Source organism: Electrona antarctica (assembly GCF_951216825.1).
Source record: "Electrona antarctica genome assembly, chromosome: 2".
NCBI classification, from domain to species: domain Eukaryota; kingdom Metazoa; phylum Chordata; class Actinopteri; order Myctophiformes; family Myctophidae; genus Electrona; species Electrona antarctica.
Window position 1 is genome coordinate 7,077,999 of NC_136807.1, and position 62,547 is coordinate 7,140,545.

Here is a 62,547-nt window from a genome sequence, read left to right on the forward strand (position 1 = left end):
TGGAGAGGCTCAATTGTACGCCCATTTCCTACACCAGAGAACTGGTGTGGCCAATCGGGACACGGTATGCAATATGGGCGGGCTTTGGTACAGTGACGTTCAATGCTTGAGACCTTTGACTGACAGTAGCTCTGACCAATTGCGTCAAAGAGAAAATGTTTGAACCCGCCCCCCGGGAAACAAGATCCATACACAGCATCTCCAGACTCAAATACCACACGACAGTGTGATTTGAGTCTGGCTTATTAGCCAGGCTAATGCGACGCATAGCCAGGGGGTACCTGAAATAATTCCCAGAAAAAAAACATTAATCTACGTTTATCTACGTGGTCATTTCTGCCAAGTTGCGCAATAAACGTATTTTGTGTTCTTCATTGAGTTTCTCCCATGTTTGCTTTGGGCCAATAGCTGACATGATTACTAAAACTACAACATCAGTCAACCTGTCGTGACCCCAAACAGTAACAGCAGGACGCATGCTGCAGAAACAACAAAAAGACTCAGGACACTTGAAAGGTTTCTGCGGCCGCTTCAGATGAGGGGGTACCAGGAAAAATGTCTACCCCAAAAGGGGTACCTGGTCCAAAAAGGTTTGGGAACCCCTGGGGTAGGGCATTCATTCCCTATTTGCATCGTTCCCAACTTGCACCAGTAGGCTGGTGCCCGACAGGCACAGGTCTAGTCTCTCTAAGAAAGGGTATTGCACTAGTTGGTCAAATGATGTCCAACATAGTGTCAGTTAAGCCAGTCAGTTTTCCCCTTAACCTGTGTCTGTCCTCTGTCGGTATCAGGCTTACCTGCTTGGACCAGTAAAGTGTGGTCATTTATTTGCATCTGCTTACAAATGGCGAACGGACAAAAAGACAAAAATTATAATGTCCTGTCAACCATTGGAACAACTATAGACTTTGAAATTTGATACCATGTTTATGCATGGATGAATGCTTAGTCATGGTAATTTGAGCAGTTATTTGAGACACTGTTTTAACCACAGTAATTTGAGGAGTTAACACAGTCATACGACCAAGGTAATGCAGCCAACATGCTGAGAAACCATATTGGTGGAGTGGCATTCATATTTTAACAGCAACTAACCTTACTCCTAAACGTAACCTCAGTAAAACTATGCCTGAACCTAACCTTATTCCTATGACCTCCCACTACAGTTAACAGCAGACAACGTTACCCCCAGCTGGAAGTAGCACGTAGAAGGAACACGTTATTCCAACCAGTTCCTTTCCCCTCCATCAGGGGAGGCAGTTTTAGAGACCAGGATTACGGTATGGACACAGGGAGAACATGCAAACTCCACACTAATCTGTCTAAACTCAGACCAAGGACCGCAATTTAAATACGTCGAAAGATTTCGTGTTCCTTGGTGTTTATTCCTCGATGAACCCACAGAATATTTTGTTCACACAAATATCTCATATCTCAATGTGTCATTTGTCTTGTAAATTTCCAAACCAGACAGTTGTGCCATATGATGTAATTTACCTCTTCATGCTGAGAAGTTCTAAGGGTTGCCGAGCCGCTAGCCTCTCAAACTCATTCCTCATGATTTCTGTCTGAAAATGGACAGTAAAAAGAAACATACGGTACATCAAATGGGAAAGGTCCTTTCTGCAATCAGTTACTCTGGGAAAACATCTACAGGACAAGGTTTCCACGACTTGAGGGCTTTGTCACCTCAAATGTAGTGAAGTCAGGTGTGGACAGGTAACTGAGGTAGTTCTTGGTGGGCCTGTATCGACGGGTCTCCTCTTCTACCAGTGCTGCCGCCTGAGAAGAAAAACCCACGAGCGGAAACATGAGAATTCGGAACAAGCAAAATACTTGAAGGCAGTCACCACGACACCACCAGCAAGCGGTTCAGTTTGATAAATGAAAACATGAAAGGATTTTAATAGTGAATGCCAAATGTGATCACATACCACCTTAAATAGGAACGTGTAGCATAATTCCACTTAAGAATTACCGTAATTTCCAGACTATAAAGCGCACCTGAATATAAGCCGCACCAGATAAATTTAGGGAAAAAAACACAAATGTGTACATATACAAGCCGCACTGGACTATAAGCTGCAGGTGTTTTAATGTAATAACAGAGATAGATTTAGAAGGTCCCCTAGTTGCTGTAAAAATCCATAGATTAGCCGCACCGTTGCAGGGTTCAAAGCATGGGAAAAAAGTAGTGGCTTATAGTCCGGAAATTACGGTAAAACAAATAATAGATTGCATTTTTATAGCGCTTACTCAAAGTGCATTCATTCATACATTGGGAGGTGAAGCGGCAAACAGTCAACGCCAGCGTCCACACACCAATGGTGGCAACCACTAGAGGCAATGTGGGGTTCAGTGTCTTGCCCAAGGACACTTCGACATGTGGCGGCTGCGATTCGAACCATCGACCCACAGATCATTGGATGACCTGCTCTACGTCCTGAGCCACAGCTGCCCAAGACAACACCATCAAGGTACAACGAAAGGGGATGAAGAGACATGCCTGATGTGGAATTAAAACTATTGCATTGCCTATTCAGGGCATGGTCACCGTTCGTAACACGAGCCGTACCATTTCTGGAAAAATCACTCATCCAATTGACTCCAATAGAAAATAGACTGTTTAACTTTAGTCGATCAGATTAAAAGTTCTGGAGATATACGAAGAACAGCCAGAGACAGACATACAGGCACCTTTTGCACCAGGGTTGAACCGGTTCTGTTCTTTTTCCTGCCTAATATTGAACCAGTTCAGAGTGTTTCCACTGAAAATGAATTGGTGGAAAAGGGGCCACAGACAGCCAGACGTATTAATTGAATAAAATATTAAAATATATAAACTTTACCAGCGGTGCAAGACCAATTACATAAATAATGCAATGCATGTCAGGAAATAATACAATTGGGTTTATGGCAGTGATATTCAACTGGCAGCCAACTCCGGCTCCAGCTATTATTATTATTATTAGATGCTTGGTTGTACAGAATGTCCTTTTTGAATGACCATAACCATTAACTGAAGCTTGTTAAAAAGTAAATGCTTCATAGATGTAATGAGTCAATGACACTTCTATTAAAACCAAAAGGTTTTCATTGTTGGCCTCTGAGTCTGTACCACTGTCAGACACTGACAGTGACCTACTGTATAGAAGGATTCAGAAACAGGTCTCTGAGTCTGTACCACTGTCAGACACTGACAGACACTGACCTACTGTATAGAACGATTCAGAAACAGGTCTCTGAGTCTGTACCACTGTCAGACACTGACAGACACTGACCTACTGTATAGAACGATTCAGAAACAGGTCTCTGAGTCTGTACCACTGTCAGACACTGACAGACACTGACCTACTGTATAGAACGATTCAGAAACAGGTCTCTGAGTCTGTACCACTGTCAGACACTGACAGACACTGACCTACTGTATAGAACGATTCAGAAACAGGTCTCTGAGTCTGTACCACTGTCAGACACTGACAGACACTGACCTACTGTATAGAACGATTCAGAAACAGGTCTCTGAGTCTGTACCACTGTCAGACACTGACAGACACTGACCTACTGTATAGAACGATTCAGAAACAGGTCTCTGAGTCTGTACCACTGTCAGACACTGACAGACACTGACCTACTGTATAGAACGATTCAGAAACAGGTCTCTGAGTCTGTACCACTGTCAGACACTGACAGACACTGACCTACTGTATAGAACGATTCAGAAACAGGTCTCTGAGTCTGTACCACTGTCAGACACTGACAGACACTGACCTACTGTATAGAACGATTCAGAAACAGGTCTCTGAGTCTGTACCACTGTCAGACACTGACAGACACTGACCTACTGTATAGAACGATTCAGAAACAGGTCTCTGAGTCTGTACCACTGTCAGACACTGACAGACACTGACCTACTGTATAGAACGATTCAGAAACAGGTCTCTGAGTCTGTACCACTGTCAGACACTGACAGACACTGACCTACTGTATAGAACGATTCAGAAACAGGTCTCTGAGTCTGTACCACTGTCAGACACTGACAGACACTGACCTACTGTATAGAACGATTCAGAAACAGGTCTCTGAGTCTGTACCACTGTCAGACACTGACAGACACTGACCTACTGTATAGAACGATTCAGAAACAGGTCTCTCCTGAAGGCGGAGACGACATATCTGCAGTTTAAACCTGCACGTCTTCTACTAGAGTGAATGGAAAAGTGACTGATGTTAGTCTACCTCAAACGTTACTCTTTTACCTGCTTTTTACTAACACTAACATTACAAAGATGCCCAGAACATCGGGATGAACCTGTGTAGTTTATGGCTGCTGCCTCCAACAGTAGTGGCAACATAATAAAAAACTAAAAAAAACCGAATGTCAAATATCTACCGTGGTGGCTGAGACCAGAGCCATAGAGTAATGGTTGAGACAAAGCAGTGAAAGGTCCTGAATGATACATAACGTCAGTCTTAACAAATACCCAATCTTTCTGTTTTAGAAACACAAGGCTGCTGTACTTTATACCTCATACTAAGCATTTAAAGTATTTTTTTTAATGTTGCCACTACTGTTGGAACAGCCATAAACTACACAGGTTCATCCCGATGTTCTGGGCATCTTTGTAATGTTAGTGTTAGTAAAAAGCAGGTAAAAGAGTAACGTTTGAGGCAGACTAACATCAGTCACTTTTCCATTCACTCTATTAGAAGAGGTGCGGGTTTAAACCTCAGATATGTCATCTCCGCCTACAGGAAATACGTTTCCTGCGACCACGAGACCTGTTTCTGAATCGGTAAACTAAACCCACAATCAACAACAATCTCTTTGTTGTTACGTTTTATATCCACAAAAGTATTCTCTTGAAACTCTGTCACCAATGCAACTTCTTTGACTTCTAAATTACATATGAATCTAAAGCAGTAATCCTCTACCCTGTCATTGTCAATATTCTCAGAAAATATATTATAGCCATTAGCCGTCAGCCGTCTGCACCAAACAAACATAACAGACAGAAATGCTGTCTACTTCTCTCTGCTTTCAGAATGTCGCTTTTCAAGTTTGTACCTTGTTGTCCATCTTGTGAATGTTCCTTTTTGTACACTGGGCGCCATTGAAAAAGAGATTCGATGGATTCCCCCGAAATAAAAGTGTTAATCAAAGTCGTCGCTATTTGAGTTTCGAGTGGTTTGCTTATTAGTTAAGTGTTTTTTGTCCATCTTCCAATTTGTACATCTGCATCCACTTGTAGGTTTTACACCAAAAATTTGAGAGGACCTGTGATGTCATGACATACTTTTAATTTGTGTTTTTTCTTTTCACTTGGTCATTAAGGTCCACAGAATGAGAGGTCTGCTCTGCCGGAAATATCGCGAAAAAAAGTTATGGCCATTTTTGTATACCCCACCAAAGACAACCAATATAAGGCAACATTTCATCATACTTTAAGTAGTAGCATGTGACGTGTCAAACTAGGGGGTTTTCATGATTCTGAATCCATTCCAAGCATTAGTTTTGCACGAAAAACACTCCTGTGGCTATAGCCATCATCACAAATGTGATGCAGTGGATATGGCCATCCCTGGGGATCCCTGGTATAATCTTCAAATGGGGGTCCACGGGCTAATTAGTGTCAATTTGGGGGTACCTGACATGAGAAAGTGAGGTTCCTGACATGAAGCAGTGGTTCTGGGTCTGGGTCACGTTCAACCCCCCCCTCTCTCTCTTTCACCAGCACCCTTGATGATGCAACTTAGTGTAACCACTAACTAGGTTTACACAAATTCCACAGAGGAGCTCATTCAAGTACAAGGCATAGTTGGCTCATCGCTCATGGCTACGAGACACAACACATTCAAAGTATGACATATGTGGGTCACAATGATGTGTAGTTTTTTTTGCATTTATTTTTCAGCTCAGCACATCATAAAGAAAGGGGTCCAGTAACACAGTATGTGGAAGTATGTTGACATTACAACAAGCTGATCTTACAAGCTCGACGAGACGCGTTGTGTTCTGCGGTCCAGGCAGGCTATTATTTTTCGGAGTCATTTTTAATTCAGCATTGTTGTGCGTTTCATTGAGAATTCTCTGATGAATTGGAGGTTACCCTGTTGTAAACAAGTGTAATGCTTTAATCATGGATCATCCAAAAAAAAGTAACAGTTTTTGTTACTCGACTTATGCTTTCGTTTGAAAATAAATGTACCCATTCTGCATACTAGTCTAGTAGCCAGCCCATAAAGCCCCATTGTGAACCCAGACATGTTGAGTACACCAAGGTTTTGTTAGAAAGGTTTAGTATGGTCCCCAGCATGTAGAAACTGCCGGATGCTAACTTGCATATGTTGAGCAATTTTCATAATTGGCATAATGTGACCATACCAATTACAACCTATAGAAGGCAAAATATTCAAAATGTCATCATGCTTTATGTAGCATGTGATGTGTCAAACTAGGGGGTTTTCATGATTCTGAATCCATTCCAAGCATTAGTTTTGTAAAAAAAAAAAAAAGTGGGCATGGCCGTTTTAAGCCCAATGAGTGTTTTTTTTTTCAAAACTAATGCTTGGAATGGATTCAGCATCGTGAAAACCCCCTAGTTTGACACATCACATGCTAGATAAAGCATGATGAAATTTTGAATATTTTGCCTTCTATAGGTTGTTAATGGTATGGTCACATATTATGCCAATTATGAAAATTGCTCAACATATGCAAGTTAGCATCCGGCAGTTTCTACATGCTGGGGACCCATACTAAACATTTATAACATAAAACGTTGGTGTACTCAACATGTCCGGGTTCACTTTTTGGCTACTAGGCTATACTGTGAAATAAAAAAAATTCAATGAATCAATGAATGAATCACACACACACACTTCTCCTGCTCGGCATGGTGCAGCTAGCTAACGTTAGCATGATGATGCTAGTGCACCTCCGTCCACATGAAGTGACTTCCTTACCGCTTCTCTGACGCCCGCCGCGTCGTAACCCTGGTCAAAGTATGGCAGCGCGTCCACGAACACTTCACCCGCTACTGACGCCGTTCCGGCCATTTCTAATCAATCAATATAGTGTCGTTGTTTGGGAAATTAATACAACTTCTGCACAACAACAACAAGCTAGCCTAGCCTAGCCTTATATCAAACAAGAAGGAAGAGCGTTTGATTCTTTCCGCTGGACATTACAGGCGGTGTGTGTCAGCCAGCCTCCTATTGGCGTGGAGTGGAACAGAACAGAACGTGTCTCAGACAGAGTTCAGATGCCTTTGTGTTGCCTGCCACCTTCTGGAGTAAGTTGGCATTACTACTGACTCCTTTAGTTTCCAGTTCCACTGCTTGTCACCTAAAATTCTATTTCGGGGCAAGCTGTAGACAGAAGTTATTATGCCACTTCCCATCATCATTTATGTCCCAGCATGCACAATAGTGACATTGGTCTGATGCAGCAAGCATGTCCAATTGAAACTAAAGTGAGAAACACATAGGCTATAATTAATGCCCACTTAAGAAGTGTATGAGAAAGATCAGTAGCCTAGGCTAGACAGTAAATCGGGCTTTGAAATAAAATACGCCAAACTGCACATTATCCACCCGTCTACATAGCAAGTCAAAATGTATGAAAACCAAAAACAACTTAAGGTTTCCAGTATCCCAGGCAGCCAGGCTCTTTAATGTAGCCTATATAACTGTAAACATGCTCTAAGTGTAAAATGGTGTCTTATAAACCCAAGAGGGTAGGGCACTTTGTGTGCAGGACACGAAAATAAAATAATCAACCAACCATTATCAATCAATCAATCAAATCATTTAGACTAGCCTATTTAAAATGAAATTTCCAGTGTAACCGAAATTGAATTTAATAAATAGTGATGAAGTTCTTGCCAAAGACAAACAGTTTTTTATTTTTTATTTTTTAAATATCCAAATCAGTTTGATTTATATAGGCTATTAAACCTTTAATTTTATGATCGGCAACAGATGAAAAAATAATAACCACAATCGTTTATTGTTTTTTATTCATTCATTTTAATTCATGGACGTTTAGCCAATATACGTTTGAAATGGAAAGCATTTTGATAAGAGCTTCTTGTGGATACGCCTCATCTAGGCTAATGCAGGCGCGTCATTATGATGCTTGTTGAACCAAGAGATGTTTGCACCACACCCCGTCACGCGTTGTATTTCAGTGTATGGTCTTTCTTTGCAAATTATCATTTTGTTATAAATATAAGCCTCAGAGATTTTAACCTTGAGCTTGCCTAAAATAAAGTCTCATGTCATCGCTGGAGTACATGAAAAAAGAATGCCTTGCATCTGGGACCTTGTCCTCCGCTTCTCTGAAAGAAACCCTCACCAAAATCCACAAGAGAAAAGTCGTTCCGAAGACGCACCAGTGGCACCAGGACAGCGACTGCAGGTTTGTGCGTAGTCTATTAATTAATGAACTTTCATAGCCAAAGTTGTTTGGTTTTAATTAGTGCCAGGTGATGTCTCCGTTTACTCAGATGTCTACATGAGCTATCCTTTGTAACAATTACACATTTTGGAGACAAATACTTTTGGCTCAATACTATTAATAATATAGGGGGAGAGTAGGGGAGAGTTCATCCGACTGAAACCAATATAGGCTGGTTGGTATTTGGCTGAATGATGTACACCAGTGCTTTTAAATGCCCAAGGCAAGCCAAAGTGCAAGTCAAATCCTCAAGGCATAGGATAGAAGAGTAGGTGGGAAAATAATGTCAACCTTGCATTTTACCCTTGCACCTTATCTATAAACATTTAGTTCTATTTAGGCTACTAATGCCAAAGAAAAAGGCATAAGCCCTATCTTCATACACATTTTCAGAAATAGCTTGATTCCTTTCTTTTTTTAACTTAAAAATGTGAACAATCATGATGGCTTAATCTATTCTACCACTATTTGGGACTCATTCAGGTCATTGTTTCTATTGATTCCATTTATCTGTTGCAGGTCACGGTGTTCTGTCTTATGGTCCCTGTTTGGCAATAACCGCAGTGTTCATCGTATTTTGACAGCTTGCCTGCTGTCCTTCCTGGCCCTGCTTGGCTCTGTGTCCTTTGACCTGAGCTCAAACTTTGACCTGTTGAGTACAACAGAGGACGCTTATTACGAGCTAACATCATGCAGGACGCTGGCTCTCCTGCACCTCATCAGTGGACTTCAAAACATGAGAGGTCTGTGGACAAAAGATGTGGACACGGGCGAAGGAGCCCGCGTCTCGGAGGTGATTTTGCCCATGGTCAGTCGACTCTGTGAAGACATGAAGGGTCACAGCGACGACCAAGGACACCCCTGCAGTGAAAACCTGACAGGATTCTGCCAGGAGTTGAATAGAGACTTCTCGGAATTCTTAAACTCTACGAGGGAAAGTGATGGCGTGGATGACAATGGAAAGTCTGTGTTTTCGGTGGCCATATCCAGACTTCTTGACGCGTGGGGAACCATAGAGGAGAGTGTAGCCAAGGTCAAAGATTATCCGTGCTGGAGGGATGTGCTGTCTCTAAGACTCCTGGTGGCGTTCACTGAACTCAACCGTCAGCTGATGGACGCCCCTCATGTCGGAACGCAAGCTGACTTCCAGCACCAGTGGACCCACGCGCTCAGCTATCTCAGCTTCGCCCAGGTAATGTCGGATAATCTGCAGGTCTGCTGGTTGGAGAACGTGGACCCCGAGTCGAACTCAACCCCTCGTCTGCCCCACACATATATCTTAGGTTCAGCTCTGTGGCAGACCTCTAAAGCAGGAGCTAACACAGTGCCCGCCGGGTCTCCTGCTGGCATAGGAGCCCTCAGGAACGCCCAGGAGTGCCTGCTGGCCCGGGCAGTGCCAGCTCTAAGGCTGACGTGCCGGGCCGTGTTTTCAGGCCTCAGTATGAGGGTGTGCCTGTTGGTCCTGGCTTGTCTCATCTACCCTCTGGTGATGGTGTCCTTCAAGCAGATGACAGAGTGGATTCAGAATTACGCCCGCAGCCTGAGGGACAGGACCAAGGACCTGAAACAACAGAGGCGACTAGCGGAGGACCTCTTGAACCAGATGTTGCCCAAGTCAGTGGTCAAGCAGCTCCGGCAGAATAAACACGTTGAGGCAGAGAGTTATGAAAAGGTGGGTGCAGTGGGTAAAGATTTATTTTCCGGTAAATGTGTTCATCTTACAGTGTAAATATCAATCTCAACACTGTAGCACTAGCACCACTATGCCACTTGACAATGTCAATTAATGATAAAAAACCACATGTACACTTGTGTACAAATATTTGTACACAAGTTAAATTAACACGTTTTACAATTGGATTTTACATATTTTGGTATCAATATCAATATGCCATGGAATTGATGGTGTATAAGGAGCCCTTCTCAGCCCTAGTGGCTCAGTGCCACTGCCAGTGGTTAGACCTGAGGATGATTCTAAAAATGCCTTCCAAATCCTTTTCCCCCCCGAAAACCTTATGTTGCTACACATAGTAGCTAATATCTAAAATGACACAGCTTTCCCGGATTGAGTAGGTTAAATGAAATTAGGTTTATGTACATTTTATTTGTTTGCTTGTTCATGGTATAATTAAGGTAGGTCCAATGTCCTTTTCATATATTGAATATGAATATGTACTTAATTATTATTAAATTGATCAGAAAATGTTGCATTATTGGTCAAAACATTAATAATTGGTGGTCTAGGTCAGGACTCTCCAAAATCGTGACTAAAATAGACTAAAACATGGTGTTCAAGTAGGGAAGACTATATTTAGTTAACACATGCAGTCCCAATTTAGGAAACATATAATAGGCAATAATTGACAGTTTTTAAGCATGCCAATCCAGTAACCTTCCTTGACAGCTAGCCTATATCCTCCCCATTTCACTTGTTGCACAACATTAAAGGACATCACTGCAGCAGCTGCTTATTTTTGATGTTATAAGAAATGGCGTCTGTGCAATCTGCACAGCCTATTGTTGGGATAATTGCCTATAATTACCCTATTCCATATTCATCAGGAGATAAAACATGTTGTATGGCTGAGAATTAGCTGGGCCAGAATGCTCCCTGCTCAGGGCTTATTACTGAAATGGACTGTTTGTGGGCACTTGTTTCACACACAGTGGAGTGTTCTGGAAGAGACAGAAAATACTACCATCCACTGTGCATGTACAATTGCAAACCTTTTATTTACAGCATTACAAACAAGTGTTTATAAAAGATAAAAAGAGAAGGATCCGGGCACACAAAGTAAAAAAAATGAGGAACGTCTTTATTGATTAAAAGGCAACTGCCAACATGTTTCTTGTCTTCATCAGGGCAAGAATCAGGGTCATCAGGGTCCTTCTTGCCCTGATGAAGACCTGTTAGGTCGAAACATGTTGGCAGTTGCCTTTTAATCAATAAAGGCGTTCCTCACTGCTGCATTGCTGGTTTACGCACGTATTAACTGTAATGTGGAAAAACATATTTTACTAATTATAATCAAATGTACAGAAACCTTTGCTGGATGGATTTCTGTTTTAATATTTGTGGTCACCACTTTTTCCTGTGTCATATAAGAATGGCTACTATCTTCTGACATGATTATGTTTTTTGCTCAGTCCTTTCTAGTACGATACTCTTTCCTCTGCACTGATGGTTCTCACCATTGTCTGGGTTTACCAGGTCACCATATTCTTCTCTGACATTGTGGGCTTCACGTCCATCTCAGCCTCGTGCAGTCCTCTGCAGGTAGTGGAGATGCTCAACAACCTCTACATGTGCTTTGACACACGCATCGACTCCTATGACGTCTACAAGGTGCAGTAGTGTGGTCTGTTTTTTTGTAGAATTTACATATATAGTTACTGTATAAACTCGCCAAAAGTAGTTATTTTCGGTGAGTGACATTGTCGAATTTGTCGTATAACAAAAGAAAGGTGGAAATATTTGCAAGCTTACATTATCATTCTCTGACCAAGAGTCTCTATCACGTAAACATAAATGTTTCTGAATTTAACTGATTGCCACTGCTGAGGATTGTTAGTCCAGACATCAGAAGGCAGTAAGTCTATAAATCCAGATATGTCTCTATACAGACAGCAGCATTTGTACGTATATCAAATACTTGATGTAAGTTAAAGTTGATTAACAAAAGAGCACTGGATAAATACATATCTAACTATAAAATGCTTAATGTTTTTTTTTTGTTTTTCTCTAACTTGAGGTGGAGACGATAGGCGATGCCTACATGGTGGTGAGCGGGCTTCCTGAGAGGAACGGGGACAGACATGCAGATGAGATAGCCAAGATGGCCCTGGACCTGGTAGCAGCTGTCAGACAGGTGGCCATCCCACACATGCAGAACAAGAGGCTCCAGCTCCGTGCAGGCATTCATACCGGTGAGGGCTTCTGCACTCAACGGCATTTGCACTCATGGACGTGCAGAGAGTGTTACAGGGGCTGCACTTTTGGAAGAAAATAGCCGATCTACAAGCTCTCAACGCGTCGCGCTGCGACGTGTTGAGAGCTTGTAGATCTGCTATTTTCCAGGCGCGACCCCCACACTCGTTGGCTACTGGAGATATGGCGATGACATGGATTTCTGAACAAATTATTTCAACGCAAAATGCTGCGTTCAAGATCAGGAGAGTTCAGAATAAATCAATTCTCGGGTATGGCATGTAAAGGAGAGGAGGCCATTTGCATTCATGGTCTGGAAAGGGCAGTTGTTTTACAGACGGGTAAACGGGCAGGGGCTGAAGCCCCCTTTGATGCCTATGTGTGCACGTGCAAAGCAAATATTCTAATGTTATTCAGTGATCACTTAGCGGTAATTTCAGGCATACGGAAGTGTCTTGATGATTTGATCTGGGGGACTAAAATGAGGCGATAGAATTAAAGTCTGTGCGACATTCACTTTTTCGTAGTCTTTGGTGACACCTCTTGTAGCTCTGTTGTCATTACAGTGTGTGTAATACTAGTATATAGACTCTAGACATAAGTGCCGCTCAAAAAGGAATGCTGCAGCTGGGTCCTACGTCTGAGGATATTTTGGAACGTAACAAGTTGTTTTTGGTACTATGTCATTTGGCACTGTTGGGGCCCGGGTGCAGACCCTTGCAAATACAAAATAGTGTTTTAGTGTTTAGTTGTCATCAAAAAGCGAGTCTACGACAGGTGCGTATAGGAGAAGACCAAGCGAGGTCTTCTCCTGCGAGGTCTTCTTCCTAGTGGAAGTACTTCGTCGTTCTTCGATTTTTCAAAATATAGCAGATCTACAAGCTCATAGCGCGCCACTGAGTGGCGCGCTACAAGCTTGTAGATCTGCTATTTTTCAATAGCTAAAGCATAACATAATGCTAACACCAAAATGGGTTAATTGAAAGAGTTACACATTATGACTTGTGATTGATCGCGTTTCCTCTCTGACTAAGGGAATGGCTCATTTTGTGACCCAAGTATCTAAAGTACCATGGCATGAGGTAATATGTTGTTGTCCTTGCTGTAGGTCCATGTGTAGCAGGTATATATATGTTGGTAATATGTTGTTGTCCTTGCTGTAGGTCCATGTGTAGCAGGTATATATATGTTGGTAATATGTTGTTGTCCTTGCTGTAGGTCCATGTGTATCTATAGTACCATGGCATGAGGTAATATGTTGTTGTCCTTGCTGTAGGTCCATGTGTAGCAGGTATTGTTGTATCTATAGTACCATGGCATGAGGTAATATGATGTTGTCCTTGCTGTAGGTCCATGTGTAGCAGGTACCATGGCATGTACCATGGCATGAGGTAATGTGTTGTTGTCCTTGCTGTAGGTCCATGTGTAGCAGGTATTGTTGGCTACAAGATGCCAAGATACTGTCTGTTTGGAGACACCGTCAACACAGCATCGAGGATGGAGTCTACCAGCCTGCGTGAGTGTGCACAAACACATTTGCTATATTATGCGCACGCACGCACGCACACACACAGGGGTGGCAGTGGCACAGAAGGTAGAGCCTGGAAATCGGAACATGCCTTTCTTGCACATCGCAATGTTTAATTTTGAAACACATTTTAAAAAATCTACAAGCTCACAACATGTCGAAGTATATCTATCGGCTATTTGAACTATTTAAAAATGTTTTTCAATATACTGACGAATGCCTTAAAGATTATACACTCAAACCCTGTACACTCAAGACACACTCCATATATGTCTTACTGGTAGTCTTTAATCGGTTTCTTTAATCTTACTGTGTGTGTGTGTGTGTGTGTGTGTGTGTGTGTGTGTGTGTGTGCGTGTGCGTGTGCGTGTGCGTGTGCGTGTGCGTGCGTGCGTGCGTGCGTGCGTGCGTGCGTGCGTGCGTGCGTGCGTGCGTGCTCATATCGGGCTGTGTGTATCAGCTCAGAGGATCCACACCAGCTCAGCCGCGTATCTAGCCCTGATGAAAGACAATGCCTACGAGCTGCAGTTGCGAGGACAGATCGAGGTCAAGGTGAGATTTGAAGTTTAATCTTAAAAGAAAACATCACCCCTTGACGGTTTCTCACATTTTCCCTTGGTGAACAAAGAAACCTAAAATGAAGAAAATATTTGATGAATTGAAGAAAATAACAAAAGGAAATCTGTTTATTTTCCAACACATCTCTCACAATATGTGTCCTCGGTACATCCAAAACACGAAATGTTCGCTGAAATATTACCATTTAAAACAGTTCCAGGATAAACAGTCTCACGCACGAAAGACTAGTGCGCCTGTGTAAGTGTGTGCATATGAACTCAGCTCATGTAATGTGCAGACACAACAATTATTTTAAATAGTAGTTTGGGGCGAAAATGCAGCATACCAGAAATATTGAGGATATAATTGGACACATGACACCTGTGCGTCATGTCTTGTGTTTATATTATAGTGTTTCTGTTTTTAATCTTGGGCCCCTAATTTCTTCAGTTTATCAAGTATTTTCCGTAACCCGTTTTTGGATTCTTCATACACCTTAAAGAAATGCAAGAAATATAAAACATAAAATCAAGTCGTTTTGGGCATGAAGTATTGCTTTAATGGGTTTCATAGCATATACATGTGTTAAAAATCAAATCTCTCTCTTTCTGATTATCTCCCAAATCCAAAACGAATCAGAACGAACCTTTTAGCCTAGTGTTCCTCAAGAGGTCTAAAATGTTGGTGTGGAGTTTGCATGTTCTCCCCGTGTCCCCTAGGGTAGGTACCCTCACAAAAACATGCAGTAATCCTGGTCTCTAAAACTACCTCCCCCTGGCCAGCCGGGGCGCCTGATGGAGGGGAAAGGAACTGGTTGGAATAACGTGTTCCTTCCACGCGCTACGTCCGGCCAGGGAAATTCCCCCCTGTCAGGTGAAAAGAAGCAGCTTGGACTCCTCATGCGTAGAAGGAGGCATGAGGTCAGTCCGCTGCCCCCCCCCCCCCCCCCCCCCCCCCCCAGGTTGGCAGAGGAAGTGTAGCGCCCAGGATTAGATTAGATAATTGACACTGGGTGAAAGAACTGGGTTACAAAATCGTGGGATAAAAAAAAAAGGTCTAAAATGTTGGAGTGGGTCATGACATCCGACAAGGTCATGAAAGACACGTTTATATGAAGACGGTGTTACTTTATCGAGGCCACAGAGGAGCCAAACCAGTTGAGACCCACTGTTGTACAGACCACTGTGATATCATCCCACCAACGATTCTTTTTTTTTGTAATTTATAATTTTATTGATTTTTTACATTTTGACAGCATACAGTACAGCATACATACATCAAGTGTCTTCTATTCCAGAATTGGGTTGTCGTATGCCAAAACAAATCTAGACAACATATAAATCAGCGTCCAAAGGATAACTAAAAACATTAAAAATGAAATAATAAACAAACAGAAAAGCAAAGAAAATGAAAGAAGAAAAGTAAAAAGAAAAGAAAAAAGAAAAAACAACATTTTTGTTTTGTTTATGTTTTTGCACCGTTCAAAATAACGATAACAGTTAGCGTAGTGGGACAGTCTCATTCGTTCTCTTCTATGTCATCCAAATTTCCTATATAGTTCCATAGGGGTGACCACATGCTCCAGAATTTGTCTGTCTTTTGGTGAAGGTCATAGGTGAGTTTCTCCAAAGGCAAGAAAGTAGAGGCTTGGGTAAGCCACATTTTAGCTGAGGGTACTTGGGGGGTGGACCACAATAACAGAATACATTTTTTAGCAAGATATGTCAACATGTCTAATAGATGGGTGGAGTCAGGGTCCAAGGTCAAACCACTGTCATGGTTCAATAAATATAGACTGGGAGTAAAATTAAGAACCTGGCCTAGGATTTTCTGAGTGTGAAAATGGACCTTCTTCCAGTATTGCTGAATTGCCACCAACGATTCTAATCAGTCTCTTTGCTTCACCTGCCAGGGTAAAGGGAAGATGAACACGTACTGGCTTATCGGCCATAAGAACTACAGCGTCCAGAATGACAGTCTGGTGTGTCACTGGAACCCCAACTTGGCCAAGAAAAAAAAGAGAGTGACAGCCAGCGATGGATCCATGGCCAACGTAAGTTGAATGTACGGCAGGCGCAGCATATACTTGATGTGGCGATGAATACATATGTAATAATAATAATAATATCTGGGATTTATATAGCGCATGACACTCAAAGACGCTTTACATGTGTGGGGGCCAGGGGGGGGAACAAAAAAGACAACTTTATTAGAAAAAAAAAACAATTAAAAGAATAAAACCAATAAAACAATGCACATAACAAGTTTAAAACACATCAGCTTGGAAATGCAATTCAGAACAGGTGGGTTTTCAGTGAAGATTTGAAGGTAGGAAGTGAGGGGGAGTCTCGTATGTGTTTGGGGAGAGCATTCCAGAGGGTGGGGGCGGCCACAGAGAAGGCCCTGTCGCCCCAGGATTTGCGTTTTTTTTTTTTTGGAACCTCAAGGAGGCCGGCGTTGCTGGATCTGAGGGAGCGGGATGGGGCGTGAGGCACTAGGAGAGCGGAGAGGTAGGGTGGAGCCAGGTTGTGCAGTGACTTATAAATGTAACATATGTAACATACAGTATACCTTTGTGTTGGCTTGTTCTTTCATGTCTTTTTCGGGTGATGCAGTTCCCATGCTTTCGCGGATTTGTGGATTCATACCGTAACATTTTAAGTCAGGGCTCTTACTCCGATCTTGCTCGGGTCACTAAATGGTTCAATTGTGTGTTTCTGTGACTGGGAAACAGTGTTGTTCACTATGGCGTCTTGGCTCTAATATTACATATTATCTATTATACATTATAAATATTATTATCTACAATTATGTATTATTATTATCATTATCATTATGGTCATCGTCATATCATCATCTAATGTTATGCATTATTATTATTATTATTATTATTATTATTATTATTATTATTATTATTATTATTATTATTATTATTATCATCATCTAATGTTATGATCATCACCATATCATCTATTACTACATATCACATCAAATATTACATATCAATGTTTAAAATAGCATATTAACATATCATAATCTAATATTTACATATCATCTTCATAATATCATAATTATATATCAGTGGTTCTCAAGCCACTGATCAGTGGTTCTCAAGCTCATAGCGCGCCACCGAGTGGCGCGCCACAAGATTGTAGGTCTGCTACATAGAAACATAGCTTTTTCAGAATACTGTCAGGATGTAGAAGACATTTTTAGAATCTGATCTCAGGTCAAAATGGGTTAAAAGGTTTGAGAACAACTGTTACATATTACTGTCAAGACATCCACCAAAGAGCCTCACGTCTGAAATCCTCTCCTTCCTCTGTTGTTTTTATACCTATAGTCGTCCATGACGGTGCAGAGCCACAATGAGAACACCCCCACCCCCATCTCTCGACCGTCCTCCACGTTGAACCACTCCCCTCCTCCTCAACCGCGCCTCTGTGTGTCGGCCCAGGTGGAGCCCGGCGGCAGCACTCTGGGCTCCATGATCGGGGGCCTCCACGGGGGAGATGAGAGCCCCAGGGCGGGCAGGCCCTGTGCCGGAGACAAACCTGATCTGTTGCCTGGATCCATCACCCTCATGTGACTGCAGATTCCAGCCTGCAGAAGCAGGACCGAGGACTCCAGTCACACCATGGACTGGGTAGGGGTTTCACCTGAGAGAAGCGTCGTAAAACTGAGAAATTGCATTCAGAAAGTTGGTACGCTGTGGGCGCTGGCGTGTTCTCTCCTCCGTGTCATCAGTGTCAATACCCTCCTATAGGTGGGTAGGGTACCCTCACAAAAAACATGCAGTAATCCTGGTTTCTATACTGCCTCCCCCCCGGTCAGCCGGAGCACCTGATGGAGGGGAAAGGAACTGGTTGGAATAACGTGTTCCTTCCACGCGCTACGTCCTACCGGGGAAACTCCCCCTGTCAGGTGATAAGAAACGGCCTGCTCACTCCTCATGTCTGAAGGAAACATGAGCTCAGTTTGGGGCTCTCCCCAGGTTGGCAGAGTGAGAGTAGCATCCAGGATTACAGTTTAGGTGATGGCACTGGGCGAAACATGGGTTACAAAATCGTCACAAATTTTTAAAGTTGCAAGTATTTGAATATATGTTGTTCTTTTTTTAAGTTAGAGTAGCAAATAATTGTTTTCTCCCAATTATGCCAACCAATCCAATCAAATGTGTTGCTGTCTCCCTGGAAATAAAAACGTCTGGGTTTCCGAGGCTACTGCTATTGTATTGGCTCACCTGCCAAGCAAGGAGCCTCCATCAGGAGGATGTATAGCCTCCATCCTACCCCTCCATCAGGAGGATGTATAGCCTCCATCAGGGGGATGTATAGCCTCCATCAGGAGGATGTATAGCCTCCATCAGGAGGATGTATAGCCTCCACCAGGAGGATCTATAGCCTCCATCCTACCCCTAGCTCCATTTCCACACCCCCCACTGACAAAGTGACAACCCCAGCCAGTGCCACAAGACTCATGGTGGCGTTTATTTGATCTCTACTGTAATGTGTTGTCACCTTTTCATTTGTCAACAATTAATGGTTGGCTGTATTTATGTTTTCACTCTTATTCATACATTATTTAGAAGCATGCTTTTTTCCCCATTTGCGTTCCCATTTGTATTTTGTGTTGCAGTCAATGGTCTTGTTTTTATAGGAACTCAAGATGTCTCATTTGCATATGGTATTAAAATACACAATGAAGCTTTGCCTGAATGTGAAGCTGTAGAAAACAAAACTATAAATGTTTTAACAGTTTTGAGCAAAGATCACAATAAGATATTTACATTGTTGTGTTTGTAAGTTTCACAGAAACTATGGCTAAATAAATGTCCTTAAAAAAAACAAAAAAACATTATAAATTGTTCTACATGTTGCCCATACACATGAAATGAAATGAAATGATTACTATATTTACCCAGGGTATCTGGGCTAAGCTCAAGAACTTGTTTCCAGCCAGGCCCTGCTCATAGAACATTTCATCCTAGTGGTTCAATGCCTTGTTCAAGGGCACTTCAGCGGTGGTAATTTTAACGTGTCGGACCGCTGATTCGAACTGGCGACCTTCCGGTATCAAGACCGCTCCGCAATCCGTTCGGCCACCGCTGCCACATCACTTTCACTGAGGTTGTTTTAAAGTTTTTAATCTATTTAAGGTTGTTCTATGAATCCAGACTTGTGGGGTGGGAGGGCACTGCTATTTCAAAGGCCATGCTTGTGCAAGATCTTTTGTTGTTGTTTAAGGAGCCCTGGATAAAATATAATGTATATAAGTATAAGTTGCAGTTTATTTGTTTTTATAAATACATTAATAAATAAATGAATTAATAAATAAAATAATAAAAAAATGTACAATTGGTAATCTCTTGAAATAATAAGAGCACGTCAGGATTAGGCTACTAAATTTGTCACTGTAAACGTTTAAAACAATTAAATGTTCCCTATGTTTCTGTATTCTGATTTGTATTGTTGCTCAACATTCCAAAGCTCAAAAACGATTTAAAAATAAAGAGAAATAAATAATAATTTTATAATAAGTTTAATTGGTGTTTGTACTAAATACCAAAGTATTAAGGAAACAGACAAACATACATCAAACTATCAACTATCAAATAATAGATAGTAGAGCATGCAACAAATAAGGCAACAGGTGAGCAGGCAGTTTCCACAAGAGGGCGCTGCTGGATAAAAAAGTCACCCTTAAACACAAACTGCAGTGTTGGTAACACTAGCAGCAGATCCTGTTTAAGTACCAAAACCAGAGTTACAGTTTTTCATGATTGTTAACACAACCTAGCGGCATTCTCAAAACTACACACACAAATCTGAAAACAATACACACAAAATGCTAAACCCTGACTCTCCTTTTCTATGATGACTCTTTGCCATCAAATCTCTTAACTGTTCCCAAAATGGAACTCGTGTTTTAATTTGCTACACACAGCCATATTTTCAAATGACACACACATACCATTCATTGAGTGCACACAACTAAGCATTTGGCTACACACTACCAAGAATTTACAGCACAATGAAGTGAAACATTGAAAACACAATCATAGAAATGGAACACACATGAATGACAATGACTCTGGAGAATGAGCCATTTCTCCTTTTTTTAAAAATGACTCCGTGTAGGCCTACTTTTTCATAGTCAAACATAAAACAGCACACAAATATGCAGCCGAAAAAATGTTTTATTTCTTTTCTTTTTTTGAGTGGTGTAAACCACTCCTACAACTGGCTTTGTTAGTTTACGTGTCTGTTCGTACCAAAAATAGTTTACGTGTCTGTTCGTACCAAAAAATGAGCATGGTTGCTATGGTCACCCAGTTCACACGGGTGTGATTTCATTACGTCAGACATTACGTCAGACCACAGTTGATCAGTCTATATAAGACCTTACACCACTCACACGGGTGTGATTTTTTTAATTGTAAACCAGCCTGCTCAAAGCCGGCTCTGTGGGTTCCGTTCATATACCTTCTACCTCCAAGCTGAAAAGAAGAACTCAATAGGATTCAGGAAAGGAGAATAAGGTGGAAGGAATAGAACAGAAAAATGTTCTAATAATGATGCCAGCAACTGTGTAGTGGCTGAGATTGGGTTGGACCCTCTGGCTCATGGTCAAACCATGATTGAGCACATGGTCAACCACAGTTGCCCGAATCTCATTAGATATGACTGTTCTCCTTCTTCTTTCTCCTCTACCTCATCCTCCTCTCACTCTTACGTCTTACCCCTCTCCTTCTCTAGTTGTCGATCTCTTCAAGGTTCTTCATTCTTCACCAAACAAAACAGAGGCCCTCAAGTCCCTTTTTGCGAACGCAGTGAGCATTTACTATGAGACCCAGCAGATCATGTCTGTGTGTCTGTGTGTCTGTGTGTGTGTGTGTCACGCTGTAACACCACCCGCCCACCACCAGAGGGCGCAGCTGTATCACACACAAAAACACACACACACATGCACGCACACACGCACGCACCCACGCACGCACGCACGCACGCGCACACACACACAAAACTTAACTTAAAAAAAACTTAACTTAAAAAAAAACTTAACTTAAAAAAAAAACTTAAAAAGGAAAAACTTTAAAAGGAAAAACTTAAAAAAAACGTAAAAAGGAAAAACAAGGGCGCAGCTGTATCACACACACATGCACGCACACACACACACACACACACACACACGCACGCACGCACACACACAAAACTTAACTTAAAAAAAACTTAACTTAAAAAAAAAACTTAACTTAAGAAAAACTTAACTTAAAAAATTAAAAAATTAAAAAAGAAAAACTTAAAAAAAACTTAACTTAAAACAAAACTTAACTTAAAAAAAAATCTTAAACACAAAAAAAAGACAACTTAAGAAAAACCTTAAAAAATTACGTAATTTATTTTAATTGTTGTTTTTGCAATTTACGAGCTGCGTTCGCTTCCCGCGTTCGCGCGTCTTACTTGTATGCTGCAGTGCTGAATGCAAATTGCTCACCAGATCTGAATGTTAAGAGATTTGACTACTTGTATGTTGTAGGTTGATGCTTTGAGATGCTTTGAGATTTCATGTGAGAAGTGTGTGCAACAACTGAACATTGTGTGTAGTGTTTGGACAGCAAGGTGTGTTGTAGGTTGATGCTTTGAGATTTTCTGTGAGAAGTGTGTGCAACAACTGAACATTGTGTGTAGTGTTTGGACAACAAGGTAATGTGTAATTGATATCAGAGTGTAAAGAAGGAAAGTCAGGGCTGAATTTTGCGTGTCTTAAGTACCAGGTCTTATTACTTAACTTAAGACCTGGAGGCGTGATCAATGCCATTTGGCTATTCTGAGTGGCCAAAGAGCATTGACCACGCCTCCATGTCTTAAGTTAAGTAATAAGACCTGGTACTTAAGACACGCAAAATACAGCCCTCTGAGAGTCTAATGCAGAAAAGGGAGTGTGATGTAGTGCAAATTGTGTCGAGCGATTAGGTACATGAAGTGAAGGTTGTGCAAATTGTGCCAAGTTTTCGATTTTTGTGTTAACAATCGTGAAAAACTGTAAAAGGTACCAACACAGTAAACACACTCCATCTGGGAATACGGTACATTCACTGCATATTTGTGTAAGGATTATGCCTGCATATTATTAAATGTGTAGACCTATTACTCTCTCATAGTGTTATTTTTACACATCGTGCCTTCCTTCGGATACCGACTACACAGACTAGTTATAAATTAGCACTAGGCCTACGACCCTACGTGTTTTTAAAGGTTTCATGACATTCATTATTATTTTTCATTTAGGTTTTACGACCTCAATTAGGCCTACTCCCAAACAACCTGAACTTTGAACATTCAGTGGACTTCAGGGCCGGTCCTGAGCAATCTGGCGCCCCAAGCAGGATTTTTCGCGGCGCCCCCCCCAGCCCCCCCCCCCTCAAAACATTAAAAAAAAAAAGTTTTTTTTTTTCTTTTTTTTTTACTCTGTCCCAAAAATTGAGGAGACACTGTGGAGGCACTGGGGGGACAGTGGGGACACGGTGGAGGCACTGGGGGTCCATTGGGGAGGCACTGTGGGGACACTGGCACTGGGGAGACACTGGGGAGGTACTGGGGAGGCACTGGGGAGGCACTGGGGGGGCACTGGGGGGACACTGGGCAGACAGAGTTGGGACAGAGTGCGCCCCCCCCCCCCCCATGGCGCTCGAAGCGGGTGGCTTCGTCGGCCTGTAGGAAGAACCGGGCCTGGTGGACTTTCTAAAAAGTAATTCTGTCTTTGCATACAGTGAATAATGACAATGCTGCGGAGATGGGTTTCATTGTGCATCGACACAACCTTATTATGTTTAGTGTCGTGTATCATTATTGTAAGTCATTTGTTCTCAAAGTGGGGTTCGGGGACCATCAGGGGTCCTTGAGGGGCTCTAGTGGGTCCCCAGCGATATTGGTTAGCATAACATCAAATTCAGTTTAACCACTACAACCATATTCATCGACTATTTGAAAATAGCCGATGTATTCATGATTAATTAAGCTTGTGAGCTTTAGATCTGCCATTTTCAAAAAAATCTTCAAAAGAATATGAATAATTTGGAATCAATCTCGTTTAGGGGTCCCTTTTCAATGGGGGATCCATGGCCAAATACATGTGAATTTGGGGGTCCTTGAGATGAAAAGGTTGGAGAACCACTGGTGTAAGTTGTTATTGGGGGCTAGTGGGCATGAGGGGGCAGAGCCTGTGGTCTTTCCAGCCTTGGACTCATCATATGACTGCTGGCATGGTGCTGGCATGGTGCTGCATCCTAGCAACACTTGGGGTGTGTTTGTTTGACTGCACTTTGATTGGGCACACACCCACGTAGAGATAGGAGGGCTGGTTACGAGTCGAATACATACAGAGGAGTAATACCACACACTCTGACACGCACTCATACAAAATAGTCCCTGGCGCAAATGATATTCAAACACGCATGGTGTATTATTCCATTCTGTCATGCAGGTGTTTTCATTCTTCTTCCAAGTCATGAGTGTTTCCAGCGTGTCCACCTATCTATTTGTGTCATTGAAAAGGGCCTGATATTCTTTACTGTGTGATGAATGACGCACCAAAATAGATCTCCGAGTGGAATAGTAAGAGAGTGGTGACACTAGCGTTGACTCCCATTGTGACAATGGAATGTGGAAGTGCTCATTCTCAATGGGATAGTTCCTTCCAATGTTTGGAACTATAGCCCATATAGGCACCCGCTTTGCGGCGAGATCAAATCGTGTCGCCACTCTCTTACTATTCCAGTCGGATAGATCTACAAGCTGTGATGTTGCACGACAACAGCGTACACGTAAGTACACATCAGGCTTAACCCAACATGATTTCTGACAATAGCCATACATATTCTTCCAGGCCTATACCGTTGCAGTGTAGACTCTCTATGCGTGTGTGTGTGTGTGTGTGTGTGTGTGTGTGTGTGTGTGTGTGTGTGTGCGTGCGTGCGTGCGTGCGTGCGTGCGTGCGTGCGTGCGTGCGTGCGTGCGTGTTTTGTCCACAGAGAGCCTGGGAGGCTATTTCTAATTTTGAAACCCTTTTCTTTTTAGAACCCTTAAGCGATGTTTACTTGTTTTCACCTACAATTTCAACTGCCGCACATGATTAACCTTAGGTCCAGTGGACTTTATAAATGTGTCTGTGTGTGCATGCGCGTATGCGTGTGTGCGCGTGTGTGCGCGTGCGAACAAAAATGAACCAAGTAAAGGCCAATGAGTCTCAGGTTGAAAACACTTCAACTTAATTAAAAAAATATATTGTAAACTTTGAAAATGCAAACACCAATACTATGGACAAAATTAACACAAATTAACAGGTCATGGTCTATTCATGGCAAATGGTAGTATGGTCCTTTCACCTTCGTCGGAATGAGGATAATTTAACTGAATGTTGAAAAGACTACTAGAATATCCTATTCCTGTTTCTTGACTTAACTATAGCTGATGTAGAAGTAGGATTACTTGTGTTGGATACTAAAGGAAGAGCACAAAAACAGCTAGAAAGAGCAATAATTAACATTTTTGTATAAAAAGTATAAAATGACACTTAAAAGAGGTTAATCGATTCGTTTGCTATAGCAGAAATTTAAAAAAGATCAAAAACACGTTTCTCGGTTATTCGATTAATCGAAAAAGTAATCAACATTGCTTATTAAATAATAAACAGCCCTAGTGTCATACCCTTTCAGAAGGAACACAGCCTATCAACCAACCCCTCTGCCTGTCAGTGATGCTCGCCATGCATCAAATCATGCTGCACGTTGTCTGTTTATTGTTTGTGGGGGTGTTAGATTAATTAGAGGTGTACTGTATGTGTGTGGCCTCCACTCCATATTGTAGTGGCTTACTTCAGTGTAATGTGTGCAAAGCTGCCTAGTGGTGGGGTTCACAGTGACTTGTCAAGTGTCCTCAAAAAATTTAACTACGTACGTAATAATAAACCCACGCAATGTTTGTGACGTCCCTTTTACCTATACAGAACACATTCCTGAATGAATGCATTTTATTTGTGTGGCACTTTTCCAAATATAGTTGCAAAGTGCTTTACAGACATGTTAAACAGCAAACATGCGCAAGAGAGAAAGATATACATGTATGTATACATGTATACATGATAGATAAAGTAAAGTAAGTATACATGGATAAAGTCACTCATAATAAGCACTCGCTCTCATGGGAGAAACGAAATAATTAAAAACAGCATTAATTTTGTTCCCAACTAAGGAAGTTAACCCATTTTGACCTGGCGTCAAAATAAGAAAAACGTTCGCTCTGAAAGAATATATATTCAAAGATTTGTGCCGCATTTTCACGATTTAAAAAAAATAGCAGACCTACAAGCTCGTAGCGCGCCACTCGGTGGCGCACTATGAGCTTGTAGATCTGCTATTTTTCAATAGCTAAAGTATAACATAATGCTTAGTTAAAACACCAAAAGGGGTTCCCGCCCAAAATGGGTATGGTGGTGTAAATGATATGGTTTTGTTGAATGTTGTTGTTCATTGCTGTATATATAGTGTTTGTTCAGTAAGTAACAGCAGTCTCCCTGTCTCTCCAGCTCTTCATAGTAGACAGAAAGTACATTTTCAGGTCAGGATGATTCGATGAGGAGAGAAACCCCCACAAAGATCATTTATCAGATTCACTTTTTGTATAGTGTTCCAGATCAAAATGTTGTCTGCTCAGTGCTCATTGTCTTTGTTTCATTACTTCCAATTGCACGTGTCTGTCCTGTAAACTGTATGAGTTCTGACTGGTTCTCTTAAGGGTGGAAATAACGGAATCTCACTTTAAAAATGCTTATACGTTACTTTGTATTGAAATATATGATTTTCAGTTTCATAATCAGCAGCACAATTCTGTATAAAAAGTAATTTATACTGTAAATAGTTCATCACATCAGTCTTCTCTCTTGACAAGCTCCAGATACAGTATGACGTCCAAATCTGGTTTCTGTAGCTTTGGGGGGGCGAGACGCTCATGTTCACAAATAGCTATTAGCCTGCCACAAACCATGAGATTGTATAAGTGAATCAGTTCCATTTTGAACGGAACACCGCTGGATACATAAGGAAATAGTATTACACCGTACGTGGCTTGACTATATTATCCTAAATTAAAATTGCCTAGAGGGTCGACTTTGGGTTGATGGTAGGTCGACGGACGGTGGGTCAACGGCAGACGCCACAAACGTAACATATGTACTTGCGAGCCGGAGCCACACCGTCACTCTGAGTCTGATCCCAACCAAACTCGGCACAAACACTGTTCAGGGGTCTGCCATGACAACAGCCTCACCAGGGGACACAGGTGCACTGTTGCTCCAATCAGCACAGCAGGCGGACCAAACTTGGCACACACACTGTTGTGTCCAGTGGTCTCACTGGTCTGGCACGAGAACAGTCACACCAGCGGCCACGTGAGGCCCTCAGGGGTCACGTCAGGGGCCGCAGGTGCATGGTTGCTGCAATCCGCACCAAAGTTGACACTTGTTCAGTGGTCTGGCATGAGAATAGACACAAGTAGCACAACATTGCTCCAGGGAGCGACACAAATACGTTCGAAAGATTCAAGTGGCCCCCGGGTGTCCAGATGTTGTGGTAAGTAAAGATTCAAGTGGCCCCCGGGTGTCCAGATGCTGTGGTAAGTGTGGCTCACATCTGTATTTAATGGATAGCATACTAGGTGTCCGGCGCATTAGCTTACGTTGTCATGGCACCCAGAATTCCACTGGCCCAAGGACCAAATGTCTGTGTCATTATAAGTGATGATAACTGTTACCGCCATTACTGCAACCGCGGCTTTACACCCCCATTTTAGACGTTGTCGTATGACGAACATATATGATCATAGCGTTCTGGGCTTGCAGAGCTGCAATATTCGGCACACAGAGCTTAAATTAGACATTAACCTCTGACAGACCCCTGCCCAATCCCCCTGTCTTCTTACATCCCCATCCTTTCATTGTATACCCCTCCTCCCCATCTCTCCCCTTTCCTCTCTCTCCTCTTACGTCCCTCCTCTCTCAAGAGGGGGGATGAGTTGCCCATGTCAGCCACACTCACTTGTCCTGAGGTGCGGCAGGCGGCTGGGATCATTAGCGGAAATGACTCGTGTGTTGCATACCAGCTCCGATGATAATACTGTCACAGGGAGTGGGGGAGGACAGTGGGGGAGGACAGTGGGGGAGGACAGTGCAACGCTGCACTGATTAGGGATGGCAGCTCACTGTCTCCCCTTTTGCCTGCCGTCTTTTGTCTCACCTTTACCTTGAAACCATTTGACTTTGAACCTCTCTCTCTCTCTCTCTCTGGTAAATACTTACCACTTAAAGGGGCTGCAAAAGTGCAAATGTAGCTTACTGGCCTGCCATGTTTTTTTTTTGTGGCTTTCGCCTTTTTTCGTTTATTGATAGAGGGATAGATGAAAGTAGGCTGACAGGAAATGGGGAGAGAGATGGGGGGGTGACATGCAGTAAAGGCCGTCGGGATCGGGAGTCGAACCCGCGGCACACTGCCAGACTGGATTACCAGCCAAGGTGCCCAGACAGCTACGCCAGCCGCCCCAGGTCGCCTGCCATGTTTTTAAATCAGCCTCAGGTTTTATGTCCCCACGCTTGCATATGGTTAAGAGTGAAAATAGGAGATCTGCAAGTTTACAGTGTGTCACAATGCGATGCGTAGCTTGTGGAGCTGGTATTTATTGTGTTTAGAAGTGTTTAGAAAAGCAAACTTTATTGAAAATAAATATCCTTCCTCACTCTCTCTGTGGTCAATAATGAAGAATTCATTTTATTATCCTTGCAGACGGAAATGACAAAGAAATCTTAATACGGGGGCTATTTTGTGTTAATACGGGAGCCATCTTATCTTGAGCCACTGCAGACCTCTGCTGTCGGAGTCAAATCATTCCTTCCTGTATTGTCATACAATTATCCTATTTCCCTGACAGTGGCGTGCACAGATAGACACTAGGGGGTGCTAGAGCACCCCCTGCCCTTTTGGCAATGTGCCCTTTTGAAAACAAAACAAAAAACAAAACATTTTTTTCTCTTTTTTTTTGATTTTTCAAAAATAGCAGACCTACAAGCTCATAGCGCGCCACTCGGTGGCGCGCTATGAGCTTGTAGATCTGCTATTTTTCAATAGCTAAAGCATAACATAATGCTAACACCAAAAGGGGTTCCCGCCCAAAATGGATTAAGGCAACCGGCCGGTTCCACGCGCTGCACAAGGTGCCCTTTTTTAACTTGAGCACCTGCCCCTCTAAATGTCTGTGCACGCCACTGTTCCCTGAGTTCACAGTTGAGATTTTTCCCAAAGCTCCAGTCTCTTGTACCAAACATGCTGCCAATGTATACCTTGCATCTCTGCTACTTACAAAGTTATCAAAGTAACACAAGACCCTTCAATTTAGTCAATAAACCAATATCCAAGGTAAAACTACTTGTACATTCAGAGAGTTTGGTAGGATTGAACAGAAATTATAGGAAGTTTCAATCTATCTAATAATGAAACGTGGAGAAATGCGGGGCTCCATTCACATGATTGCAGGCAACACAGGCGCTTCTATCAGACACAAGGGGCCCTATTCAGCCATGCCTACTGCGTCGCAGTCCCGCCCCCTTTCATGACGACGCCAGGCCCAGGAAATGAATCCCAATGCATTTTTCCAATAGACATTTCAAAACGTATTTATTTAAAGACCTTATAAGCGTCGTACGAAGCCAACTCTTGTAGTGACCAATCATGACAACACACACAATATTTTGGACCAAACAAATAATTACAAAGAAGAAAAACAACAAAAAAGTGTTGTAACCTGCCGTTTTTTCTACTTTCTAATGTTTCTTTGTTTGGTCCGAAAAATGTTGTTTGTTGTCATGATTTGTCACGGCAAGAGTTGGCTTTGTCCGCGGCGTAAACGTCTTTAAATAAATACTTTCTGAAAAGTCTATGAGGAAAATGAACAGGGATTTATTTTCCGGGTCTCTCGAGGGGGCGGGGCTGCGACGCTCTATACCTACTGGCTATGAGCAGCTTGTTTAGAGGTGCAAAATAACCTGCTGTAGTACTGTACATACAGGCCAACACAAACTGCACAGACACACAACATATACACGGGGGTTGACATCGAAATAACAGCCCATGAGTAAGTGGGGATATAGTGACCTAACTTTTTTTTATGAGCACTTAAATTAACAGCTAATTACTCAAGAGTGGAAGGTGCCCGAGTTGCCCTAGACATATACGTACACAAATGTTTTCCCAGGGACTTGTTGGAGTCACATTGGTGTTCCACCTTTACCAACGCGGGGCAGGCTACGCGCGAGTGTGACCGGCTGTCCCTGCCAAGAGCGGAATGGCGCTTTAGAAAAATGATCTGAAAATAATTTGAAGTCTAAGCGGACGCAGTGTTTCTATTCTTTCCTCCGTGCCTGATGGATATACTAGGTTGTGGGGAATGTCACGCGCTGACAACAGCCGATCTATCTACAAGCAGTAGCGTAGCCAGGAGTTTCATTTTGGGTGGGCAGAATGTCCGTGTTGAGCTTGCAACTAAGTATGGATGCCCCTTTAACGTTCTTGCTGGTGCAGATAGTGGTGGCAGGGGGTCGCCGTGGCCTGCAGGGGCAATGCATCTGATATCTGTCAGGGCCAGGGACGTGCATGCAGAGAGTGTTAGAGGAGGGGCAGGGGCTACAATCAGATTCTAAAAATGTCTTCTACATCCTGACAGTTTTCTGAAAAAGCTTATTTCTATGTCAGTCGTTCTTCAATTTAAAAAAAATAGCAGACCTACAAGCTCGTAGCGCGCCACTCGGTGGCGCGCTATGAGCTTGTAGATCTGCTATTTTTCAATAGCTAAAGCATAACATAATGCTAACACCAAAAGGGGTTCCCGCCCAAAATGGGTTAAGAGGGCACTTTTGGACAAAAATAGCGAAAATAGCAGATCTACAAGCTCACAACGCTTCACGCTGCGACATGGATTTCAAAAGCTATTGCTCCTGAATGCTGCCTTCCCGGTATGGCATGGAAAGGAGTGGCATTTGCATTTCTTCCACCATAGTATATATGCTGCATTCGTGGTCTGGAGAGGGACGTTTTTTTTTTTTTACAGATGGGTAAAAGGGCAGGGGCTTACGCCCCCCTAGTGAGACCCTTCACTGTCGGGTGGAAAGAAGATGTTGGCTTGATGGCCCGGGTATCGGAGGAGACCCGAGGCTTTCTTCACCCTCCCAATGACTGATTGTGGGGGTTAGCAGAGATGGAGTACTTGTAGAGAGGCTGGGGAATTGGCTTTACTGGGACTTGAAGGGGAGAAAATGTTTTTCTTTTGTCTTGAAGGGGCATGTTTTGCACAATAACAGTCTTTTCATTATGTCTGCCCACGATCTCTGTGATTCATACAGTAGGCTACGTTTGTTTACCTCAGTCACTGATACTAAAATCTGATATTTAATTTTTTTCTATGAACCTGTGACTTGACACCCATACTGTTATAAAACGAAAAGAAAAAAAGATTTTGAAAAGAAAAAGAAAAGGGCAGGGGCTGAAGCCCTCTTTGATGTCTATGTGTGCACGTCCCTGTTCAGGGCGCCATGAGCAAGCTGGTGGAGAGGGAGGGGGTGGGGGGGGGGGGGTGGAGGGGGGGGGTGGAGGGGGGGGGGGGGTCACTAAAGATATTTTAATGACACAGAGAGTAGGTCTTGAATGTACGCGGTATGGGGCGTGTATGACTCTGAAAGGCACATTATGCTGTTCAGATGTGCACTGGAATTGATATTATATGCAGCTGTTTCCCTAATTACAAAACTGAACACTTGGACGCGAGAAACAGTGAGGCGTTGTACAGTATTTTCACACGTAAGCTTGTACTGTAGATCTGCTATATTTGGTGTGCAATGCTGTCATACCACAAATTATGAATCAGACTTATGCCATAGATAGACAAAGGAAGGCTCACCATCCAGATATAACGTATTTTACTGTACATACTGTAATTTGATCTTTGTGTTGCCTACAGTATGATGATGATCTCTCTAATTTGATAAGACAGGCCCAACCACTGGCTTCGAATCCCCTCATCACTGCCTCCAGTTTGGCTGATGGTTATGGTACTTTTGGTACTAACCGCGCTGAAAGGGTGGGATTAAGCATACGCTGAAGGTAACCTCGCGTCACCACGCTTTCCACCTCGGAGGAAAGCCTGGGCTTTGTTACAAAATTGCCGTGTGAACCGGTCTGGAGCGGATGATATCGCTATCGTCATGTTGTAGTGTTGTTTTGTAGTCATCAGGCAGGAACAATAATATGGAACTTCCTTTCCCTCAAACCAGAAGAATAACAATAAAAGTTCTCGTAGCCTGCTGCTTTTATTGAGAAAAATCGGTTTGAGGGAAAATGATGATTGTTCCTGCCTGATGATTACAAAACAATACTACAACGATATAATGACGTAGCGATATCATCCGCTCCCGACTGGATCATAAACCCGAAAAGGAATGCTGCCCAGGCTAGTTTAAGCTGAAACTCCTTGCTACACACCCTCAACCGACAGGGACCACAGTACACAGTCAATTGGCAATGACTAGATTGGACACTGGACAGAAAATGAGAATGACAAAAATCATAATTTTTGGATTTCACAATCCAATCCATAGGACTTTTTTTTATCCATAGGACAGTTGATAAACTAAGTATACTGACAGCTCTCCATTTCCTCCATGACTCCCTCAACGGCAAAATAGACACACTCAGGGCCATGACTCCAGTTAATGGAGCATAGATGTCACTCATTACAAGCATTTAATGCATTCAAGTTCAAGGCAGCGGACTGCAGACCGAAGGTGCCGTGGAATCAGCTCATGCTGATGAGGAATCATTAAGACCTTATAGACACTCCTATATTAATTAGGTCACGTTACGATGACTCGGTGTGACATGGATATGGACCTCGTTTGGAAAGACTTCAGAGTGGACAGCCTTATGCAAACCCCACGTGGGAATGTGAGTGATTGAGAGAGGGAGAGAGAGAGAGAGAAAGAGAGAATGTGTGTGTATGTGTGTGTGTGTGTGTGTGTGTGTGTGTGTGTGTGTGTGCGTGCGTGCGTGCGTCCGTGCGTGCGTGTGTGTGTGTGTGTCTGCGTGCGTGCGTGCGTGCGTGCGTGCGTGCGTGCGTGCGTGCGTTGCATGTAAACCTGTGTGTTTGTAAATAGCAGATTGTCAAAGTTTCATAATAAAGTGACAAATCCCTTAGTGGAATTATTTAGGAACACCGTTTTAAAAATAGCATGAACTAAGACTAAATATATGCAACCAGGTCCCTGACACACTGAAATAGCCTTATCTCTCTAAAGGTGACACTAGAGAGGTCACATTTAGACCATGGGTATGCTAGTCCTTCCACGGGGGCGGGGCGGGGGGGGGGGGGGGGGGGCATGATGTAATGCTGTTGGGGTTCAGCCAAGCTCGGTTCGGAGCAGGAACAGCAAGAGGACATCTGGATATCGTTGCTGACGGGCAGCAACATTGTATCTCCAACTGTTTATGTTTTGTTTTGTTTTCTTCTTTTTCTGCCCTACTTTGACATAATACACTGTCTGGCACACAAATGTAGCAAAAATAGCTGATCTACAAGCAACGCAGCACAATGCGACACGTTGTGAGCTTGTAGATCTCCTATTTTAGATTTGTTTTTAAAGGATGTGAAAGTGAAAGTGTCTGTGGGTTTTATATTGTACAAATGAAACAACAAAGAGCTTGTGAATAATGGATCCATTGGAACAATTTCTTTTTTTTTTTTCATTTCCTGAAAAGTAAGATGTCCACTGTTTCCCACCCGACGAGTGACGATATCTGGACTATCACAGGACCTGAATTCACCAGCTGTTGAGTTTCCAAATTGCAGAATTTCATCCCTGCTTCTCAGGCTCTACATCCTGTCTCTCTCGCTGCACTGTATTGTCTCGCAAATAAATACAAAATTAAAAAACAAACCGTAATGACAATGTGGAGGGACAGCGTTAGCAGGTTAATTTCTGGGTCACCTGGGAACATGGATGAGTAACGATCTCTCATTGTAGTGCTTTTGAGTATAAGGCACTTAACCCCCAACCTGCTCCCTCCAGCAGGCTTTTGTGGCAATAATGTGAAGCCGAGAAGAACAATGCAGAGAATAACGCAGAGCAAAATCAAGCATGTTGAGCAACAGCCTTTGGAAAATATCAAACTTGTGACACACTGATAATTTACACCCAATCCAATTCAGTTCTTTGTTTATTTAATATTGCAACAGAAATAGCACTGTAGTCCCTTGTCTACTTTCTCTTCACTTTGTTTTTGGAAAAACAAAAACAAAAACTTGAATAAAATATAGAAATAAGAAGAGCCACGAGTATATCACTGCCATCCACTCGCTAACCTTAAGACCTTGCTCATGACGGCTGAGTGAGTCAAATGCAGTATTCGTCAGTAGGAAATTAATGATTAAAGAGTACAAGTGAATAAATACACTTGGATGTTTGCTTTCTATAAATATCCAGCCCTGCGTGCTGTCTTTCAAATATCCTGTCTATGCTGGCAGGTTAACAATTTAACAAAAGGTTTGCCTAATTGTTTCTGTCTAGTGCTATTTTTGGCAAAGTGGTTAATGGTTAGCTAAATGTGTAAAAAGTGCTGCAAACTGGAGAAAGAAAGAAAGAAGAAAGAAAGAAAGAAACTGTTGAATTTGTGCTTCATAATAGCAAAGGTTAAAGGACCACTTCACCACTTTTCAACCTATCTTCATATAATAGGTCCTCACTAATAATCATGATAAAACGGCACGATTTTTTTCTACTCAGTCTGTGTCTCATAGGAGGGCTGTGGGCAGTTTAGAAACCGCCTTCCAGTGACAGCATCATTTGGCAGATTATTTTTTAAACAAGATTTATTTACAAAAATGTTTAGATTTTCATTATCGTGAGAACGATGGCTTCCATTTTCGCATTGCAACTTTTCAGGACTAGAAAGCCTGCAGTTTATATTACATCGATGATGTCACTGGAAGACGGTTTCTGAACTGCCCACAGCCCTCCTATGGGACACAGACCGAGTAGAAAGAAATTGCGCCATTTTTTCATGATTATTAGTGAGGACCTATTATATGAAGATAGGTTGAAAAGTGGTCCTTTAAGACTTGCATACTTTGGATGATTACTTCATACTGAGGTCAGAAAATTCCTCAAATACAAAGATTAGACAACTGTATGCTAGTCTTGTCCATGAATTATGAATAATAGTCAGTGACAAATAACTTCTACAATAGCTTTAGTCCAGACAGACACCCATTTCCTCGTAATCTTTGGAAGTAATTAATTTAAAGTGAGGCTGGGACAAAATGCTTTAAAGTAGTGTTTTAAGTCTCACATAGAGGGCATTGTGAGGTTGTGCTTTAAATGGGCAGACAGTGAAACGAGCATAGCGTGGTGCTGTTGTTCCGTTTCAGCATTGTCTTGGTGATAAGCTAATCTAACGTGCGGAGGAAGTGCAGGAACAGTGCTGACAGAACGACTTAGTTGGGAACATCTGTGACTGACTGTCCGTCTCTCTGTCCCATCGCTTATCGGGTGTCACATTCTCGACATACTGCCACGCATCATGTCGGAAGTGTTGGAGAACAAGGGTTTGGGTCGAAGTATCAACGAATGTGTCATAAACGCGATATAGTTGTTGTCATGTAACATGTTGTCACTAAGCATATTTTTACAGTCATAGTGGTGAAGAAATCATTTCATAACTCAAGCTATGGCTTTTGTCAAACATTATCAACGTTTGCTCCTTTCTAAAAAGAGCCACACTGCCAGCAACCAAATCAAGCAGCCACACCGGCCAGGAACCAAATCAAGCAACCTTGGGCTACTTCCGGTGAGGCGTGTAGATGGGCTCAAAGACACATTGTTAATTTAAATATTAAATTAAATCACTTGCCTGTCATGTTCCTGATTAGTGTAAATATGCTTTTGTGATGTTATTTTTAGCCCATTGACTGACTCATCTGTTGGTGAGTCCAGGGCCATCTAATGAAGTCTATGTACTTGATACGAGATACAGTGTTTGTCTATGTACAGTACTTGATACGTGATATAGCTTGTTGTCCTTACATGTTCATTATTGATACGAGATGCATCTGTTAAGAGGTCGCCAGTGTGGTCATCCATATTCTTATACTGTCACGTTTCTATGTCTCATATCTTCTTGTCACGTCATATGTCCAGCACCAGCACTATATGTATTCCCTGACTGTGTATAAACTTGAATTTGTGGTGTGATGGGGCACGGTGGTGCCCATACCCGAGGCGGGGTTGGCGAAAGGGCCTTTCTGTGTGTAGATTGCATGTTCTCCTCACGTCCCCTAGGGTAGGTAGCACCCTCACAAAAAACATGCAGTAATCCTGGTCTCTAAACTACCTCCCCCTGGCCAGCCGGGGCGCCTGATGGAGGGGAAAGGAACTGGTCGGAATAACGTGTTCCTTCCACGTGCTACGTCCGGCTGGAGAAGCTCTCCCCTGTCAGGTGAAAAGAAGCAGCATGGACTCCTCATGCATAGAAGGAAGCATGAGGTCAGTCCGCTGCCTCCCCAAGTTGGCAGAGGAAGTGTAATGCCCAGGATTACATTAGATAATTGACACTGGGTGAAAAAATGGGTTGCAAAATCATGGGATAAAAAAAATTAGGAAAACAAATAAATGTCGCATGATACTGTGTCTGTGTCACGTCCTTGTTCTCCCAGGCCCACCAGCTTTACCTAAGGAATACTTCAGCTGAATCGTCACACACTACCCAGCCTGTTAGAGCCAGACGAGGGTCTTCTAATCTAGATCACAACAGTAGCTTCACAAAGTTGACATCACTACTGACCATTTTTAAAAGCATACCATAATAGCCTACTTTTCCTGGAAGCCATTGGTTTCCATACATTTTTGCTCCAGTATGAAAAACAAAAACAAAACAATTTGCAGAGAGTTAAAACGTTCTTGAGGGTTTTTGTCTAGTTACATTCATTGTTACGGTTACATTTGAATGCTTTTTGTTGCTTTTTACTCATTTTTCTCCCCAACTAGAGCCTCCATCCTAGTCCTCCCACCCAACACTCCTCACTGACTGTGCTGTAGGAGTACGTGCAGTGACAAACATCATCCTCCCCGCCCTGCAGCTTCCCTCCCTCCAACACAGTCAGGACAATTGTGTTCATTATAGACGCTCGACAAAGCCGGCTGTGCACAGCGGTGGATTCAAACACCTATATCAGGGGTCCTCAACTAGAAATGCTGAAGGTCCACTAATAATTCTTTTTTAAAGACTAAGGTCCGGTCCCATGAGCGCGGCGCGGGCCACGCAGCGGCCAGCGGAGAGCAGGGCTCTATGGCTGTTTAGTACAGTCACACCAAGGCAAGCTTATACAAATCGGTTCCCCTCCCCAACCAACCAATACTGGGGTGCAGAGTATGGAAATAGAATGTTTCACAAATATTCACAGCAAATGAGAGGTATTGTGTTGAGGCACAAAGAACACTTTTATTTTCAAGTTTAAAAAAAAAAAAAAAAAAAAGATTTGTCCAGGGTCCACAGAGAGGTGGTCCACGGTCCGGTCGTGGACCACGGTCCGCCTATTGACGCTCGACAAAGCGTGCACGGCGGTGGATTCGAACCCCTATAGACTCCGTGGTGGCCTATAATATGTCTTCCCTAACTGATACAAATGGCAGGAAAGCCAAGGGACAGACAGCATTATGTGAGGTGAAGGAGAGAATGTGTGGCAGGATAACCTAGGTCAGATACGTGATATCCCAGAGACAGGGACACCATCTCTGGGCTCCTCTTATGTATGCTTATTTGCATGAAGAGTGCCCTAACTTCAACAGAAGAGGTCCAGAGGGCAAATGATGAGTGATTAGCCCTGTGCTGAGCTGAGAGAACAGCGCAGAGGTGGAGACAGACTAATTGACGTTTCGCCAGATTCTCAGTCTCAATGGGCTTTCATGCCAAATTGACTCTGCCTTGTGGGCAGCATGGAGGGAGCAGAGAACTTTTCTTCCTGGCTAGACAAGTTCTATGAACTTGACTTCAGACGCCACCAGCTACTCTGCTGTCGGGAAGAAACCACCTAACTCCAAAATAAAATGTTCATTTTCCAGGAAATGAAAAATATAAAATTTTCAGGAAATTAAGAAAACCTTGTATTTAGAAAACAAAGCAATACTGCCTCCTCAAAGTTGGTGTTGCGACTTTATAAACGTATAAAGTAGTAAACTAGCTTAGCAGACAGTTCAATGGAGTCAAGAGGTTTTGTCCAAAGTGTTTTTACTACTTTCCATTGGTTCAATATATTTTCGAAACAACACACAGACGAAAAGGGTGTTCAATAGCACTAATTTATGTAAAAAAAAATAATAATAATAACTAAAACCTCAAAAATTGAGTTAGTGGTTTCCTCCCGACAGCAACGATATGAATGTGGCTCTTTGGGTAAAAAGTTAATTTCAGTTGTTTGCTTCTCTATTGCTTGCGTTCTCACTATGTCAATTTTATGTGGCCTGTTCCAGAGCTAGTATTCCAAACTGCTGGGATTTTCCTTTTTATTGGCTTCACTCCACGCTCCACTAGCTCCTCCTCCATTGATCTTTTTGTGATCATGTAACTATTCCGACATGTTACAATCATTCCAATTACCTTCTACATTTATTTCGGCGCCACTAAACGGCCGGTTACATCACGTGACCTTTCATACCAGCGAACTGTCACAGGGATGAAGAATGTGTGAGGCGCCTTGCCGTCAGTTCCCCTCCATTAAAGACTCTAATTAGAACATCAGGGCCTCATCATCTAAACGACAAAGCCTGCTGGACCTGAACAGAGGTCGCTGAACTTTTAACACGAGAGAGGAAATATATAGCCTAGGTTAGTCTGACGTCAGACGACCAATCTATATTAAATTATTTTGACCTGAGATCAGATTCTAAAAATATCTTCTACATCCTGACAGTTTTCTGTAAAAGCTATATGTTTCTATGTCAGTCGTTCTTCGATTTTTCTAAAATAGCAGATCTACAAGCTCATAGCGCACCACCGAGTGGCGCGCTACGAGCTTGTAGATCTGCTATTTTTCAATAGCTAAAGCATAACATAATGCTAACATTATGGGTTCCCGGCCAAAATGGTTTAAACCTCGAAAGACTGTGAGAAACATTATTAGGACCTACAAAAAAAAATAGAAGATATGGAAATATGGCATAGATATTGTGGAAGTGGTCATCATGCAGGCCACAATTTGAGGTGGGGAGGCAAAAGTGGGCGTCTTTCCACCAAAAAAGGAAACAATTTTGGACAACATTTTCTGTAATTTGACATAATGCAAAGACGTTGTGGGATGATTTAAAAACATCACGTCATTGTAGCTCAGTAATCTCTAATGTTTTTGCTCCAATGTACACCGAGTGTGTGTTACGGAAGTAAAGAACTTTCAACCTTTGAACCTTGTGTTGTGATTATCGAACGTGAAACACTTCACACCACCTTTCTTCAAAAAGAGATACATCTGGTCTGCTTCACCCAAACCTTTGAATTGGCATAAATTCAATGCCAAAACGAGGAGTGAGACCACCGTACAATGCAAAATGTGTGCGTGTGTGTGTGTGTGTGTGTGTGTGTGTGTGTGTGTGTGTGTCTGTGTGTGTGTGTGTGTGTGTGTGTGTGTGTGTGTGTGTGTGTGTGTGTGCGTGTGTGTGCGTGTGTGTGTACGTCTGTAATGCGTGCCCACCGACTTCAAATTCGACACACGCGTTCCACACCACCGTTGTCCAGAACCAGAACAAAAGTCTCTGCCTAGATCTCTATATATGGAGCTGGCCTGACATCTGCATAGACTCCGTATTTGGGCATGCCTGACAAATAACTCCATATACTGTATGGGCATAAAAGGGACGGTTACAGACATAATAACTGGGTGGGGCATTAATTTCCAACTTGCATCGTTCCAAGTAGGCCAGTGCCCAACGGGCACCGCCCTAGTCTCCATAAAACACCACAACAGCAGGCTATAGCTACATTTAGACTTGTGTCATTACCATGTATGATACTGAGTCACTGATTCATCTTTTAAGCCTGTCTTTTTGTAGCTGTAAACAATGACAGTGCAAAGAAAGGTGCAGTATGAAAACAGGCAGTGTGAGACCAGACCTCTCACATTTGACTTCTTCAAAGAGATAGTTACAAATTCCTATCAAATATAAACAAAGTTAACTTTAAATGACGTCAGGGGCAGTGAAGATGCGCCCCAGACCAGTCAACACAAACAAGGACCTGCAGTAGCCAACTGGTTATGTAACGTTAGACCACATGATGACCCCAACATCCCCAGTTCGTCTGGGAGAGGCCTATCTATATTGCATCATGCCATCCTTAAAGTAAGTAAGTACACCCCCTGGACATGACGCTAGTATGTCGCAGGTGACTTACCCCCAATACAACCCTGAGTGTCAAGCAGGGAGACATTGGGTCCCATTTTTAGAGTCTTTGGTATGACCCGGCCGGGGATTGAACCCCGACCTCCCAGACTCAGGGCGGACACTCTAACCACAAGGCCACTGAGCTGGTCCATCCTTAAAGGCTACAGTAATATTAACATTGTGTCACCAGGCTTTCCACCTTGGAGGAAAGCCTGCAAAGCCTGGTCTGTGTTACTAAATCGCTGTGGGATCCGGTCGGGAGCGGATGTTAACTTAAACGTCATGTTGTAGTCACTGATTTGTAGTCATCAGGCAGGAAACCACAACCAGAATAAGGACTACCCAAAATAATTACCCCACTATCATAATTTTAGGGCCATAAGTGACTACAACAAGTTACCATGGAATCAACTCCTGACCGGATCATAATCCTACAGTAATATCACCAGCATTCATTTAAAGCTTCAATCTGGAAATTGTTTGATTTCATGAAATGTTTCAGCCAAATCTGTATGGCAGAGTATAGAGCGTCGCAGTCCCGCCTCCTACCCTGGACCAGGAAATTAAACCCAATGCATTATTCTCATAGACATTTCTTAAAGTATTTATTTAAAGACGGTTACGCCGCGGACAAAGCCAACTCGAGTCGTGACAACTCATGACAACACAAACAATATTTTGGACCAAACAAATAATTAGAAAGAAGAAAAAAACGGCAGGTTACAACACTTTTTTTGTTGTTTTTCTTCTTTGTAATTATTTGTTTGGTCCAAAATATTGTTTGTGTTGTCATGAGTTGTCACGACTCGAGTTGGCTTTGTCCGCGACGTAACCGTCTTTAAATAAATACTTTAAGAAATGTCTATGAGAATAATGCATTGGGTTTCATTTCCTGGTCCAGGGTAGGAGGCGGGACTGCGACGCTCTATAGTACAGTAGTATTAGCACATCTACAGTGGTTGAAGACAGTGGTGGTCTCCCTACTCTGGTTGACAAATAAGTAGTGCTCCCTGAAGACTAGTAGTGCAATAAGTGGACATGGGACATCCCGTGGGTCCTCTGCCCCAGCCAAGAGCGGCATGTGGTTCCCTGCCTGGAACCACACCACCACAGTCCCAGGCACAGGCACCCAACGGCCAGGCAGGGACCAGGGGCTACACCCTGGGGACCTCTGCCCGGGGGAGGGCGCCCACACCCGGCCATGCACTATACCAACGGACTCCGGGGCGCACTTCCAGGGGGACCCAAGCACCGTGGGTCCCCGAGTGCCAACAGGGATCTTAGAAGCATCTTAGAAGAGTGGTAGAAGTTTGGATTCCCACATGGGGGCCGGCCCGGCCGGGCCATGCAGGATACAGGGGTTTGATTGAATCCCGGGACATGAAAGTACTTCCCACAGATTACAACCACACACGGAGATTTTGAAAACATGACCAATGGCCAAAAAACTCCCATATCTACTGGGCGAAGTACAACAATGTGCAAACACAGCAGCAAGATTCGTGAGTTGCTGTGATAGGAGAAGGATATCAAATGGAACACAACCACCCTAAAGACTAATCATTGTGTATATTCCTGCACTATACCTGCATCCAGTGATCTTGGTACATAGAAATTGAACTATTGAAGATTCTGACTTTCAAATGTACATCATTTTTGTTTTGATTGTATTGCTGTATTGTTGTATTGTGCTTTCTGCTTTGGCAATGTAAACGTATGTTTTCTCATGCCAATAAAGCCCTTTGAATTGAATTGAAAGTGGGGTCTGAGGAGGGGGGGGGGGGGGGTCCCCACTCCCAGCTAGATAGTTGGGAAACTGTAACTGTAAGGTCTGTAACTCTGGGGGTCTGTCTGTGGCCCTATAGATAAATGAATGCATAACAAACTGGGGGGTCGTTGAATTTAAAGAGTCTGAGAACCAAAACCACCATTTACAATACAGTATGTAGTGTGCACTTCACTCGCTCCTGGGTGTAATTGGGTCTATATAATCTAATAGCCCTCTCCTCTCTTGGCGTCAGTGGCATCAAAGCGTATGTCAATTGAGGTGGAGCTTTGAGTGGAATTAATTAACTCCACTTTACTTCCACCCACGCGGTCTCTCCACATTAGTCACGCTCCGTTCTTCTTCCCAGAGCCTCCATCCTGACGACACCAGGTTTAGGTGTGCGTGTATAAAACCGCACCTGGTGACGTCCAAGAGTCCAAAAAGAGACACTTTAGAACTAGAAGGAGCGACGACTTGCGCCCATTCCACAGACAGACCGAGAGCAGCGAGGCAAAAACCTGCACACAGACATGATTTCAAATATCTCTTTTTGCTGTTTCCCTGTGCTTTTATTACTTAATTTAGCTGGAGCCAAACCCTTGTCAGACCTTCAGGTGAGACGGTGCAACATGCGCGATCATTTGCATTGCTGTCTTAAATATTTGCAATGGGCTATTTAGCCCACTTTTCACTTTATACCATCTACTTTAATGTTTGCCTTTACTTTTAACTTTAATCTTTTATATTTACCAGAGTTTGCAACAGCTTCTGGAAGAGGATGAGCGTAATAACGTCCCGTTCTACGCCTCGGAGGAGGAGATGGGGATGGATGCGGAGCCGAGGAAGAACAACGTGAACGCCGAGGAGAAGTCGGTGTTCGACGTCGCAGCGGCGGCGGAGGATGAGGGACAGCATCACCGTCAGCGGTGGGAGACTGCAGCCGGCGACGACGCCGCGAACTCGGCGCTGGCGCCGGGGAAGGAGAACCTCCTCGCCCGGATCCTCAAGGACCTCGCGCGGACGTCCAAGCGCTCCTGGAGCCGCTACAAGAAGGGAGGCATGAGGAGCTGCTTCGGCGTCCGGTTAGAGAGGATCGGCTCCTTCAGCGGGCTGGGATGCTGAAGTTGAGAGGTAAGCGTGCATGGAAACCGGTGATGTGATCACCTCGGTTTTGTGATTGATTGATTGATTGATTGATTGATTGATTGATTGACTGATTTATTGTTTCTCTAGAAATTAGCTTTTTATCTCCATGCTCGATTATTTGTAAATTGTAATCAAGTTTACATTTAACTTTAAGTGCAACTAAATGGAACCAAACGGACCCATAACCAGTCCATTAAGGGTTCAATTTGTTGTCTCCTCTGTGGTTTTATTAAGCTGTTTGATAATATTTTCTTCTTTTTACATTTCTACCCAAATAATAACGATAAAGACGACACCGCCACCCCTTTGCGGGGTGCAGTGAAGACAATGCACTCGTCCCAGACCCCTTTCTCGTGTTCTAACCGATGTATATGGTTCTCAACAGGTGTGAGTGGATGGAGATGGATGCGATGGACGGACGAACGAACTTGCTACCCAACCCTGGAACTCCACTGAAAAGGACTGACTAACTAAAACAGCATTAAACTGAGAGTTTACAAATGGCAGTAGACTGGCGGGGGTTGTTTTAGTGTCTGTGGTTTGCTTATGGACATTGTTTTCCTCATTCAGAATACAGAAATATGATATCCATTTGAACAATAATCACGGGCTGCTCTTCTTGGTATTATTATGTAAAGTATGTATGTATGTATTTATTTATTTATCTTTTCTTGTAGACAAGGCAAGGCATAGAATTATAATAGAATAATGTTAAATAAAATATTTTGCATAATATGTGACTTTTGATTAAACCGCTTGGTGTTCATGAATTTTAGTTAACGATGCACTGGAATTCCAACTGAAAATAACTTATATCTGTAACTATAATGAACTAGCGCCTATGATATCTACCTTTCTAGCATTTAAACTCAATTAACTTACATTTCTGATAAAGTAACGCGTTTATATACGTTAGGAATAAGCCAGGTTGAAATGTATGATTCCGTTTCGTGTCGTGTCAAATAGCCTATATATAAAGGCCTACGAGTCAATTTGACTGAGTTATAAATGTAACCTTAAGTGGACTCATTCCACTCGGAGTTAATGGCTATTAAGTTAAGAAGTGGTACGAAATATAATTTATTTAATTTGTTTTGAAAAACAAAATAAGAGAAAAAAAAATATTGAGGAAAAAAACACGACCCCTCACCATAGAAGAATATCAGTCACCAGTCCAGAACCATGCAGGGACATGTGTTTTTAATGCGTTTATGGTACATTTTTAGTTTCAAGTTACAATTGATTATTATTAATATAGGAAGACTAAGGTTATGTCTGAAACATAAATATCAAATATCTCAATATTGAATCAAGCAACTTGAGAACTCTTTGGGCCCTGGGGTGCACACAAAAGCAAAGCCTAGACGTTAAAATCACCCATAGGGACTGAGTGAAATATTTAGACATGCGGTCCTTAATTGTGATATATCATATATGCATCCAATATCATCCAGCTACAAGGTCACTGCATTCATCAATGTAAACAAACGTGACATGATACGGACAACAGCCTGCGTGGCAGAGACAGTCGTCACCGGAGTAATAACCACAGGGACTGATTTGAGAACCACTGTTAAATTCAACAGAGGGACATTGGTTGCCACATAGGCTATACGTCAGCGTGATTCCATATAGCAGCCAAAGGATCGAGCCTCAGCCTCTATAGGGTTTGAAATGAATGTATGGTACGTAGGCCTACTATATCGTGCCTATTTTGTGCATAAGCATATATATGCATGCAGCGAACGTGCCCCAAGCCCCTCTTGCTGGCCATGCATTAACACTTAATTGCACTCCAATAGGCTCTGTCTGCTGTTTTCGCTGTACACACATTAGTCCATTGTGTTGTGTATAAACTATATTTGTATCGAATGTTCCCCAACTTCCCCCCCGAGAATATGATTAGGTTCATGTGGTAATTAAGTGGTTAAACACGTGCGTAAATGTTTGCGCAAGGCTTTTACGCACAGGTTTTGGGTGGCAAAATAAGCTTTAATTCAACACCGGAATGATTATTAATTTTTCAGGAAATGAAAAATATACATTTTTCAGGAAATTAAGAAAACCTTATATTTTTTAAAACAAAGCAATACAGCCTCATCAAAGTTGGTGTTGTAACTTTATATATTGTCAATTGCTTCCATGAGAGGGGGAGAGGTGGTGGAGTTAGTTGCTTTAGCAGACATTTTGAGGGTCCAATGGAGTTAAGAGGTTTTGTCCAAAGCACTTTTTACTACTTTCCATTGGTTCAATATTTTCGAAACAAGACACAGACGTAAAGGGTGTTCAATATCACTGATATATGCAAAAAAAAAAGAAGAAAAACTCAAAAATGGAGTTATGAGGTTTCCTCCCGACAGCAAACAAAGCACATGTCACAGGTATATATAGCCTATGTTGGAAGTGAGGTGATTCATTTCACTCTATGGAAGAGAAGAGTATTTTGGCCAAAAAGCTATAATGATTAATATAAACACAACACAAACTGCAGCCAGGATGGTAACAATTAGGCCTCAGTTAAAATTGATTGTGGATCATTGTTTAGGGAAAATTATTACACAAAATACATTATCTATATGCAATATCCAGTTATGTGTGATAATGTAATGTGGTTTTTAATACATGGTAAAGTGTTCTCTCATATAGGCTATGTCCTGAATACTGTAGTCTAAACTACTGGCTACTGGCTACTGTATAGTCTAAACTATACGTTTTACAAGCATAATATTGATTTTCTAAAGCTGTATCTTTCCAGGTTATAGCAAAATGCTAGTGATGTACAGTTAGCCTACACTGCAGGTTCACATCTTGGCCGGATTGACCATTGCTGGCTGGACCAATGGTTAGGGTGACCAGATGTCCCCCTTTGCGTGCATGGGACAGGCCCTCTTTCCAAGACTTTCCAATTGAGACCCTGTCCCACATTGTGACTGCATGGCAGGCATCAGTGTTCAAATGCCCAAATATAGGTAGTCCCCTAATACTGTATAGCTTTCTATTGTAAAGTTTTCTCATTGTCTCTTTTCCTCCAAGATGTGTTTTTAAGCCTGCTAAAATAACATGAGAAATATCCCCTCATGGGCTACATACAGTACAGTCGGCCATACCACCCATGACCAAAATTAGCATTTAAAACAAAATGTGAGACGCCAGAGGGGAACAAAATGATAGGCAATATTAGGCCTAACATGGTCAAGTCATAAGTTAACCCCATCCCGTCCCATCCCCTGTCCCACTTGTCCCATGCACACAAGCGATACTTCAGTCCCTCAAATGAACAGTTTGGATCTGGTCACCCTATACCATGGGCTGGACCATTATGAATGTGACCTCCTAATGCATGAATCTCAAACTCAGTAACTTATTCTGTTTCCCCCGGGGCATGGGAGGGTGAGGACGGGTGGATACTTGTGAGGGTCTGTTTTGTTTTTGTTGTTGTCTGTTTTGTTTTGTTTCCGCTTGTTCTGTTTACTGTTTTGTTTTGTCTCTTGTTTTATTTCCTATGTTTTGTTTGTGGTCATGTATGTCTTGTATTTTAAAATGGAAAAAACCTAATAAAAATATATATATAAAAAAAAAGAATGTGACCTCCTTCCACATTTCCACTATATGCCTGTCAGAAAATGGCCTAAAATGCCCCCAAAATAACTTTCAAAAGATAAAAAGGAAATGTTTAGTCCATCCTGTCAGTGTCCAATGAAGACACAGGCATGTCTCTAGATATTTCTCATAGGCTGAACTGAACCGTCTAACCGGAAGTATACAGGAAATTCCACTATAGGACAACATCATTCTTCCGGTTAAACTTTAGTTATTTTCCAGGCTTTATCTTGTTGAGATAAAAAAAAGGGAACGATGTTAAATAGTTCCCAATATTTACGTCATAACTCACACCAAAGAGGCTACACATTAACGCATTTTGGGCGGGAACCCCTTTTGGTGTTTTAAACATTATGTTATAATTTAGCTATTGAAAAATAGCAGATCTACAAGCTCATAGCGCGCCACCGAGTGGTGCGCTACAGCTTGTAGATCTGCTATTTTTGAAAAATTGTAAAAATGTGGCGCAAATCTTTGAATATATATTCTTTCAAAGTGAATGTTTTTAACTCAGGTCTAAATGGGTTACAATCCTCAGTGTTATTTTAACTCTGAGAGTGTATCAGAGTGATAAATGAACACTGAGGATTTTACAGTGAATCCTTACAATATTTGAAAAAAAGCCTGGGGTGAATATTAGACCTATCAAGGTGCATTCTCTTTATTTGTCTCCCACATTTCTATTTAAAGACTAAAGGCTGCAGTAGGTAGGCTAGAGGATTTTGAGGCTATAATGTTAGATTCCATTCCCAAAATTCCAAAATTTAGGACATTATAATTATTATATGACTCAAAATTGAGTTTCGTGTGTCTGACTGAAAAACAGTGTCCAATAATTTATTTTAATGAAAAGATGTCATGCAGGATCACGTGCATAAAGGCCACTTTAGGCACGTTTGTTTCGATGGCCCATAGTGACCCCTGTTTGGGTTGGAGGGTTAGCCTATTAGTAATTGTGTATAGCCTATAATGGAAACTTGCCAATTACTTCACCTCATGCACAGCCAAATTTAGTAACACATTCTAAAGATGCCAGGTCTTCTCGTAAACTCAACGTCATGTAGACTACGTATGTTTCTAAAACAAAGTATAGACGAAGGCTATGTCATAGTTATGCCTCATATCTAAGAGACAAAGCTTTAAAAGGAGTCATTTCCGACAGCCAGCGTTATCATAATCAGGTGTCAGGAATGCAACTCCAATTCCTGGCATAACTGTGCATGTGAAAGTCCAGTATAAAAGACCCTGGTGATGTGGGGGTAAAGCACAGAAACAGCTACGAAGCAAAGAAACTAAAGACCACCTGCAGCACAAGACAGAAGAATTAAGGGACAAACATGCAGCTCAACTACATTCCGGTTTATGGCCTCCTCATGCTCTTAAACGTGCAGCTTTTCAGCACGTATCCCATCACCAATGGCTTGACCAATAGTGACATTGACGTCTTAAAGGTAAGTCTTGACTCTAGTCTAAATGCAGTGAGGTGGTGGGAGGGTGGTTCTAGTTTGCAGTTTATAACATCTGTTATCTGGATCTTGTGACCATGCATGTATGTCTGTTCTGGTTTTTTGTATGTTTACTGTGTTTCTAGAGCTTTTTTTTTACCTGCTGTTAAAATGAATAGCCTAATTTGGGACATGCAAATAAACTTGACCTTGACCATCGCTTGCTGCCTTTAAAACAACAATTACATGAAGTTAAACGTTTTCGGTGGGCACCTCATCGCCTAAAACTGGAGTATGAACGGGTTCTCACTTCAATCTTGTGATTGCAGGAGCTTCTGCATCGACTAGAAGAGGCCATTCCCGAGCAGAACGAGGCAGAGCCAGTCCCAGCAGCAGGAGGTCTGACTCTGGACGACGTCAATGTGGAGGAGGCCGCAGAGGCCGAGGCGGAGGAGCAGCAGCAGCGCCAAACGAGACTGGACGAGGCCGCCATCAGGGAGTTCCTCTCTGCCAAGAACCTGAAGAGCGTCCGGAACGACTCGTCCAGGAGATCCTCTTCGTCAGGCTGTTTCGGCCGACGGATGGACAGGATCGGTTCCATGAGCTCCCTGGGCTGCAACACAGTCGGCAAATACAGTAAGTTAAGGGTATACTTTACATTATATAATGTTACCTGAGCTGAGGTGATCTTCTTGGTAACTTGTAGGCCCTATACGGCTTTAAAAAAAAGACATTGAACTTAAGAACTATAGCCTATACTGCCCTGAGAAGAGGTATTGTGTGAAAGGGAACGTTTCCTAACGCTGGTGTTTTTTGATTCACTTGCAGGCCCAAAGAGAAGATGAAGTCTTACCATCCAATTCCTGGAACTGCACCGTCTCTACCAATACCATATTGGTATACCAAGCATATTTATATTCCCAGGCTATTTATTTATACTTGTATTTATTGACTTGCGTTCGTGGCTTACCAATATATTTATTTGGACCCGTAATTGTTTCTTTATATGTTGTTGAATAAATGTTTACAATTGCATATAATGGATTTTCATTTTGTAATGGTGTCAAAGTATTGTAATGGTGTCAAGATCTGCAAATGCAGCTTGTGTGTTTAGCTTTTTTTTTAAGGGCCAGTGCATTGGGCATGTGATTATAGGGAAATAGTTTCAGAACTATAGCTACAGTATAGAAGAAAGAAGTCCTTATGCACACCTACGGAGGACAGGTGCGTCAGATAACTGGAACTGGAGAAGAAAGACAAAATTGAATCCCACACACTGTCTTCACTTACAACATTTTATTGAGCAACGTTTCGGTCGTTCAGACCTTCATCAGGCTACAGTAAAATAGCCGATCTACAAGTAACATGGTTGTAAACAACAGTGTTGTTTTTGGCATCAAATTTCTATTTTAGTTTTAGTCATAGTCTCTTGAATAGTTTTCACTTAGTTTTAGTCACATTTTAGTCACCTGGAATGTGTTAGTGTTAGTTTAGTTTTAGTCGACTAAATGTCATGAGATTTTAGTCGACTAAATCTACAGTTGATTTAGTCGACTAAAATGTGTTTTGGCAGGCCTTGATGCCGTCATAATGGCTGATTTTACAATTGCTGAAAATAGCCGATCTACAAGCTCACAACGCGTCGCGCTGCGACGCGTTGTGAGCTTGTAGATCGGCTATTTTCAGCATGCAACCCAGTGTAAAATGACTTATCTCTTGTCCACTAGTCCCTTCCTAACATTTTAGTCTAGTTTTTATTTGTTGACTAAATTGTCAGTATATTTAGTCTTAGTTTTAGTCATCACACCTTAGTTTTCATTTAGTTTCCATTTAGTTTTTGTCAGTGGAAAAAGGTAGTCGACGAATAATTTTCGTCTTAGTTTTAGTCGACGAAAACAACACTGGTAAACAAGCAACAAGAATGTTAGCCCCAAATGGATGCTAGACTAGAGGGTTTCAGTGGGTTCAAGTAAAACAATCACATTAGGTCAGTGGTTCCCAAACTTTTTCATGTCAAGGACCCCCAAATTTACACTAATTAGTGAAAAGATATGCCAGGGACCCCTGGCAGATATTTATGTCTCTAGCAGTGATTCTCAACCCGTTTAATTTCAAGGACCCCCAGTTTGACGTGCATTAGTCTACGGACCCCCATTTAATAGCATTTCTATCTCTGGGACCCCCAATTAATATTGTAAAATCAATGCTAATTTAACTCTGAGAGCGTACAAATGGAACCAAATGGACCCATCAGTGTCCATTTGGTTCCATTTATACACTCTCTGAGTTACAGACCCATAAGGGTCCATTTGGTTCCAAATTATCATTTAGCTGGGTCCCCCCTGGAACTCCCTCAAGTACCCCTGGGGGTCCCCGGACCCCACTTTGGGAACAACTGCATTAGGTGATTAGGTGATGTAATGGTGACAAACGGTGTCAAAACAAACACATAAATCCTCTTTATTGTTAATGGCATTTAATGTTTGTGTTTAGGGACAAGATGACGTACATTTTCCCTTCATTGTCAACGGCGTTTTTAAAACAAACATTGAACTAAAAACAAACATTAAACCTGTATGAGGGGCAAAAACACTACAGAAACAGGCAACTGATATATACATAAATAAGTCTACACTACAGTGAGCAAAGATTTCAGCACCTTGGACAGCGGCTCAGACCTGTTGTATCTGAAAGACCTTACAATCTCACCTGCATGCTACAATAAATAAATACAAAGTGAGATAATGTTGGTGGGCAGGGCAGAGGTGTCTTCTGAGTAAATGTAAAAAAGATTATGAAACAGCTATCAAACTATGTTACAATTACTGTACCAATTCTGATGCATTCTTAACACATTCTGGGCGGGAACCCCTTTTGGTGTTAGCATTATGTTATGCTTTAGTTATTGAAAAATAGCAGATCTACAAGCTCATAGCGCGCCACCGAGTGGCGCGCTACGAGCTTGTAGGTCTGCTATTTTTGAAAAATCGAAGAACGACTGACATAGAAACATAGCTTTTTCAGAAAACTGTCAGGATGTAGAAGACATTTTTAGAATCTGATCTCAGGTCAACAAATATTGGTGAAAGTATAGCCATATATGACGCCTGTACAATAATTGCATTCATGTCCACATTTGAAATGTTTGATTCCGATTCGAACTTCTATTGACTTCAGTATAAAACAAAAGTTACAAAAAGGAAAAACAAATATTCACAATGTGGAAAAAGTGTTCCCTGGCCATACTGGCAACATGAGCAGGACATCTGCCATTGATTGGTGAAGACGTTTGTGAAATGAGATAAGAGTAGACCCAGACAGGCACGCGCACACAGCGCACACACACACACACACGCACACACACACACACACACACACACACACACACACACACACACACACACACACACACACACACACACACACACACACACACACACAGCGCGCACACACACACACACACACACACACACACACACACACACACACACACACACACACACACACACGCACACAGCGCACGCACACACACACACACACACACACACACACACACACACACACACACACACACACACACACACACACACACGCACACAGCGCACACACGCTCCTTGCTGAGGACCCGAGGGAGCCAAGCAGACTAAAAGACCCAGTCTAATAAGTTCAAGTTAGTTCAAGTTTATTTGAAAAACATCAATGCATAACAATATGATGTTTCTTCCATTTTGAGACACGAGAATAACAGCATGGATTCCATTAGTCTTATGATGTCAGCCATATGACATCAGTACTATACTATGATGTTAGTCATCTCTATATTTGGGCAAAGTTTCAATAAAATGTAAAAAAAATAATATTGTGTAACAGTGTGTGATGTGGCTCTGATCCATACGGTTTGACTCTGTTATGACCCTGGCCTATAGGGTACCAGAACACACAACAACAAAAAAAGGGGGGTGGGGGGGGGGGGGGGGGGGTACCGTTTTCAGATTCTAAAAATGTCTTCTACATCCTGACAGTTTTCTGAAAAAGCTATGTTTCTATGTCAGTCGTTCATCGATTTTTCAAAAATAGCAGATCTACAAGCTCGTAGCGCGCCACTCGGTGGCGCGCTACGAGCTTGTAGGTCTGCTATTTTTCAATAGCTAAAGCATAACATAATGCTAACACCAAAAGGGGTTCCCGCCCAAAATGGGTTAAAACAAGGGATAGGGATACAGTTTAAAAAGTAAATTATTGATGAAATAATCAAAACCAAATAAACAAACTATAGGAATAAACAGATAAAGTGTGGAAATCACTAAAGTCGGTATAGTGTAATGCATGTATGCATTCCCTTTTTACCTCCATTATGATGAATTCCTGTTCTGTTCTTTGTCTATACAGTATAAAAGTGTCTATTTGTACGTCTCTAAATGTTTTGATGAATTGAACATGGTGGACCCTCTTGTAAACAAGTGTAATGCTTAATTGGGTCGTCCACTCACAGTTAACAGCCTTTGTATTGAGTTTGTGCTTGAAATGTACTGTAATTCTGCAAACTGTTAATAAATATTTCAATCAATCAATCAATCAATCAATGGATTGTGTAGTGCGGGTGAGTGTTGTATGTATTAACCCATTTAGACCTGAGCTAGATTCTACAAAATGTCTTTTAAATCCTGACAGCTTTCTGAAAAACCTCTGTTTCTATGTCAGTGGTGCTCAACCTTGTCAAGGACCCCCAGAATTATCTGTATTTGGCCGCCGACCCCCATCTGAAAATATGTTGTTCCAGGGACCCCCCCTCAGAAGCAAAGATTTGAGTTTAAATTCTGAAAGAATATATATTCGAAGATTTGTGGCACATCTTCACGAATTTTCAAAAGTAGCAGATCTACAAGCTCGTAGCGTGCCGCGCTATGAGCTTGTATCTTCTATTTTTCAAAAGCTAAAGTATAACATAATGCTTAAAACACCAAATGGGGTTCCGGGTTAACATAAATGTTGGAAGGAGTGCAAAAATCAAGGATCTGCCAAGGGACTGGGGAGCAGGCGTGAGCACCCAGGGGAAGGGGCGTGAGCACCCAGGGGAAGGGGCGTGAGCACCCAGGCCCAGGTGCTCACCAATTTCACCGGCGATAACCTTCATCATCACACTGCTCCCCAAGTCCTATAGGAAGTTAGGAACCAATGAGAAACATTGTGTGTGTGTGTGTGTGTGTGTGTGTGTGTGTGTGTGTGTGTGTGTGTGTGTGTGTGTGTGTGTGTGTGTGTGTGTGTGTGTTTTTGTGGGGTCCGTCCCTCTCCACCATTTCACACCAGAAATGTAGTGGGCCTACATTGGATGTCTTAAGCCAGGGGTTCTCAACCCGTGGGTCGCGACCCCTCAGGGGGGGGGGGGGGGGGGGGGGGGGGGGGGGTGTTTGCAACTGAATGGCTGGAAAGTGGAAATGAAGAGTTTACATATAGTACACATAGTACATGCATACACCTTCCCTAATGATTATATCTGGTTTCAGTATTTATTTATGGTGTATTGTCTCTATTATTAAGGTTATTGTAGCAGTCAATTTATATTGGGGGTCGGGAGGGGGCGGGGCGGGGGTCCCGAGACATTGCCAAAGCATTTCCGGGGGTCCCCGGCCAAAAACGTTGAGAACCCCTGTCTTAAGCTAATGGAGCAAGATGTTCCACAAAAACTTGGTTCATGTTCATTCGACAGTAATATGAGCAATACGTTCTCATCACAGTGTAAACAAACATAATATTCATACGGGGCACAGATGCCATTTAGTCCATGGGCCAGACCAGAAGTGAGGGACATTTTTGGTGGCAAAATCTCTTTGCTACCATTTTGTTTGTTGGGTCCATATAAGTACTTTGAGACATGATAGCATTTTCAAAAGAGCAGCTTTAATACTTTTTTGGGACAATCATTGTTTCCCCATTAACTCCCATTATATGCAGAGTAGGATTTTGTGCAGTTTACTGTAGGTGGTATATGTTACAATTATGTTTGATTCACACTTATAATTACACACACACACACACACACACACACACACACACACACACACACACAAATGCTATGACATATAAGAGTATGTTATAAAAGTATATAAACATGTAGGCCTATAATAGTAATACATTATCATAATTAGCTAATTATTCCCCAAAACAAGAAATTACTATAACTTTGCTTTACTTAACTTAAAAAGGTGATCTAAGAGTCTAAGTCTATGTTTGTGATGTTTAGAAATTCATCTGTTACCATAGTGCAATCATGCCACCTTTTTAATTTGCATAAGTCGTGAAAGAAATGAGGTCAAAATAAGGGCATTTCTATACTTTACTAGAAATTTTCTACATTTTTCACAATTTAAGTGAAAGTTTTATCTTAGTCTCTCTTAGACTCTGAGTCTATACATGTACTGAAATTCATATCTTGCCATGACTAAATTATTCAACCTTTTGTCATTTAGCATATTTGCATAAATTGGCTGAAACCCATAAATAGCTATTATATGTTTTGCTTTACCTTTATTGAGAAGGATCTTACAGTCTAAGTCTGTTTTGATGTCCATCAAATAATGTCTTGTCATAATTAAGTTATGTAACCTTGATGACTTTAATCCTGGGGCAAGCCTTGAAGGAATCAAGCATGTCTGGTCTGGCTACTTTCAAGTCTTCATGCGCAAAACTGAAGCTGAGGATGTCCTGGTCGTGGACACCATGTCAACAGATGACCTGTCACCCTCTTGGGGTTCCTAGCAAGATGTCCCTGAGGGCTTAGCAGTCACTACTTATTGAAATGACCAGTTGCCCTCTGAAAGACCTGAGGAAACAGCAGTCCGACCTCCACCACACCCGGATATCCCTATCTGGTCTAGCCTGGCTAATAAGCCAGACTAATATCACACAACACTGTCGCGGTATATTAGTCTGGGCTGGCTCCACTTGGATTTCATTTCCCGGGGGGGCGGGTTCAAACATTTTCTCTTTGACGCAATTGGTCAGAGATACTGCCAGTCAAAGGTCTCAAGCATTGAACGTCACTGTACCAAAGCCCGCCCATATTGCATACCGTGTCCCGATTGGTCCGACCTGTTCTCGGTTGTAGGAAAGAGGCGTGCTACTGAGCCTCGCCAGACCGTAATCCGCTGGTAGGCAATTTTTTTTTGCCAACGGCTGATTCGGTCTGGTTTATTAACCAGGCTATATCTGGTCAGCATATAACTCAATCCTGGCATCTGAGAAGCCTTTGACAGAGGTCTTCGTGCTTTGCATTTGAGATGAGATAAGACGAGATGACCTCTGACCTCTGACCTCATCAAACCCTGTACACTCAAGATACGCTCCATATATGGCCAGACCTCACCAAACCCTGTAAGACACTGCCCCCGCTGCCACCCTTAGATCTCCATATATGGAGCTGACCCGTTCAGATCTGACCTAATGGATGACATCTCTTATTCTTATAGGTATGCTGATTTTAGACTGGATGTGTGCGTGGGGGGGGGGGGGGGGGGGGGGGGGGGGCACCAGCACAAATGGCTGTGCTGGAACTTATGGCCTGCAAGTGTGTACGGACGTGCAAGCTTTCAGATTGCTCCTGCCTTACCAACAAATTAAAGTGCACAGAAATGTGCAAGCTACAAACCTGAAGTGAAACGGAGAATATGACGAATACTGAAGAATTGATATTGATATGACAGTGATGATTATGATGATGTTCATTGGTTAAAGTGAGTGAAAGACAGATAATTCTTCATTTTTCCCTCTGTATGACATGTTTTATTCAAAAAACAGTTTTTCATTCTGTGAATATATGGTTGGTGTCTTTGAAGGCTGATAACTGCAACTAAGCTACCACTTGGGAACTGCTATCATGTTGAAATATTATCTAGGGATATAGACCTGCACACAGCATGTCACATACATACAGCAAACTACACTGTCAGTCAGTCAGTCAGTCAGTCAGTCAGTCAGTCAGTCAGTCAGACAGACAGACAGACAGACAGACAGACAGACAGACAGACAGACAGACAGACAGACAGACAGACAGACAGACAGACAGACAGACAGACAGACAGACAGACAGACAGACAGACAGACAGACAGACAGACAGACAGACAGACAGACAGACAGACATCCTAGCAGAACTGACTTCAAGTCTTCTCATTATAGGATGCCTTACGTTTCAGGGTATTACCTTGAAAGGTTTCCACGGTAGAATGCTAGAGCTATACCACTATGGTATATATTTAGGTGTGCAGACGATGTCCCAAGCATCCGTATAGTGGACGCTGCATTCCTGGACGCCCACGCCATGTCTGAGCTCACGCCTCCAAGATTGTACGCCTCCTCAGGTCATCATGATTGTACGCCTCCTCAGGTCATCATGCCACTGTTTGTGTCCAAGCATGACAATACACAGACTTACACATGATACACAACACATCACCCACTATACCCGGACGGCCACTTAACCCATTTCGGACTGAGGTCGATTAAAAAGATCTGAAAAACCCATGTTTCTATGTCAGCGGTGCTCAACCTTTTTCATGTCAAGGACCCCCAGAATTATCTCTATTGGGCCACGGACCCCCATCTCAAAATATGTAGTTCCAGGGACCCCCCTGAAGCAAATATTTTAGTTAAAAAATGTAGCTCGGAAATATATATTCAATGATTTGCGCCACATTTTAACGGTTTTTCAAAAATAGCAGATCTACAAGCTCATAGCGCGCCACTCGGTGGCGCGCTATGAGCTTGTAGATCTGCTATTTTTCAATAGCTAAATTATAACATAATGTTTAAAACACCAAAAGGGGTTCCCGCCCAAAATGGGTTAAAAGGACATTTCTTCTTTACCAGCGGTCTTATCATTCAGAGGTGTGAGAATGCACTCGAGGCAATCTACAAAATGATGAGTTAGTGACACATGACTGTCTCTTGGATTGTGAGTGTGTGACTGTGTTTGTGCCTACAGTATATAACCCGTTTAGACCTGAGATCAGATTCTACAAATGTCTTCTATATCCTGACAGTCGTTCTCAATGTTTTTCATGCCCAGGACCCGCAAAATTATCTGTATTTGGCCGCCGACCCCCATCTGAAAATATGTTGTTCCAGGGACCCCCCCAGAAGTAAAGATTTGAGTTAAAAACATTCACTCTGAAAGAATATATTCAAAGATTTGCACCACATTTTCACGATTTAAAACAAATAGCAGATCTACAAGCTCGTAGCGTGGCACTCGGTGCCGCGCCATGTGCTTGTAGATGTGCTATTTTTCAATAGCTAAAAGTACAACATAATGCTTAAAACACCAAAAGGGGTTCCCCGTCCAAAATGGGATAAGAGTGGCTGCATAGCGGTAGAAGGAGCGAATTGTGAAGCAGGACTTAAAGGACAACATGAGGACGGACTTCCTGTGGGCCCTGTTGGTGGTGCTCTGTCAGTTCACACTGGTGAGCAGCCATGTGTTAGGGAGGTCTTCTTACTCCACCAGTGACCTGGACCAACTGAAGGTAAGAAACCAGCTGTCTGCATTTGATGCGCTCCACACGTTTCACCCTTTTCAGTTATATTATCTACCCTAAGTGATTCATTCATAATAAATTGTTGTGCGTTTGGGTCCTGGGGAGACGCCAAATTTCTCTTTTGGGTATTGAGCTGAAACATTTTGGAGCTGTGTGCACTAAACACTGCCAAGTTGTACGGTTTCATGTAGTTAAAAACACAAGATGTTGTGTGTACATGCTACTGTTGGCTACAGTGTACTTAGGAACACCAAATGTTTTAAACATTCTTATTACACGGCTTGGTTGAATGCTTGACTCTTTTTATGAAGGCGAAATTCTACAGTGGTTTGATTTAATTTGACTGAGGTCGTGATCAAATGCTGTCAAGTGCTGTCAAGTGCTATAGGAGCATAGTGGTATGATCTTGTGTGAGAATATGAAACAATTCATTCCAGTTTTTTCTGTGCTGTCATGCTTACAAAAACACCTAGAAATCACTTCACAAACAGGGTTGTGTTGGTATAGGTGTTTGTGTGTGTGATTTTGTATAGTCTTATAGTTCAAGCAGACACAACAAATGTATGTATAAACAATTGTAATCAGAGTTTCAAATGTAGTCATGAAAATGGAGCAACATGCACATTCCCCGACGGAGAAACCAGTTTGCCGTTTAAGAAGCAATCACCATTTAAACTGTTATTTAATTAACCCATTTTTGTGTTAGCATTATGTTATGCTTTAGCTATTGAAAAATAACAGATCTACAAGATCTTGTTTAGAAATCCATGACGTAGGCCGCATCTCCACTAGCTAAAGAGTGCTGGGTTGCGCCCCGGAAATAGCTGATCTACAAGCTCTCAACGCGTCGCAGCGCGACGCGTTGAGAGCTTATAGATCTGCTATTTTTGTCCAAAAGTGCCCTCTTACGGGATTTCAGCCCCTGCCTCTCTGACACTCTCTGCACGTCCCCGACCCTAACCCCAACTATAGGACCCTGGGAACATAGAGAGGGATGACCTGTATACTGGACAGTCGGCATTAACCAGACTACAGTACGCTACCTGTGCTTTGAATACCTGGAGTAGCTAAATTCATTTTTGGTGTTAATGCAATGCAAGAATGTGAATCACTATGACTTCTTGTGGGGTGCCTGTGTTTGGTCCGACGTATACTAACAGTCCGACAGGCATTGTGTTGTTGGACTGGTATTGCTGTGTCGTAGGCGCCTATATTACAACATTATTTTCATTGTGACAGTTATAAGTGAGTCAATTCCATGGCTTACATTACAGGCTTTGTTTGAATATGTCCCTCCGTCTCCTCACCAGTCTATACTGCAGCGTATTGAGGAGACTCTGGCGGAAACAGGCCAGCAGCAGGAGGAGAACGTGGAAGCAGCGCAGCCAGACTATGAGGAGACAAACCCAGAGCCTGAGCGCGGACAGGAGGGCGGCCAGCGGCCACCATCACTATCAGACAAACTCCAGTCGTCTGTGGAGGGCCACAGTCGGACCCCCAGCCAGATCAGCCGGCTTCAGGACCTGCTGATGGCCGCGAGGAGCAGATCGTCCAGCTGCTTCGGAGCGAGAATGGACCGCATTGGAAATGCAAGCGGTCTGGGATGCAACACTGGCAGAGGTAAGAGGTCTGGGATGCAACACTGGCAGAGGTAAGAGGTCTGGGATGCAACACTGGCAGAGGTAAGAGGTCTGGGATGCAACACTGGCAGAGGTAAGAGGTCTGGGATGCAACACTGGCAGAGGTAAGAGGTCTGGGATGCAACACTGGCAGAGGTAAGAGGTCTGGGATGCAACACTGGCAGAGGTAAGAGGTCTGGGATGCAACACTGGCAGAGGTAAGAGGTCTGGGATGCAACACTGGCAGAGGTAAGAGGTCTGGGATGCAACACTGGCAGAGGTAAGAGGTCTGGGATGCAACACTGGCAGAGGTAAGAGGTCTGGGATGCAACACTGGCAGAGGTAAGAGGTCTGGGATGCAACACTGGCAGAGGTAAGAGGTCTGGGATGCAACACTGGCAGAGGTAAGAGGTCTGGGATGCAACACTGGCAGAGGTAAGAGGTCTGGGATGCAACACTGGCAGAGGTAAGAGGTCTGGGATGCAACACTGGCAGAGGTAAGAGGTCTGGGATGCAACACTGGCAGAGGTAAGAGGTCTGGGATGCAACACTGGCAGAGGTAAGAGCGTTGTGGTAAAGCAGCGGTTCCCAAACCTTTTTGGCCGTGCACCTCCCGACCTATCTGATGCACCCCCCCACATGGAAATATAAATTGCATACGCTATATAGAGACATATATTTCCTATTTATCCACATATATGCACATATATGAACCTGAATATGGCATATATATATGCAGCATAGGCTATATTCTGCATATACTTGCCAAATATTGGCATAATATATTTAAAATAACATAGCACCACCATTAGCCTTTTCTTGTCGCGCACCCCCTAGAAGGTACTCGCGCTCCACAAGGGGTGCACACACCACAGTTTGGGAACCACTGTTGTAAAGGGATGTCAGGAGATGTGTATTATATACTTATTCATTGGAATGTTGCGTAGGCTACTAAACTCAAAAAGAAGAAGAACAAAATATTGAACTTTGAACATTTTCTGTGGTCTTGGGTTTTCTGAATAATTAGCCTCAAAAAGTGGTCCAGAGGCAAACTGTGGACGGCGTTGTCATCAGAATCACAATCTGGATCTATCCATTTAAGAAAATGCATTTCAAACAATGAAAAGTATTAACACATTGATTCCCAGTTACATAGATCCAGATTCCGACGACATCACAGTCCACAGGCAAATCAGTTTGCCGGACCACTTTTAGAGGCTTATTATTCAGAAAACCCCAGACCACAGAAAATCTACCTAATGTTCAAAGTTCCGATTTTTTTTGGGTGCAATTGATGAAAAGCAAAGAAAAGAAAAAATCACCAGACCTTTAAACCTAGTAAACAACTCAGAAATTCTAAATGTCTCTACTTTCCATTTGCCAACAGGGTAAGCTGGCACTCGTCTCCAGACGAAGAACTGAATAAAGATGGGAAACGGTCCCTTCATAGCCTACTTGCTTTGCCTGCAGAATTCATCACATCCATGTATAGTACATCTCTGCTTGGAGCTAGAAACAGGCTGTTAACTTTATGACTCTCCAGTCTACGAGGAAGAAATTCATTACGCTGTTATATGCATAACTGAAGCCTTCAGCTGTGTCTTTATTTAGGTTTTCACATGAATGTTTTCAGAGGCTGTAACCTGAGGTGATGGTTGATGCTGTTGTGGCCATAATGGGTTTCCACCACTACCGGGGATGTGAAGACTTTCACTCTTCACATTATTTAAACTGATTATATTAACTGCGAGCATGAAAGATAATTCAGAAAGCATGGGCTACTTGGAGAAACAAACTTTTGACTTATGGTTTTATGCCTTAGGTTGTCTGATTAAGTCAACTGTCTGTGTTTGTAAATGGCTTGCTAAAGTCTGACAAGCCAAAGGCAATTATTTCTGTCTCCTTTATCACCTGGTGCCAAATTAGTGACTGCTCATGTTTATGTTTATTAAAGGATCCCCATTAGAGACACATGAATGCGCCTCTAGTCTTCCTGGGGTCCTGCAACACCATTTGTAAATATGTGTCCGTCTGTCTAAGCTAGGCAACTTCTGAAATACTATAATCCCATATTGTTACAGATGGAAGCAAATCAAACAAATACTTCCTTTTTTTATGTCTGAAAAAGTTTGCATTTAATACCGTAACTTTGTTAAAGTTTGATGGATAACTTTATTCAAAATATATGCTATTGAAATGTTCCCATGTCACTTGTTATTACATTTTTAATGCAACAAGTGATTCATAACCACCAACCGACAACCACCATAACCAAACATTAGAATTATCACACAATATTCACATACAAAGCAAAATAGAATGAGATTTAATTTAATTGTTCTAATTTAAAAAAATAGCTAATCTGTACAAGCTCACAATGTGGCAGATTGTAGGCATGTACATATCCTGTGTCTGCTATTCGTCGTATGACAAAACTATGTAGGTTTAGTTTCTGTAGTAGTTAAAAAGCTGCAGCGACATATTATTGTATCTGACCCCATGTTTTAACTCTCCATAAATTAAAGGAGCATTCAGTGATTTGGGTGATTTGGAAAACCACCCAGTCCGCCCCGGTAACAAAATGTGCACATGCACGCTCTACAGTGGGGGGAAGTGCAACAGGCCAACAGCATGTGCACCAAGGCTCGATCATGATTGGAGGAAGGCCCCTCTCATCCTGATTGGATGAAGGCTTTGCCACCCGCCACCAAAACTGAAACTAGGGTTTTTTGACCCCAGGGGCTCATTGGGGACAGGGAGGAACTCCTTATATGGTCAGCACACTCTATAGTAGGGAGGATTATCCCAAAAAAAAGAAAAAATAAGTGGTATTTGAATGAAGTGAAATCACTGAATATACCTTTAAGTAGCCTGGGGAAAAAACAATGACATGTAAAGGGTGTGACATTGTGCTGTCACACCATTTACTGTAAACAGAGAACAGATTGCCTTTCAATTAGACCTGCTCTTTGTTCTAAAATTAACCCAAATATCCAACAACACTCAAGGTCTTCCACTCCAGAATAACTTTTGGAATAATTTGTGAAAAAACTAAACAAAACAATGTCACAGCTTGCCTCCACTTTCTCTGAGACATAAATAAAAGCACAGTGGTCAAGGATAGGGTCCAGGCATGCACTGCAAAACCCGGAGTGTTATAATAATATTAACCCATTTAGCTTTTTTCGGGGCGCAACCCAGCACTCTTTAGCTAGTGGAGATGCGGCCTACGTCATGGATTTCTAAACAAATTTGTTCAACACAAAATACTGTGTTCAAGTTCAGGAGACTTCGGGGGAAAAAAAATCTATTCTGCTGCCTTCCGGCGCTATGAGCTTGTAGATCTGCTATTTTTCAATAGCTAAATTATAACATAATGTTTAAAACACCAAAAGGGGTTCCCGCCCAAAATGGGTTGACCCGGAGTGTGTGGAGAAAAAAAAAA

The 62,547-nt window shown here is 42.4% G+C and overlaps 4 protein-coding genes across 4 annotated transcripts in view; 3 read left to right on the top strand and 1 right to left on the bottom strand.

The window, feature by feature from the left end:
- Positions 1–7,258, bottom strand: part of bcas2 (BCAS2 pre-mRNA processing factor) — a 14,615-nt gene extending 7,357 nt beyond the window's left edge. The window contains exons 1-3 of the mRNA XM_079524148.1: positions 6,967–7,258; positions 1,690–1,782; positions 1,498–1,568 (exon numbers count right to left, since the gene is read on the bottom strand). Coding sequence (XP_079380274.1) covers positions 1,498–1,568; positions 1,690–1,782; positions 6,967–7,059 — 257 coding nt within the window. The 5' untranslated portion in view covers positions 7,060–7,258. The remainder of the gene's footprint in view (positions 1–1,497; positions 1,569–1,689; positions 1,783–6,966) is intronic.
- Positions 7,259–32,434: 25,176 nt separating this feature from the next.
- Positions 32,435–42,883, top strand: nppal (natriuretic peptide A-like; the record flags this gene model as incomplete). The annotated part of the gene is made up of 2 exons (XM_079493647.1): positions 32,435–32,515; positions 42,515–42,883. 2 exons carry the CDS (start codon positions 32,435–32,437, stop codon positions 42,881–42,883), a joined length of 450 nt encoding a protein of 149 aa, XP_079349773.1.
- A 4,961-nt stretch (positions 42,884–47,844) lies between these two features.
- On the top strand, positions 47,845–56,387 carry nppb (natriuretic peptide B; the record flags this gene model as incomplete). Its single annotated transcript, XM_079493658.1, has 3 exons — positions 47,845–47,958; positions 48,282–48,588; positions 56,239–56,387. The coding sequence occupies 3 exons, from the start codon at positions 47,845–47,847 to the stop codon at positions 56,385–56,387; spliced, it is 570 nt and encodes a 189-aa protein (XP_079349784.1).
- A 970-nt stretch (positions 56,388–57,357) lies between these two features.
- Positions 57,358–59,138, top strand: nppa (natriuretic peptide A; the record flags this gene model as incomplete). The annotated part of the gene is made up of 2 exons (XM_079493669.1): positions 57,358–57,471; positions 58,794–59,138. 2 exons carry the CDS (start codon positions 57,358–57,360, stop codon positions 59,136–59,138), a joined length of 459 nt encoding a protein of 152 aa, XP_079349795.1.
- Between the last annotated feature and the right edge of the window lie 3,409 nt (positions 59,139–62,547).